The sequence below is a fragment of the Silene latifolia genome, chromosome 1, assembly GCF_048544455.1.
Source record: "Silene latifolia isolate original U9 population chromosome 1, ASM4854445v1, whole genome shotgun sequence".
NCBI classification, from domain to species: domain Eukaryota; kingdom Viridiplantae; phylum Streptophyta; class Magnoliopsida; order Caryophyllales; family Caryophyllaceae; genus Silene; species Silene latifolia.
This window is the reverse complement of record NC_133526.1, coordinates 172,910,259-172,982,347: the sequence shown is the minus strand read 5'-3', so window position 1 is coordinate 172,982,347 and position 72,089 is coordinate 172,910,259. Positions and strand designations below refer to the sequence as shown.

Sequence of the window (72,089 nt, the reverse complement as noted above, 5' to 3'; positions counted from 1 at the left end):
TTTGATAGACATGTAATCCTTGAAGGCACGGATGTGGTTCAAAGGGTTCTCATGTCCTTTGAACTTAGGGATATCCGTCATGCTAAAGTTAGTTGGCAATTTGGAATTGACGGCTTCATATTTGCGATTATTTTCCCTATAAATGTCATCCCCCTTAAGGTACATCAATTGCTCCTCTAGGTATTGGAGTCTTTTCTCACCGTTGCATTCGTCCTATGATAGGATTCTCATCTTTAGACTCGTCATCGGAAAAACGTAGTACTTCACCTTTAGGGGAAGGCAACCTTCCCTCTACATCAAAGATACGGCCTTCGATAAGTTCAAGGCGGTCATAGGTTTGTTCTTGAGTGATTTGCATTTGGGCTAGCGCGGCTAGGATTCGATCACTATTCTCTTGAAGTTCTTTGGAGATTTGTTTCATCGCTTGATCCGGGCATCTTGGAAACTGGATAAGAGATCGGCGACGAATCAAAACACGATCGACCATTTCGACACACTTGCTAAAAAAGAAAAGTTTTGACTCGTGAAGTGGGTGTGTGCCACTTGTGTTGAGTGAGTTTTGAAGAAAGACAAGGTCTTTGAAAATGTGTGTCCTAGTCAATTGTAGTGTAGTTGTAGGAGTGGACTCGAAGTGAGGTTTTGAAATGGGCTTGTGGCCCGAATTTTGACATAGTTTTTCGACTGGATTTTTGCGCTAATTGAAGGCCTATTTTTTTCGAAATTCTTGTTAAAAAAAGAATTTTGATTTTTGAAAATTCGTCATGGTTTTGTTTAGAAATGGTGATCACGTAGGGTTTACACATTTATACAAGCATTATAACGGGATGCTGAGTGCATTTAGAAGGGTTTTGGTTTAAAGGGTGGGTTGCCATACCGAACCATCAAACCCGAAGTCTGTGGAGAGGCTCGTGCCAAACAAGAGTAAGGCCGATTCCTAGTCCATTTCCTCAAGTAGTGAAGGCCCTTGATACAAACAAGAGTAAGCATTATGGTATGGATGACGTCAATCGCTATCCATCCTTAGGCCCAAATAAGAATTAGGACCGTTTAGACGGGACGATTGGTCGAATGGGTTGGGTTGGGCCTAGGAAGGCCGAATAAACGATCTAGGAAGATCGAGTTATGAAAACCGACAATTGTCTTATACAAATTTATTCCTTAACCTTGTTTGAGTTTCACCCTAGCTACACGTAAGTGTATATCCCCAGCAGAGTCGCCAAACTGTGGACAGCGGGCCGCCCACGGGGGCGCTTGGTGAGGATCGAAAACAAGCGTTTGCATTTTGTATGGAGTCGCCACCAATTTTTATGGGAAATTGGAACCGTTCGAATACCTCGTGTCATGTCAAGACACAAAGTAGTGACATGAACACTAAGCAATCGTTACCCTTAGCATTCTATGTCTAGAATGACTCTCGTGGATGCCAATGAACACGGGTGCTCACGGAGATCTGGAGTAAGGGGTGAGGGTACGTATTAGGAAGCTCTTTTGATCGAACACCTAATCCCGCCCGCCTCGATAGCGGCCTCTACTAATGATTAGGGAAGTTATTCGTACTTGATATATCGTCGGCTATATGCATGCAATGCAACATCCAAGTTTTAAACCTAGCATGTGCGAATTAGACTAAGTCGGTGAACAATTAAGTTAGCAAACAATTGATGTCGAAGTTGGATTTAACGTTGATTTACATGTGGAAACATATAAACAACAAATGAAATACAATAAATATGAACTACAAAAATTACAATAATTACATTGGATAGGCGATTTATGTCGAAAATACCTTTAAAACGGATAATTTGAGAAAATGGAATAAAAGAATAAAAATAACAAATTAACGAACAGGAATTAGCGTGATAATACGGATATTAGTTAATTAATACGTAGCCTAATTAATTACGTCAAGGCAGAAAAGGAGTTCAGTGAGAACCATCTCGAACAGCGCAGCAGATCGCGCCCTCGGAAGAGCGCAGAGCAGACCGCGTCTGTTCAAGGGTGAGTTCTCTGGGCTGGAAGCCGAATCGCAAAACCGTTAATGTCGATTGGTGATTTTAATGATGGATTAAAATTATTTACTCGGATGGAAGTGTTTAACAGATTAATTACATGTGAATGATGGTCCTAAAAGCGATAAAACACGGATGATACGGAATATAACGAATTAATTACATGATGAAGCGATGTTAATGAATGAGTCCTCTGTTGAAATCAATTAACTAGTCTAAACATGATGAATGTACAACGAATATACGACAAACATGTGAATAAACAAACGAAAACTATATCAATGGCGAATTTTAAACTCAATATGGTTAAATTGAACCTCTAAAATCCGGGTTTGAATTTAATGACGAAAACCCGTAAATATCGGATTATTTAGGATTTAAGTCGGACTTATGATGATTAAAACATATTAATGAATGATGAATTATATACATGTGATTATTAAACTATCATGTGAAAGAATTAAAAAACAAACAAATACAAATCAAATATTTAACGGAACGAATTACAGAGGACGAAGAAGAAGGAAAGAAGCGAGAATGCGGCAGCCTCACGAAGAGGCGCAGCAGAACTGCGCTCCTTCAAGAGGCGCAAAGCGATTCTTTGCGTCTTTTCTCGATCGTCGATCTTACGAAAATCCGTAAAAAAAGGGTTTTAAAGACGGTTTTAGAAATCGGTTTTAATGAGGTATTTCCGACGTAAATCTTACAATGATGATACGATAATTAAAAATACAATAAATAAAGAGAAATATACACCCTCAGACTTACATGTTGACGAAACGAGATGAACTAAGATATCAACTAGTGAATGCTCGACGCGAATGCAAAGAGAGTGCCCTCGTAAGAGGAAAACGATTGATTAATTAAGGTTGATTGAGTGTAGTTGGTCAAATTGGTCGGTCATGCAACGGAGAGGCTGGTACCCGGAAAGATCCGAGCTTACGTGGTCGGAAGTCCAAGCACGTAGGCGCCAATTAGTAAGAACGAAGTCTAGAATGCAAAGGGAGAAGAGAAGGGCGGACACTCGCGTGAGAAATATGAGGAACGAAGGCTCCTATTTATACTAATCACGCGGAGGAGTAGGGTTTCGGAGACCCTTTGGAAGTGGATCTCGGAAAGATATGAAAAAGATACGTAAATCATGCAAAGAAGGGCCTGGGAAGAGGCGCAACAGCCACTGCGTCTCTTGGAAGAGGCGCAGCACCTGCTGCGTCTATTCCCAGGAGGTTTCCTCTCCTTTGAAGAAAGATTTCCGCGTTTGATTTATGGTAGGACGGAAATAATTCGATTATCTTATGAATATTACGGGATATTATTTGCCAAAAGATAAAATTTATGAAATATGGAATAGAAATATCCGGAACATTCCGGAACATTCTGACTCGGGATTTAATGATTATCGAGAAAATGGAGACGGTTTTTGACCGGACTCGAATGTACTCTAATTATCGCCAAAACGACCGTATCGGGACGTAGATGACAACTATGAGGTCGACATTAATGTTTGAGCAATCACTTGACGATAATCTTACGAACTGTCACAAATCGTTCCGCGAATCGAACATGCGGCCCAATCATCACCGGGTGGTTCGCGGGAGGTGCAGAAACGAGGTGTCTACAGGAACAATTGGTCATATATAACACCCCAAATTGCATAACGCGTATTGATCTCCAGACGTTGATGCCCAGGTTTCAGATTATGAGCAATGTCATCGACTACTGGTCTGTACTACTCAATCAGCTTACGCACGCGAACACCGCAGCTGTTACAAGTTCGCGCTGTTTCTTTGGCCTAGGTCACGCTGTAAGTGTGCTCGAACTCCGCAAGTAATTTTGTGACTAAATGTACGTAACTTGTGATATAGGCTGACTAACCCCCGTCTAATAGGACCTAGCAATTGCAATTTGTAAAGGCAGGAAAAAAACGTGGTTGTTGATCAATCTGAAGGCTTTCGTGCCTCGTGGGACATGTGGCAAGAGTCGTCTTCTAGTCCATTCCAACTGGACTCTGATATAGTGAGCTCAGATATCAATATAGAAACATTTCCATACTGGAGTTTTACATTATATGCCTAGAGTTATACAGTATATGCTCAGAGTTTTGATGAGCGACTAACTTCACTCCATAACTCTAGGCATAGAATGTATAACTCTAACCATAAAATGTATAACTCACTACACATAATGTACAAGTGTAAGCATATGCCTAGAGTTATACAGTATATGCTTACAGTTGTATATTATGTACAGTGAGTTATACATTCTATGGTTAGAGTTATACATTCTATGCCTAGAGTTATAGAGTGAAGTCAGTCATTCATCAAAACCCTAAGCATATACTGTACAACTCTAGGCATATAATGTATAACTCTAGACATAGAATGTACAACTCTAGACATATAATGTATAACTCTAACCATAGAATGTTTAATTCCAATTATGCACAAAATGTATACCTTTAAGTTTCTAATTATGTTTTATAACTCTTAGACTTTTCAGGATAATCAACTAATCTTGTGGTGCATGTTTATAGGTTTTCGTCCCGGTAAGCACTGGCGATCAAGATTACTACTCTTGCATTTGCATAAATTTCCTCTCTGAGCAGATCGAGTACCTTGATAATCGTTCTTACGTGGACGATCTTCTGACGTTACCATATGGAGAGATTGCGCGTACATCGTAAGACTTATAAAAGCTGGTGACTAGATTAATTTTCACTCCATTGTTTTGTTAATTGGTCTTTCCTTTAAACGCCTTGCCTAACTTCTCGCCAGTGATGAGATGGGAAAGTATATGGTCTCCAAAGGGCTCGACAAAGGGAAGAAAGTTGAAGGGTTTAATTTTGTAAACATTATATTCAACTGGCAGGGAGCAGGGTATTCTGACAATGACTGTGGTCTTTACGTCATGGTTCATATGTTGCTATACCGTGGAGAGCCATTCGAGTGTACCATAGGGACAAAGGACAGCAATGCCCTCACGGGCGCTGTTGAGCCTGATATTTTACACTACCGTCAGGCTAGAATTCAGCCTCAGCATTACCGTTCAGGCGAGTTCAACATAGCGGTCCAGGCAAGGAGACAGGCTAGAAGACTATATCAGGCGGACATGGCATCATACTGAAAATACGATCGGGGAACAACTCGGGTCGGGCATTATTATAAGTCAAGACAAGACAACAAAGACGCAGGCATTGTCGTGGTGCAAAAAGACAACAGGCATTGTCGTGGTACAACAGACACGGTCGGGCTTGCGACAAAGCGGCTTTAGCCTGACAGGCATTGTCTGAGGGAGAGGTATCCGGGGATGAAGTGGACGACCAACATATAATATGGAGAAGATATTTACAAATATTGGGGACTAAGCAATTAAGCACATGTTGAAATAAACTAAGTCAAAGGTAGTTCCTATAATCAAGGGAGACTAAGTCCACATCTTTATAAGCATGAGGTGAAGATCAAAACCCTAGAAGAATGAGCATAAGGTAGCAGCAACTAATAAGGAAAAGTCAACTATATTTAAGGCGTCTTACCTACAAACTAGCAACAACCACCACATCTTAAGGAAGGGGTTGTTGCTCTCCAACGGTGACTATAAATAAGAAGGGATTCAGCTCATTCAAGGGACATCTTATCCCACTCTCATCTACTCTACCTTAAGCAAATACTACAATTATTTAGCAATTACAACATTGTTCTTATATTACGCAAAATACATAGTGAAATCCTCTCCTGGCTTGGTGCCCGTGGTTTTTTCCCATTCAAGGGTTTTTCCACGTATAAATCATTGTGTCATGTCTCTTTTTATTATTCTTTACTTTTAATTTATATCTTTTTACTTTATAATCAACCCTGCAAAGGTACAACCATAATACCATTATAATAGGATGATACTAGTTAACCTCACCATAATCTACCCCGCCGGAATACCCTAGAATGCCTGGCCGGATTCAGTGCGTAAAATCCGGTCAAAACAATTGGCGCCCACCGTGGGGCAACTAGTTTATCATTCCTATACATTATTCGCAATATCTTTTCTTCTCCACAACAAGTTTTGAGAGCTTTAAGAAAGATTGATACAAAAATTTCCATCTCTACACTACAAACGTTGAATCCAAGAGAAATATTGTCAAGACAAGCTAGAAGCCCTTCCAATAACAACAAGTATAACATTGCTTAGGAGAATGCGGAGTTCAAGTGAAAATTTCTTTCTAAAGAAATTCAAAGATAAGTCTTTCTCATATCCAATACAAGTTTCGCAAACTCTAAACAATATATCTTAAAATTTTGGTACTTTGATCTTACTTCTACATTTAAATTTTAGATTTTGTTAATTCTAATAATTTTATGTTCTTAGGAAATTCAAAGCCTTGAACATCAAAATACAAGTCTGGACAACTTAGCCCCGACCGAAACAGCTTAAAAGTCACCGACGGGACGAGCAAGATGCACAGACCAGTCTTATCGGGACAGGAATGCTTACCAACACTATATAATATAAGAGCCCAGGAACAAATCATAAGGGTTGTTCTAGGAAAATTTCATGCAGGGGAGAAAGTTCTACCAAGAATTATTGTGCAGGGCTACTATGATAGGTTGTCCTTCATTCCCCTCATGGTGATGCCTGGTCGTCATCGCTAGCCTGGCTAGAATGCCCTGACCAAATGTTTCCAAGCCGCACAAAGTCCGGTCGAATATAATTTATCCTGGCCCAACATAGGTGTTCAAATATTTCTACACAGATAAGTCATTATCCTTTATATAACATTTAAATATATATGTCAACTAAGGATCAAATATTTTTTTTTAAAAAAAAAATATAACCATCTTACATATGATATTTTTAATCTATCTTGATACACTAGTGTTAGTCAAGCCTGACATGACTGATTTTGGATAGAAAATCAGCCTGGCCTGGATTGTTTTGGAAAGATAAATTGGCCTGGCCGACCGGTCGATCCCGATATGCTTAGATCTATCATCACACTACCTTAATGAATTCTCACATTATTACTCATTAACTTTTCCTTATTATGTTTCAAACTTTTGTAGCATAAAACTAAAAACTTTGAACCAATAGAATTGTTACCTTTAATGGTTGATAATGCCTGGACAATTAAAGACACAATCTATCTCGACCAAGCCTAGTCAACATAGTTGTAATTGAATAATTTATGTGAATCATTAAGAAACTACTTGTGACTATTTTGGAAGATATGATATAATTTCAGTCCTATCAAATACAAAACATTGTGTGCCATGTGATAAGTTTATAAGTTACAAGTAAACCAAAAGAGGCATAGAAGCACTGTCTGAACAGATTAAAGCAAACGGAGCTCCAATCACCAAAGTCGTCGGGGGCATCAAAAAGCTCTACTTTGGCAGGAAAAGTTACAGCCCTGGACAAATTCTTATCGAGGCCCTCGGAAACATACAAAGCTTTCTATAACCTCCCTGAAAGGAAAACACAACTATTCGTGTGGACTCTTGTTCATGAGATGACATTACAAACAATCTTTCCACTCCTCTGTTACTGGCATGGCCAAGCAAAAGGCAACCACTATCAGTTTACACATTCTTGTGACTGAAACAACCGTCAGTAGAGTCCTGGTCAGGAAAGATAATGATCAGCAACACCCAGCCTATTCAGTAAGTAAAAATCTACTAGATACGGACATGAGGTATGACTTTCTTGACAAATATGTTTTAGATATAATTATTTCATGTAATAAACTTCGTCCCTACTATGAATGTCGCCCTATTATAGTCAGAACTAACCTCCCCATTAAACCTGTCGTGAGGAAGCCTGCACTCTCAGGCAGTAAGATGACCAAGTAGTCTGTCCAGCTAAGCAAATATGATATCACCTTTAACCCATGATAATAATCAAATCCCATGCCCTAGCAAACTTTGTGGCTGATTTCAGTCCTAACCTAGAATCAAACTTTAAACCAATTGGACACCTAGACCTCCGGTCAGGGATGAACCATGATTACATATGGGGCAACCAACATGCAAGGGACATGATTAGGTTTAGTACTAAAATCGCCACAAGGGAACATAATAGCACATGTTGTAAGCTGTTTATTCAAAATTGTCAACAATGAAGCTCAATACAAAGCTCTCATAGCAAGGCTCAGGGCTGAACCATACTTGAGATGTCTTGAACCACACAAAACTAACCAAGATCTCCAGGACAAACATGATGGATGTTGTGTCAACCACAAAGAGGAAGAAGCATGGCCAACAAAGTGCTCTGGGCTGACTATTATTGGCTAACACTGAGGGCCAATTGCCTGGACTACAACACAAAATGTGAAGCTTGACACAAACATGCTCCAATAATCTAACACGATTACTTGTCTCCTTTTTTCTCTATCAGCAGGACGTCAGGCTATCAAAAACAAAATGCTAGGCAGAATCTAGAAACAAAGTAATAATCAGTTGCCTAAAGAAGAAGCTAGAAAGAAAGAAAGGAAGATGGGCTGAAGAACTTCCCTTGGTCCTTTGGGCTGATCGAACCACGCTTAAACATCCACAGGACAAACCCCCTACTCCTCGGTCTATGGATGTGAAGCGGTAATCCCAGCTGAGGTCGACATTCCATCAGCCAGATGCAGCCTGAATACAATAACGAGCAATATACCTGTAATGGAGGACAACCTGGACTTGACAGAAGAGCTAAGAGATGCATCCAGCATTAGAATGGCAGCATATCAGCAAAGAGTTGCAAAAAGCTACAACAAGACTGTCAAAGCTAGAGTATTCAGGGTAGGAGACCTTGTTCTCAGAAAAGTTTTTCAAAACAAAAGAGAAGAATGCTGGAAAATTGGCCCCAACCTGGGAAGGTCCCTACCTGATTGACTCAATAGTCGGCCAGGGAGCTTATAGACTACAAACCCTGGACGGCGAAATGATCCCAAGAGCTTGGAATATTGCACACTTAAAACTATTTCACATATAAAATATATCTCCTAGTCCAGGTATAATCTTCATCTTACCATTTCCTGCCTGACCTGATATGAAACTAAATGTATGATATTTGCCATTATATGAATAAATGCCTTATATGATTTCTTCCATTATGTGCCCAAGTACTTGTCAATATTCTCGTATTTCCCTTTACCGAGTAGAATCTTCAATATTTGTTTTACATACTGTACTTTACTTAAAACAAATTTTAAAGATTGGGGGCCACCCCACTGATATCCAACTGATATCCAACTTTCAGTTGCAAAAACAGGCCTTAAAATATTGAGCTCAATTTAATATACAAACCTGGAAAACCTTTTCCTGGCTTGTATAACATAAATGGGTCATAAGCCCTCCAGACAGGCAATAACCCCACCCATAACACAAAGAACTGGCCAGATCCAGACGAAAAGTTATATTCACGGGCCCTCCAGACAGGCATAATCAAAGCCCTCCAGTCAGGCTAAGGATAATAAGCCCTCCAGCCAGGCAAAAATCATTTTATACGGGGACGAAGGTGAAAGATCCTGACAACTCGTACAAAGCCCTCCAGTCAGGCTGAGGATCATAAGCCCTCCAGACAGGCAAATATCCTTTCAAAAGTACATCGAAAAACAAACAAAACAGGATCAAATACTATCACCAGTCAGAAATTGTTTCTCGCCTGACCGAGCACCATAATTCTTCTTTTCTCATGAAGGACATCAACCTCCATCAGCTTACGATCCCAGGATTGTTCCAGAACTAATGCCTTCACTTAAAAGGTGTCCTGAAAAGTTATAACATTATTTATCTTCATCAGCATTGGGGCATCCTACATAACAGATTGTTCAAAGGTTGTCTTATACTCATCATCATGTCCTTAAGGAGGAAATTTCACCTCAACTTCATCGCCAGGCTTCTAATGAAAGTCGGGGTATATATCATCAAAGCTATATCTTTCCTGACTTGGCAAAAGCTTCATGAGTGATTCCAATACACTTACAAAAAACAATATGTCAGCGATTGCTTGATTATTGCCACCAGGTTTACTCTTTCCTATATTTCATATTTCACTCTCCTATTTTTCTTTATATTTTCCACCTATCAGGAGCTATCATTCACGTGCAGGACACAGAGCGCATGACTAATATAATTTTGTTTACGACTATCTAAATGCTAGTACAAAAAATATTGCAGGGATATTAATTCATACACTTGGTAAATACACTTGATCAAATTACTAACATTGTCGATCTGCACTTTACTCTAATTTTATCTATCATATAAGTGGGGCAAAAACAAGCCCTACCAACTGTATGCAGGTTAGAAAGAATCCTTAGACACGTAAGAAAGCGGTTGTTTTTTCATATATGGCCTGACCCAGCGCAGTGAAGAAACATTAAGTCAGGAATATGTACAACTGCATGATCAAGCTTTGTCTATGATTGGAATGAAGTTATCTCCTCATTATTAGCTTGAACCACAAATAAATAAGGAGATAAGGGGCAATTGTTGAGCCTGATATTTTACACTACCGTCAGGCTAGAATTCAGCCTCAGCATTACCGTTCAGGCGAGTTCAACGTAGCGGTCCAGGCAAGGAGACAGGCTAGAAGACTATATCAGGCGGACATGGCATCATACTGAAAATACTGATCAGGGTACAACTCAGGTCAGGCATTATTATAAGTCAAAGACAAGACAAAGAAGAAGATACAAAGGCATTGTCGTGGTACAAAGAAAGACAACAGGCATTGTCAGGGTACAACAGACACAGTCAGGCTTGCGTACAAAGCAGTTTAGCCTGACAGGCATTGATACAGGCCAGGAGAGGTATCCAGGGATGAAGTGGACGACCAACATATAATATGGAGAAGATATTTACAAATATTGGGGGCTAAGCAATTAAGCACATGTTGAAATAAACTAAGTCAAAGGTAGTTCCTATAATCAAGGGAGACTAAGTCCACATCTTTATAAGCATGAGGTGAAGATCAAAACCCTAGAAGAATGAGCATAAGGTAGCAGCAACTAATAAGGAAAAGTCAACTATATTTAAGGCGTCTTACCTACAAACTAGCAACAACCACCACATCTTACGGAAGGGGTTGTTGCTCTCAACCAATGACTATAAATAAGAAGGGATGCAGCTCATTCAAGGGACATCTTATCCCACTCTCATGTACTCTACCTTAAGCAAATACTACAATTATTTAGCAATTACAACATTGTTCTTATATTACGCAAAATACATAGTGAAATCCTCTCCTGGCTTGGTGCCCGTGGTTTTTTCCCATTCAAGGGTTTTTCCACGTATAAATCATTGTGTCATGTCTCTTTTTATTATTCTTTACTTTTAATTTATATCTTTTTACTTTATAATCAACCTTGCAAAGGTACAACCATAATACCATCATAATAGGATGATACTAGTTAACCTCACCATAATCTACCCTGGCCGGAATACCCTAGAATGCCTGGCCGGATTCCAGGCTGCGTAAAATCCGGTCAAAACAGGCGCGGAAGTTGATGCCACCCTTGTCCTCAGTGACATTAACGTGGAAAGGTAAGTTGTGTTATCTAGGGTAACAGAATTTAAGGAGGTTAAAGACCGTGAATTGGAGTCGATGCATGAGGCACAGAGGTTAGCCGGCAACACAAGTGGAAGGAAGAGAGGTATCGGTATCGACGGAGAGAACAGTGCTGCTAAACGCCCTTGCTCTAAAGCCAGTTCAACCTATCGGACTCCACCTTCCAAAATAGCCCTGGGCCGGACGCCGTCTAGTCGGGCCCTCTCAGCTGTTAGTAGCCGCTCCCGGGGTAAGGGCGATGGTCTTGGTTGCACCACATATTGCGGGGAACCAGATGCCGACCTTACAGTGGTCGCCAAGATGCTCAAGTTAAACAAGGCATTAATTAAGGATATCTCGGTGTATCGCAAATAAGTGGCAGATTACGTCTTCCTTGATGACTACAAATTTCCAAATGGGTAAGCTGTCTAAAATCAACAGAACCACTTGAATACTGTTTTATGCTTTGTATAACTTCAACTATGAAATGTATAACTTTACCAACTAAAGTTATACATACCGTTAATGGAGTTACACATTCCTAATCTACAGTTATACGTTTCATCACTGAAGTTATGCAGTCATTTTAATAACGGTTACCTTCCCATTTAGTAGACGTTATATAACACCTGCTGTCTAAACCACAGTGAACCACTTGTGAACTATGTCCGGCACACAACAATGAATAGGTTGCAAATGTTGTCCATGCTCCCTGAGACGTCAATGGATGATTCAGTAATTGAGTGATGGTCCTTGCTGCTTAATCGTTTGGAGGCAGAAGAGTGCGCATTTTCTCGTTCGTCTTTCTTCGGTATCCGTCATATGGTATGGTTGTAATCAATCCTTTAATAGGCTATAAGAGTTTCACATACCCTCTATGGAGTTATACATAGAGGGTATGATATTTAAAATTTTCACAGTGGAAAATATGACTAAAGTTATACATACCCTCTATGGAGTTACACATATTGTTTTGAGAAGTTATTAACAGCCAGTATGAAGTTAGTCATACTTCAATATGAAATAAGAAGAACTGTGCAACTCCATAGCACAACCCCAATAACTCCTATGTTATTCTCATACATATACTTCTACCTGAGCAGGAAATAATCTTGGACTTTGTACGAAACCCTGTCCAACAAACACAGAACACCGAAAAGTTGTACAATGTGTGGGACGTCTTGTAATCGACAAGTGGATCGATTTCAAACTTGAAGGTCGATTTAATCTTCGTACCCATTAAGGTCGAAGCCCATTATGCATGTGCGTGTATCAACTTTAATTCACGTATGATTGATCTTCTTGACAATAAGTACTACTCAAATCCGGGCCAGTCGGAGATATGCAAAGCGTGTCACATAATTGTAAGTGGAGGTGACATATAATTACGTTCAACTCAAAAGTGTTGTTACCGCTTTACAATTTCACTTTTGACGTTTCTTGTTTGTGCCACGCGAGCCTCATGAGCGACTATCTGGAATCTAGGGACGAAGACAAAGGGAAATTCATACCGGATTACCAGTTTCGTCAGATCCAGTTTGCTTGGCAGAAACAAACGATCAACGACACCGAGTCTGGCTTGTTCACAATGATGCACATGTTAATGTACGAGGGTGATACTTTTGGTCATGTTGATCTTGAGAGGAAGGTGAACCGTCGATATTTGGTAATCCAGCTGGCAGCGACCCTTGTCCTAGCTGATGTGAACATCATCGGGAAAGGAGTTCTGACCAAGGTCAACGGTTTCATTGGCGAGAAATACCAGATCCTCAAGCAACTAGAAGCCAGACGAAAAATGGCGCGGAAAGCAGAGAAAAAACACGGGTAAAAATATAATGTATTTTCATTCATTTTGTAGTCTCTGTTTTGCAACTTTAGTATGTTGTCAAGAAACTCCTTATCAACTTAGACAACTTTTTGGGAATAGATTATTATTATATCATCTTGGTCTGTTATAGTTAAAATCCAAGTTATGCATACAAGGGTAAAAGTTACACGTAATTAGAAGTGTTATATAGATAAGTATAAGAGTTATACACTCTGTGAAGTAAAGTTATCCAAATTGTGTACAAGAGTTATACAACACATGACTGCAGTTATGAAAAAGGCAAAATTTAATAGGCTATGAGTTATACAAAAAATGCTAAGAGTTATACGTTGAAGGCTTTAGTCAAATATATCCACAATTTTACAAACAAGGGCACATAATTAGAAGTATTATACAGATAACTATAAGATTTATACAATCTGTGAAGTAAAATTATCCAAATTGTGTAAAAGAGTTATACAACAAATGACTGCAGTTGTGAAAAGCTAGCTACTGAATACCAAGTTATGAAGTAAAGTTATCCAAATTGTGTAAAAGAGTTATATAACATTAGCTTGAAATTGCACATTCATATTACTGAAGTTATACAATCTGGAAGTTGAAGTTACCAAATTACATCATTTAAGTGCAAACTCCATTCAAAATAGACAAAAGCTAGCTCATCGAATACCCTTCCGTCTCACCGATTTTTTACCTTTTAAAGAAAAAAAGATTGTAAATAATTTGTTGAGACAGAGGTATTTTTCTACTGCCTACTACTACAGCCTGTTAAGTTTCTCTATTCTTCTTCGCCGTCGTCTTCTTCTTCTTCTTCTTCTACTCCTTCAGATGCTGGTGAAGACGATGGATGCTCAGAAAATGGGTTAGGGCAATTCTGTTTATCGTGGTGTGCCATTTCTTTGCAGTTATTACACATGCGCTTTGACTTACAAGCCAAGGCAATGGCTTTAGCCTTAGCTGACACCATTCTTTTACCGCTGCCTTTGTTTTTGGATTGTTTTGGTGGAAGTATTGTTACCTCGTCACTGGCGGGGCAACCAAGAATTTGCTCCAATTCCTGGTGCTTAGTCAAAACTTTCTTGTACGGTAAAAGTTTCTCCTTGAACTCTCTAATTAAGGAGCTTAAGTTCACAACTTCAGTCACACTTATGCCACGAAGTAAACCAATGGTCGCATGAACTTCTGACCACAACTTCACCATCTCAACTTCTTTTCCATCAGCGCTACCATTTGAATCCGTTTTTTCACCATCACATTCTGATAATCTGAATTGCAATGCATCTTTTCTTCATCTTGTAGAAACGTAATCATCTAGAATTATCTTCTTGCCGTTAGCCGATAAAATCCATACTATATGTCGGCACAGAATTCCCATCCTTTCAAACATCATACAGCTGCACCGTGCAGCCAATGTCCCTGTAATCAAATTAAATTATGACTTACTGTCATCTAAATAACGTCTCCATCCATATAGTAGTTGAAGTATACATATAATAATAAGACTTATACATTATGAAAGTAGAGTTATACATATGGCAACAAGAGTTATACATTCTGAAAGTAGAGTTATACATATAATAACAAGAGTTATACATTCTGAAAACTAAAGTTATTCAAAATGTAATAAGATTTATACTACAAATAACTGCAGTTCAATGAACAATTGTATAACTTCTATGTTCAGACAATGTAACTTTGGCACGATATCTAGCAACTTCAGTGAACTACCACATAGATAAAGATTATGCCAAAATGGTGTTACCTGGGTTGTACTCTACGTTGAAACTTTTCTCTCTGCTTGAATCCTTAACGACAGTCACTTCAACTCCATCGACTTCAACATAGCCCCCGGTCTTACATGTATCGATTGAGCAAATGACCTCTAGTTGAAATTCCTTGAAAACCTCACGGGTATAAAGATTTGACGCGTATTCCTCTATTGGTAAATGCGTCCCCCTTGTTGGTGTTGAGTATCGGTTTTCATGGTCAAGTCTCTTCTGCGTATGTCGTTGATGGTCCATAGCGCTTTCAAAACGCATCCAAAACTCCACTAACGTACCTGACTACTGCTTAAACTTCTTAAAAAAACTATTAATGCTCTCTGATCTCTAGGTTGTCGTCATTACACCACCCATATTCAAGTCCCTGCAATGCGCCATCACCCATTGGCTACTTTTATCGTACGCTTCTGTAAACCACTCTTCGTTCATAAGACCATGCGCTTCCATTATTTCTGCCCACCTAACATCAAAGTCGTCTGCTTCTAGGTTGTCGTCCCATATAATGTTGTTCAATTTCTCAAGGAACTCCTTATAATCCTCCCTTGTCACCCCGAACTTCGTTGGCACCTTGTTCATTATATGCCACATGCAAAATCGGTGGTGTGCAGTCTTGAAGGCAAGGGGTACGGCCTTAATAATGCCCGCATCCTGATCTGTGATAATTTACTCGGGCTCCTTTCTACCCATAGCATTCAAAAACCTGTTGAAAACCCACTGGAAGGATTCATGGTCTTCATGGGCAATCAATGCCCCACAGAATGTTACTGATCGCTTATGGTGATTTATACCAGTGAATGGCATGAAAATCATATCGTACTTGTTTGTCGAGTATGTTGGGTCGTATGACACTGCATCTCCAAAAACGGAGTAGTTCCTTCTAGCTGTTCTGTCAGCCCAGATTGCCCTTCGAAGGCTATTATCCTTGTCAACTTCATAATCAAAATAAAACCCCTGCCTATTTTGTGCCATATTCTTGAACCGGTCTATGAACAATTGACCATCCCGTTTATGGATGAAGCATTTCACATCTCGGTGGAAGTTCTTAAAATCAGTTAAGGATGCACCAATGTTCTCGAACCCGTTTACAAGTTCCTTACACATGTTGTATGTCCTAGTTGCTCCTATCCTCAACTGTAGTGAACAACATATCCTGATCAGTGCTGACTAATAATAAAAAATTCCTCAACTATAACTCTTACACCTTTTCGTATAACTTCATGAAACATATGCATAACTCCATTCATTGATTGTGCAACTTCTTATTATTTATAACTCTTACATCTGAAAGTATAACCTTCACTGCGATTATGTATAACTCTAACAACTTTCTATGTAACTCTAAGGCTGTTATAAATTATTCTAGAATGTTAAAAAATATTTAGAAGTTTCACAATCAATTACTCGAGGTTTACATAACTCTAAGATCTTGGTGTATAACTTTAGACCACACTACGTATGTATAACACCAACGAGTCTTGTTTTCCATTCAATTATTGGAGGTTTGATTAATAGTGTACAACTCTAAGCAGAGAATGTATAACTATATGCATATAATGCATAACTCTAAGAATATAATGTACAACTTTAATCATATAATGTATAACTCTACGCATATAATGTATAACTCTAGGCATATAATGTATAACCCTCTACATCCTATAACTTCAATTAATGAATGTATAAATTAAGCTATAACATGAATAACTATATCAAAATTGGTTGTTTAGTAATATTTTTTATGCAAAATTTAGGGTTAGAATTACAGGAGTTATGTACTGTTACTGAAGTCAGAGGAAATTGTCAAAGAGTTATACAAAAAACCACCGGAGTTATAACATGATGAATATAAAATTTTATGGTCCAAGAATATAATGTTTAACCTGAAGCTAATATGGGTAAGAGTTATACATATATGGGTAAGAGTTTTACTTAAACCCACTGAAATTATAATTCGTCCTTTATCAAACTTTTAAATTTCCATCACTTTTGCCATGAACAACAAGCTACCAAAATGAAAGAACAAATTTGATGAACACCATAAAAGAACAATTATACCAAATTTAATGAACACCATGAAGAATAATGAATCGACACAAATGAAATAACAACACCATCAAGCTAAAATTACATATAGCATTTTATTCATGAACATCAAGCTACAACAATAACTAAGACACAAATAAGAAAGCAAATAACTCACCATCGACGGCAACTTCAATCTGCATATGATCCATTTCACAAACACTGACCATCATTTTGATTGTCTTTCTCTGATGAACAATGACAAATTATTTATCTTCAACAAAGCGAATGAAATTTATCCGGAAACATGAAGTAGTTATACAGTGGGAATGAAATTTCTCTTATTTTATTTTTTGATGATTTATAATGGATTTTACAGAATTTTGGATGCTTTTGAATGTTGATTTTATGGGTTTTGCTTTTTGAGAGATTTTGAATGGTGAAAGAAAAGGGAAGCATGCAAAATGAATTATTAGTCTTTATTTATTCCTTTTGTCCGCTGGATTTGTCTTTGCAAGAAGTACACAAATAGTGCATTGTCTACCCTCTCTCATACAATCAGCATTTCCTTTTTTTTTTTGCTCTTAAAACGGCGCCCTCTCTCCTTATGTCATCCATTGAATCTGTAATACCCCGTATCTTATATCGTTAATTGAGTTGTATTTTATATCGTTAGTTGAGGCGAGATAATTGTTTAGTCGTTTGTCATCGTAAACTTGTTAAGACGGGTCTAACTGAACGAATCACGTCAACAAATTCCTTTCTACACTTACCCATTTACCCGTTGACCCAAGCCCATTTACCCATGACTCAATTAATCTAAGTTAACCTAATTCTACCCTAACCCTACAAAACCCCACTCCCTCACCCGCCTATCACCTAGCAGCGGCACATTTCCCAACAAACACACAAATCGAGAGAGGGAGAGTGAGCGTAGGTGTTGTCGGAGCAGCAAGGAGGGCCTTAGGGTGGTAGTCGACATCCATAGTCAATCCTGGTGGCTGTTTAGGTGGCGGAAAAAGGTATGGGTGCAACTTCCTCTTTTATTTTCGTTTTCTGTCAGGTTTTTATTGGTGTTGTCGTGACTCAGGGAAGGGGTGTTGGTGTCTGGTGTCGGGGATATGGTACTGGGTGGTTTGGGTCGTCTCTTTTGGTGGCGGTTAGGGAGGTTCTTGGCGGCAGAATTGGCGGCGAGAGGGGTTGTTGACAGGGTAGATCACACGGGTACTGCAGGGGGGTTTCAGGCGGGTTTTAGATGCTTAGGTTGGGGTGGCACCACCGTGGACTCGGGGGAGGTCGAAATGGTGGTGTCACGGTGTCTGGGTGCGTGGGTTGACGGCGTCCAGGGCTGTGGTGGTTTGGGCAGAGGTAGGGGATGGCTGCGGTGGCTGTGTGTCGAGGACAGGGGGGTGTTTGGTGAGGCACGGTGGTGAACCAGGCCAAATGACGGCTCTGGTTCGACTCACCGGCGGCAGTCGACCAGGCTGGGGTCGGTTGTTGGTGGTGGGGTCGAAGAGGGGAGCAAGCTTGGCGGTGTTCGTGGTGGTTTAAGGTGGCGCGTAAGGGGTGTGAGAGAGAGGGAAGGTGCGGGTTGTAGAGACGGGTTGGTAGTGTTAGTGAGTGTTGTTTTTAATTCCTTTAAACGTAAAAAAATTGTTTTATCACTTATTATATCGTACCCTTGTTTAGCTAATTAATTCCCGAGTTATTTAAATGTTTAGAGACGGGTTTGAGTCGGGTTGGTAAAATAGAAAACTGTTAGATCGGGAAAGTTTCCATTTAAGGAAACTTTCCATTTTAAGAAGTTTCTATTTTTAGTAACTTTCTATTTTGGGAACGGGAATGGTTTAAGTAATTGTTTATTATTTATTTATCTTTCAGAGGGCGAATTTGTTGTGGAATATTACTGAGCACCCGACCTTTTGACTGCAATACTGAGGTAGGGGAATACACTGATTGAATACTTATGATTATAAGAATTGGCATGTTGGTGATTATATGACATACTTGATTATCTAATTATCCTGTTGAGCATTATTGTTTCATATTTTCATACATTGCATTTGCATCGGAGTTGGAGTTGGAGGAGGTGAGTTAGTGTGATTAAGGCCCGGGCGGGTTGCAGACTTGCCCTGGTGTCCTCAACAAGGAAATGGCGAGATCGACTACGGTCAATATATTTATAGTCTACCGGGGATCGGTATGGCTGGGCGTGCCGGGGATGTGTGTGATGGAGTTGAATGGAGGAGCATAGCATTGCATTCTTTATTACATTGTATTACCTACTCAACCTCGCGGTTGACCCTGTGTATTCGTGTATGCCTGTGATGATCCTTTTAATGGGAGCAGATTGACAAAGTTGTTGAGACATTGGGAGCCGGGCAGGAGAGAGCATGGATCACTTGACTTAGAGCTAGCTCACTTTTATTTTGCTTAGTTGTCAGACTTTATTTTTAAGTTAAGACATATTTTATTTCCGTTGTAAACATTATAAACTTTAATTTAAAGTACTGTTATCTTTCCTTTGTTATCTATCGCCTCGGATTCCGAGATGGTAACACCCTTCTTTATCCGAGGAGTCCTAGCGCAGGCCCTTAAATAAATGGGGTGTTACAAAGTGGTATCGTGAGCGAACGATCTTCGAGGCCTAAACCAATGAATCCAATGAATATAGGAAGAGTCTAAATAAAATGAACCCCGGGACAAAACTGTTAGGAGCACACTAAAGGTAAGGGATGAGTTAGGGGCCCCCTCACACCGAACCATTGGCCCTCTCAGTTTGACCCGGGAACCCAGAGTGCAAATGAGAGGAAGGGTAGAGAAGTCGCATGATGATGAGTATAACTTCATATATCGTTGCCTAGGTGTTAACTGATTAAAATGTTAATTGTTGCATAAAAGTTGGTAGGAGGTTGTGGCATAATACTTTGCATGTTTTAAGGTTGATTTATACTTATACCTCTATAAAGTCGTGTTAGAAGGCTATGTCTAGTGATATGCGGTTATGTGACCCCTAAACCATGCTAGATAGACAAGTAGGATAAGAGTGATAGAATTGGCTAGAATTGCCAAGGTGTTTTTGTGTTGCAGCTAATTCCTAAAATTTTCTTGTAGTCATGCCTCCAAAAAGGAACACGGCTGTAAACATCACCCAGGAAGAGTTAGACCGGTTAATAGCTGAGAATGAGGCCCTAAAGGCCAAAAGAATGGACCCTGCTAAGATGAGTACAATAGTGGCGAGGCATAACCCTACCTTCTTCACTGGAGAGAGGGAACCTCACTTGCTGGGAGATTGGTGTTGGGAGTTCACCAACCTATTCGAGCTGATAGCTTGTCCTGAAGAGCTGCAAGTAGACCAAGCTGCACACTACCTCAGGGCCACAGCTGGAGAGTGGTGGAATCGGAACAAGGCGGAGATTCGACATGTTGCTAGGGATGTTGAGGAAGGGTACGTGTCTTGGTTAGAATTTCAGGTGATATTAACGGACCAGTTCATGCCAGAGTTCAGGAAAGCTAAGCTGAGGGAGGAGTTCGATACGTTTAAGATGACAGAGGACATGACAGTGGAAACATACCATAGAAAGTTCCGACTGTTGGCTTCGTATATCGATGATTTTGCAAAGAATGAGACCATATTGGCTATGAGGTTTGAGAGGGGTTTGACGGTGGATATCAAAAAGAGACTCACGGCAGCTCCACCTACCACCGTTCAAGACATCTATCTGAGGGCTGGTGCTGCTGAAAGGCTCTCCGAGCAGATCAAGGAGGATAAGAAAGGAAAAGCTGAGAAGAGGAAGTCGAAATCGTCGGCGATAATACGAGGCCAAGAAGCCGATTCAGGCAAGTTCAGTGGATACTCCACCAATAGTGCTCCTGGAGGGATGAGGAATCAAAGCGGAGGCAGTTTCAGAGGTGCTGGTATTGGAGGTAATGCGTCCAGGATCACTTGTTTCGGGTGTGGGAAGTTGGGACACAGGAAATTCGAGTGCCGAAGTTCTGGAGGAAACCAATCTGGGGGCTTCCGAACACCTACATCTGGGTTCAGTGGGTCTCGGACAGTGGGATCAGGATACAGCAGCTACCGTACTCCTAACACTGGCTATGGAGGAGGTGCCCGATCTGGGGCAAGTAACAGTTATCAAGGAAGCTACAACAACTACCAGAACCGTAGCCAGCAAAACCAGTCCAGCGGGGGTGGTAATTTCCAGAGGAACCAGAACGAGGGGAACAAGCAACCCAACACCGCTTCGTCGAGTCAGTCTGGAGCTAAGTCCAGTGGCAAGCTCTTTGCCATGGGGAAAGAAGCAGCAAAGGAGGATGCACATGTCGTGACTGGTACATTTCTTGTCAACTCTAAACCCACCTTTGTGTTATTCGATTCTGGTGCCACACATTCATTCATATCTAGGGAGCATGTTAGAGCCTTAAACCTTTCTACATATGATAGAGTGGTCGATTCTGTTATAGTACCTTCGGGAGAGTCTGCGCCTTGTGATAAAATCTATACCGTGTACCTATTCGGATTGGGGAGGTTGTCTTTCTCGTGACCTTATGGAGTTTCCTTTGGGTGGGTTCGAGGTGATTTTAGGGATGGATTGGTTGGGGAAGTACAAAGTTTTCATTGACTGTTACCAAAAGAAGATATCTCTGAGAGGACCTAAAGGAGTCAGAGTAACCTACAAGGGATACATGATCAAACCCAAAGTCAAATTTATCTCTGTAAACACCCTAAAATCGAGTCTGAGGAAGGGAGACCAGTTGATCTTATGCCAGATTTGGGATAGAGAGTCTGAGACCCCTAGGATTTCTGACATACCTGTGGTGAGAGACTTTGAGGGGTATTTAGGAAGAGATCCCGGGCTACCACCTAAACGCGACGTGGACTTCTCCATTGATCTAAAGCCGGGAGCTGGACCTATTTCTAAACCACCGTACCGTATGGGACCAAAAGAGATGGAAGAATTAAAGAAGCAATTGGATGAGTTGGCTGAGAAGGGTTATATTCGGCCCAGTGTTTCACCTTGGGGAGCGCCTGTCCTATTCGTCAAGAAAAAAGACGGGAGTTTGAGGCTGTGTGTGGATTACCGAGAGCTGAACAACGTGACTGTCAAGAACCGATATCCATTGCCAAGGATCGATGATTTGTTTGACCAATTGAGTGGGGCTGGAGTATTCTCGAAGATCGACCTGAGATCGGGGTATCATCAACTGAGGATAAAGAACGAGGATATCCCTAAGACTGCATTCAGAACCAGATATGGACACTACGAATTCGTGGTCATGCCCTTCGGATTGACCAATGCGCCAGCTGTGTTTATGGACCTGATGAATCGGGTGTTCAATCCGTACCTGGACAAGTTCGTGGTTGTATTCATCGATGATATTTTGGTTTACTCCAAGAACGAGGAAGAGCACGAGGAGCATCTCAGGATAGTATTAAAAACTTTGGCAGAGAATCAGTTGTATGCCAAGTTGAGTAAGTGCGAGTTCTGGTTGAAGAAAGTTGCCTTTTTGGGGCATGTGATTTCCAAGGAAGGGGTGTCAGTGGATCCTAGCAAGATCGAGGCCGTGACTAGATGGCAGAGCCCAAAGAATGTGGGCGAAATTCGAAGCTTCTTGGGACTAGCTGGGTACTACAGGAGGTTTGTCAAAGACTTTTCGAAGATAGCAAAACCCTTGACGTCTCTAATGAGGAAGGAGAATCGGTTCGTTTGGGACGAGAGTTGTGAGAAGGCTTTCTTAACACTCAAGGAGCGCCTAACCACAGCTCCTATCCTTGCCTTGCCAGATGGGAATGATAACTTTGAAGTGTATACCGATGCTTCCAAGAAAGGGTTGGGGTGTGTATTGATGCAGAACGGGAAGGTAATCGCGTATGCTTCGCGACAGCTGAAGACCTATGAGGAGAATTACCCTACCCATGATCTAGAGTTGGGGGCCGTGGTGTTTGCTCTCAAGTTGTGGCGACATTATCTCTATGGGGCAACCTTCAAGGTATTCTCTGACCATAAGAGCCTGAAGTATATCTATACTCAGAAGGAGCTGAACATGAGACAAAGGAGATGGATCGAGTTGATTGGCGACTATGACATGGACTTACTCTATCATGAAGGAAAAGCGAATGTCGTAGCCGATGCTTTAAGTCGGAAGTCTATCCATGCCCTAACCAGTGCCAGATCCAGGGTGAGAATGGTCGGTGAGCTAAGGCAGATGGGGATTTACATGATCCGACGAGGTGAGACCGTTGGGGATATGACAGTTGAGCCGGAGTTGTACGAGGAGATCCGAGAACTACAAAAAGGGGATGCTAGAATCCAGAAGTGGCGCAATGAGGTAGAGCAGGCAGGTGCGGAGCCTTACTCTAAATTCAGCATCCATGCAGATGGGAGCTTGAGGTTTGGGCAGAGGTGGTGTGTGCCAGCTAATGAGGAACTGAAGAAGAAAATCCTCACAGAAGCACATGCTACTCCATATTCTGTACACCCTGGAGGGGATAAGTTATACAAGGACCTCAAAAAGACGTTTTGGTGGCCTAATATGAAGAAGGAAGTCGCTGAGTTCGTATCTCGATGTTTAACATGCCAGAGAGTAAAGGGTGAGCACAAGAGACCACAAGGGAAGGTTCAGCCGCTAGATGTGCCAGAGTGGAAGTGGGAGAGTATCTCCATGGACTTCATCGTCGGGTTGCCTCGGACACAAAGGGGTAACAACATGATTTGGGTGATCGTCGACAGATTGACCAAGTCAGCCCACTTTATTCCCATGAAAGATACTTGGAGTAAGGCTGAGTTGGCTAAGGCTTATGTGCAGTACGTGGTTAAGTTGCACGGTGTGCCTAAGGATATCGTCTCCGACAGAGATTCTAGGTTCCTATCCAAGTTCTGGCAGGAATTACAGTCTTTGATGGGTACTCAACTGAAGATGAGCACCGCTTTTCATCCTGCTACCGACGGTCAGACAGAGAGGACTATTCAGACCCTCGAGGATATGTTGAGAGCTTGTGTTCTAGAGTTTGGCGGATCGTGGGAGGACAGACTGGGATTGATCGAGTTTTCTTACAACAACAGTTATCATACTAGCATTGGGATGGCACCTTTTGAGGCACTTTATGGTAGGAAATGCAGGAGTCCTGTGTGTTGGGATGATCGATCAGACGCTGTCGTTTTGGGGCCAGAGATGATTCAGGAGATGGTTGAACAGGTACAGATTATCAGGCAAAAGATGAGAGCTTCTCAGGACAGACAGAAAAGCTATGATGACGCTAGGAGAAGTGAGATCTCTTTCGAGGTGGGAGAGAAGGTACTACTCAAAGTGTCGCCAATGAAGGGAGTCATGAGATTCGGGAAGAGAGGGAAGCTGAGTCAGAAATTCATCGGACCTTATGAGATTTTGGACAGAGTTGGAGAGGTGGCCTATCGTTTAGCCTTGCCACCAGCGTTAGCCAGAGTTCACAATGTCTTTCATGTTTCCCAGTTGCGGAGGTACCTGAGTGATCCATCACATGTGTTGAGTCCTGAGGTGATCGAGGTGGATGAGCAGTTGTCCTATTTAGAGACACCCAAGGAGATTCTGGACAGGAAGGTGAGGAAGACCAGGAATGGGGAGACAGCTTTGGTGAAAGTCTTGTGGACTAACCACAATGTTGAGGAAGCTACATGGGAGACTGAGGCTTCCATGAGGGAAAGCTATCCACACCTTTTTGCATGAGGTAAGTTCCGGGACGTAACTTTCTTTTTAGGAGGGTAGAATATAACATTTTGTTTCCGACCTTATCCGACCTTAATCCATGTGTCTTTTACGTGTCTTTTACCCTAGGGAAATTTGTTTTGGGGCCACATCGATGCGTGTGGGGGTTACTAGATGAGTGAACTTCGGAACGAAGTTCATTTTAAGGGGGGAAGACTGTAATACCCCGTATCTTATATCGTTAATTGAGTTGTATTTTATATCGTTAGTTGAGGCGAGATAATTGTTTAGTCGTTTGTCATCGTAAACTTGTTAAGACGGGTCTAACTGAACGAATCACGTCAACAAATTCCTTTCTACACTTACCCATTTACCCGTTGACCCAAGCCCATTTACCCATGACTCAATTAATCTAAGTTAACCTAATTCTACCCTAACCCTACAAAACCCCACTCCCTCACCCGCCTATCACCTAGCAGCGGCACATTTCCCAACAAACACACAAATCGAGAGAGGGAGAGTGAGCGTAGGTGTTGTCGGAGCAGCAAGGAGGGCCTTAGGGTGGTAGTCGACATCCATAGTATATCCTGGTGGTTGTTTAGGTGGCGGAAAAAGGTATGGGTGCAACTTCCTCTTTTATTTTCGTTTTCTGTCAGGTTTTTATTGGTGTTGTCGTGACTCAGGGAAGGGGTGTTGGTGTCTGGTGTCGAGGATATGGTACTGGGTGGTTTGGGTCGTCTCTTTTGGTGGCGGTTAGGGAGGTTCTTGGCGGCAGAATTGGCGGCGAGAGGGGTTGTTGACAGGGTAGATCACACGGGTACTGCAGGGGGGTTTCAGGCGGGTTTTAGATGCTTAGGTTGGGGTGGCACCACCGTGGACTCGGGGGAGGTCGAAATGGTGGTGTCACGGTGTCTGGGTGCGTGGGTTGACGGCGTCTAGGGCTGTGATGGTTTGGGCAGAGGTAGGGGATGGCTGCGGTGGCTGTGTGTCGAGGACAGGGGGGTGTTTGGTGAGGCACGGTGGTGAACCAGGCCAAATGACGGCTCTGGTTCGACTCACCGGCGGCAGTCGACCAGGCTGGGGTCGGTTGTTGGTGGTGGGGTCGAAGAGGGGAGCAAGCTTGGCGGTGTTCGTGGTGGTTTAAGGTGGCGCGTGAGGGGTGTGAGAGAGAGGGAAGGTGCGGGTTGTAGAGACGGGTTGGTAGTGTTAGTGAGTGTTGTTTTTAATTCCTTTAAACGTAAAAAAAATTGTTTTATCACTTATTATATCGTACCCTTGTTTAGCTAATTAATTCCCGAGTTATTTAAATGTTTAGAGACGGGTTTGAGTCGGGTTGGTAAAATAGAAAACTGTTAGATCGGGAAAGTTTCCATTTAAGGAAACTTTCCATTTTAAGAAGTTTCTATTTTTAGTAACTTTCTATTTTGGGAACGGGAATGGTTTAAGTAATTGTTTATTATTTATTTATCTTTCAAAGGGCGAATTTGTTGTGGAATATTACTGAGCACCCGACCTTTTGACTGCAATACTGAGGTAGGGGAATACACTGATTGAATACTTATGATTATAAGAATTGGCATGTTGGTGATTATATGACATACTTGATTATCTAATTATCCTGTTGAGCATTATTGTTTCATATTTTCATACATTGCATTTGCATCGGAGTTGGAGTTGGAGGAGGTGAGTTAGTGTGATTAAGGCCGGGCGGGTTCTCGCAGACTTGCCCTGGTGTCCTCAACGGTAGCGGATCGACTACGGTCGATATATTTATAGTCTAGGGGATCGGTATGGGCTGGGCGTCTTGGGGATGTGTGTGATGGAGTTGAATGGAGGAGCATAGCATTGCATTCTTTATTACATTGTATTACCTACTCAACCTCGCGGTTGACCCTGTGTATTCGTGTATGCCTGTGATGATCCTTTTAATGGGGAGCAGATTGACAGGTTGTTGAGACATTGGGAGCTGGCAGGGAGAGAGCATGGATCACTTGACTTAGAGCTAGCTCACTTTTATTTTGCTTAGTTGTCAGACTTTATTTTTAAGTTAAGACATATTTTATTTCCGTTGTAAACATTATAAACTTTAATTTAAAGTACTGTTATCTTTCCTTTGTTATCTACTGCCTCGGATTCCCGAGATGGTAACACCCTTCTTTATCTGAGGAGTCCTAGCGCAGGCCCTTAAATAAATGGGGGTGTTACAGAATCCCTTCATCCAAGGATTCTTATAAAGATTTAGGGCCTTATATAGTTATATGATATAAGGGACTTATAAGAACCCTTCTATATATATATATATATATATATATATATATATATATATGCTATAACATTCATTAAGATTAAGAATTCAAAAGTAAGATGAAAGGTTGAAATTAGGTTACGAACTTACAATGAATGGGAGAAGAGGAAAAACAAAAGTGGAGTAAATACATAATAAAACATCTTAAATGTGTTATTATTACTATTATTAGAACATAATTAGACATGAAATATTATAGCATATTAGAAGGTTTTTGAGAGTTGTCATATGTCAATTAAATACTACTCAAGTTAGTCTTTTAATGGTATTTTATAGATGATTTAGTTAGCCATTTAACTATATTTTATAGATAGAACTATATGTCAACGCGGACATCGGCAATCCAAAAATATTTTGGCAAAAAAATTGGGGAATATGATATTTTGAAAATTTTATATGTAGTTGATTCATATATGGGTGGAGTAAAAAACAAGGATTACTAATCCGATTTTGTTTTTTTAAAGAAGGAAAAAGGAGTGGATTAAAAAATAATTTATTGCTAGGTGGCTTTTAGTCGATGTCTATGTGACATTTATAATCCTAGGCGGCTTTTAGTCGATGTCCACGTGATATTTAATAGGTGTTTGAAGTAAACTTTTAATAAAATTTTATACATTGCAGTGACACGCGGGATTAAGATGTGGCATTGCAAATGCATACGTGGCTTTTCCTTATTCTACGTGGCATTGTCTGCGTGATCTTTTGAGGCTAGCCTTTTAATAAGATTTTATAGATATGAGAAGATGAGATAAAAAAAATATGTTGTTTAGAATTCTAAAAGCTGCAAGTGTTAATATCACATAAAGATGGAAACACACGAAAAGACTCTCAATTTATGATATAAATTCAATGGCATTATAGCCTCTAACAGTTACAAGCAAGCTACATGACCATTCAATAAATGGCTCAAACTAATGCAAACACAGAAGACTGATTATCCAGGGGGGGAAATCTAATCTTTCACAAAACGAAAATATCCAATGATTGAAGAATTTTACTAGCCTTAGTATTAATGGATTATAAACATAAATATTATTGACGGACGGTTACAAAAACAATAGGAATACTCCAAACTTAATAACATACATAAATGAGTATATTGAATATGGACCCTTTAGATCTTAACCTTATTACTGCCTGAAACCTAAGACTACTATTTATACAAAGAAAAACTCAGGCAAAGTACTCCACGAAAAACATAACACAGGCCAACAACAACAAACCGAATGGCGCCTCTAATAGCTACAATCTCAAGTTTGATGCCATCAAAATCCCGTTTCCAAATAACAGCCCACCTTACAAGGAAGTGGGAAGTCAAAGAAGCTAACGACGAAAAACCATTATCCTTAGATATGATCTTATTAGACAAAGAGGTATGACAACACTACAATGTAAAAACAACATCCGACATTATACTAACAAATACTTTTATGATGTGCAAACATGATAACCATATACACACAACAATACCGAAGCGTTTGGTAAGCACGTATGAAGGGCAATTACAAGAGGGCAGAATTTATCGACTCTAGCACTTTGAAGTGGTCAAGAATACCAGATCATACAGGCCAGTAAAAACAAACACCAACATCATAAGGTGCACCCCATTCACTTCAATCATAGAAGAACAAGACCAAACACTACCAATACCACTACACAAATTTGAGTTCCACCCACTCCACAAGCTAGATGAACGTTGTAACAAATTCGATTACTTAATAGGTACGTCAAATCATTTTAAGAAACCAAACATGAAAAAATATACCATGACTTCTTATGATTTGCAGATGTGGCTGGCCTACTTAGCATTGTCGAGGACAAGAAGGCGGTCATGACGAAAAATGGGCCTACAACTTTAAGGAACATACAGATCCAGGATGAAAGGTAAGAAAAACAATGAATAACATCATGAAAATTGAGAACGTACATGCATTCAATGGCCTACATCACAAAATACTATGCAGAGAATGCACTGCAAAAATCACATTCTGGGGAGACACTTCAAACATTATTGATGAACGAATTGGAGGGCAAGCTCAAGACAAGGTGATTGTCGTTACATCTCTAAGGGTCGTAACTTTTGAAGGTAAAAGCACACAACTAATGAAATTGAAATGGACAGTACAACTGTATAAAAATGCTTACCACATGTATAAACATGGCTGCAGGGTCTTATCAACTACAATCAACTTTTGGAACCAAATTATGTATCGACTTGAACATACCGGAAGCGAATAACATCCTAGAGAGGTAATTTTAGAAGCCAAAAGACACAATTAAATAGATCAAAGAAAAAGACATGTATATTCTCAACTATATTATTTTATGATTATCTGTGAATATTTCTGATTATACAAGTACTCAAAATATAGGAGACAAGAACCAGTACAAGTGGAGTTTATTAATAACAATGCCCGACAAGGAGAAGAAGAAACAACGGTGACAAACAGGAAAACAATTTCGCAACTTTTAGAAATGGATATCACCAATGAGGTCAGCCTAATCACTTGAAAAAAAGAAACCCAGCGACCCATAATTTACTATGAACATATAGAAAAATAACAACAATGACAAACTGCAAAACTTTGAAACAGAAGGAGATGTTCATATGTCACGGAACCATTTCCGCAATAAGAACAGACATTGACTGGTGGTACCTGCCTTGCACAAATTGCATTACTGGAATCGACGATGAAGGCAAATGTCGCCAATGTAAAGAAACCATATCGTACCCAATGCAACGGTAAACAAAAACACCTTATAAGTGAAAAACTACTTACCGGTACAAATTCAACAAAACCAACAGCTCCCTCTTCATTTTATCAAAACCTTTTAACAATGTTGACTTTACAGGTACAGATTAATGACAACACTAACTGATGGAATAGCTTATGCGGCTCTAATCCTTTTTTGCAAGGAGGCCGAAAAGGTAATAGGCAAGCCAATTGAAAAAATGGTAGCCATGTACGAGGAGCTATGATGAAAACCCAAAAACAACATAACAAAACACAACCACCACCATTTACTAAGAGACTCATTGATTTACAGGATGACGGCAAAACAAATGTTTGTGACGCATTACAGGATTGGAAAAGAATACACATTCAAAGTGAAAGTCGGAATAACCAGATATGGAAAACAGCGAGAATTGAAGGGCCAAAAAATAATTGAACCTGAACATGCAGAACAAAACGAAGAGTCTAAGCAAGAGGGCACTACACAGACAAAGGTAATGACTACTTCAATCCTACGCGGGAACAAAATTACATCCATTGCAATTTGATCAAAATAAGATGCAGGAAAACAGACACCAAAAGGACTATATTCTTCCTCAAGGAGAGGCGATCACAGTGAACACACCGGAGAAGAAAGAAAAAAGAAAGGAAGTAGAAGAGTAAGATTAGTATATGATAACTTTCTCCCATATTTTAGAGGACATTATATTATCAACATTATACTAACACAAGTGTAAACAATCAGATGTGACACCCCACAAAAAGGCAACAACATCGTTCAAACAACCATGGAGAACAAATGGTTTAAGCCAGCCCAAGAGAAAGAGTAACCAGTTGCAACAAAAAGTCGGAAATGAAAACCCCACTCCAAAAATTGCCAGCGTCCAGCTTGAATTTCAATTTAATAGTTAAGCATTAGCGTTCACAACAAACAATAAACACCTAATTATTGATAGTGTTATGGTTCCCTTTTCAAAAATTGAATTCTAATTTATATTTGCTCAGTTAAAGTAATTGTTTGTGTTTAACATGAAGAGTTTTACCTAAGTATAAGTTTAATGCCTCAAAACACATCATAAATACCCAAACACAAGGCTTGCACATTACAATATACTATTTCAATATGTAAAACAGTAAATAAAAAATGAAACTTAATCAGCTCCTACCGATATATAACAAATCCAAAAACCCAAACAATACTGACGAATAAAAAATCGCATACCATTAAAGCACCCGTGATTCTACGGGTCACAAAAGTAGTTATTCATTCATAAACGATGTATTCATATCAAGAGAATGATTACTTTTGATTAAATTAAAATTCCTATTAGGCTAAATCCTCCCAAACCTTCAACTTACATTATTAGTCGTTAATTAATTTGTAGATCATTGTTACAACGTGCATGCCTTTAACTTATTCCTGCACATTAAAATTACTCCGTAACATTATAGTTATTCGTTAGAATATTGAGAAAGTTAGTCACGAAAAACACGAATAAATTTATCATAAATTAACATAATAACAAAAAACTAAAACCTACGTCTATCTCTCATATATGCCATATGAGTAAAATAATGTCTATAAATCATCGAACTATTTAACATTATGTATATACGAAACCTAATACGTTTAAATAGACATTGTGAATGTACGTATATATAAGACAAAAGGCTTGGTTCGTTCTTTGGTGGTAGCAAAGGAACTTACGGTTGCTTACCATTACTCCGTTGTGAGCAATCCTCGTGCATATTGCATACTACACACAACCATGATATCTGCGGAAAATAAAAACCTTAAATTAGCATTTTTACAATAATGAAGAATGTCGTAAATCAATTATAGTGGAAACGTGAAACATGAGTACGCAAATAGTATCCGATTACTCCGTATGTTACACTGCACAGAAGCTATAAGTAATTTGTAATCATAAATTAGCAAGTAAACATGAAGGTCAGATACATCAATACTTCAAATCTACGAAATATAAAATTGTGGTCACGAAAAAATTATAAATAAAGGGAAGGGAAGCCAAAAGACAATCTCAATAACATATATATACTAATACACTTATAGTTTGAATTCCATTGTAACTAAAATTGATCGTTTATGAATCTAATGCTACATATGTGTTTGAAGTCATAGATAACTCTTTTTATTAGAAGTATATTAATCAATATAGTATTCTTATTTGAAGTCCATCTGTAACTGTGAAATTCCATGCAAAGATATAGAAACACAATTTTTTTCTTATCTACTTTACATTAATTTATGACCTCACCAATATTATATTAGCTACCAATATTATATTACTATTAGTTTTCTCTTAATGTTAGACTCTCTATAATCGCTCGAAAAAAAATTTCCTTTATTAATATAGACTAGATTTAATGCCCGTGCGATGCACAGGCCTATTTGTAGTGTGCTATTGTGGATAATGTAGTAATTAAAAAATACTAATAATCGTATGATCTATTTTTTTTTTAAAAAAAAAACACTGTTTATTATTATATCATACTCATTTCCTAGTATCTCTAAAAAGCAAAGAAAGGACGTTTTATCACAAGCTTTAAAATAAAAATAAATTCGATCATTATTTATAATTGACTTCTAATGTTATCAATTACAAATAGAAATTAATATATACCAAAAATATTGCGAAGTACGTATAATATAAGCTTAAGAGTACGCGATTATGGTAAAGGAAGCTTAGGTGTTAGTCTCTCGCGAGATTAATCTTTGCCTATACCGCACATGCATACAACCCTAATATCAACGGGTAAATAATTAAAACATAAATAAAGTTGTGTATAATGATAATATTAGAAACAATTACGTTAGACAGTTCCATGCATACAAACTAAGACATTATGTTGTACCATCTGCTCTTATATTGTTATTTGTGAAGGGACGATCAGGTCGTCAATGTGTCAACGCAATTTTTCTTACGGAAGATCTCACGTGTTTTTGTGGAACGTACATCAAATCCTCTATAGGCAGAACCATTGAGGCATCGGGTTATGTCTTTACTATTCCCTCCGTCCAAGCAATTATTTACCTTTTCTAATTTAAATGTCTCAGTAAATACCCCATTTATTATTTATATATACTTTACAAATTATATTATTTTAATTCCAGTACAAATTCATGATCAATGTTAGAATAAACTTCATCATTATCTGCAACTCTTCCTTCGACAGTTGATCAGTTGGACTCTTCATAATTATCCTCTTATCTTTTAGCAATATGACGTACAATTGATAATTGTCGACTCCAATAAAAACTTGTATGGCAAACATGAAGAGTTAGAATACAACTCTTCACTCGACAATATAACTAAGTAATTTTTTTATATTATATGTAGTTTACAAAAGCTGGGTCCCTCATATCACTCAAAAGTAATTCACAAACATATCGATGAACAAATTGTCTTGCTTGTGATGGACAATATCCGTCACAAGCTGAACACCTTTCACAATAAAGCAAGAGGGTTAGCAAGTTGGAGGGAAAATGGAGCACCCATGCATATTGCCACTTGCATCTTGTGAGAGGGACATTATCCGTCTTCAGCTTGTGACGGATAGTATCATCAATAATATTTTGTAATCGATGAATGTGAGTATGTGACCTAATTAACTATAAAACTCCATACTCCTATTGGTGCGCTCACACCAAACAAATAATAAACATGTGTTGAAACATAAATATACACTAATAAATAATTTATGTTTAGAAGTCCATGAACTCCACTTAAAAACTCCATTGAGTATATATTATATATGAACACATGTACAATTAAGATTTGCATATTAACAATAAAAAGTATAGACAAATTTATATCACAATTCTTTCCTTACCTTATTCATCTTATATGATAAGGGTCTTTACTTGTCTCTCCAAAAATCAAAGGCACACAATTGACCGGGACGGATAGGTTTAACTATAGTCAAGTTATTAAGAAAAAAATACAAAACTAATATACTACACTATCGGCTTACTCAAAATTACAAAACTAACAAAAGTAAGTTCAAATATTCAATGCAATGTCTTTTTGTGAAAAAAGAAATATTATAATAATAAATGATAATAAAGAGAAGTGAATATAATGTTTTGAACAACAATATTGATAGTCGTCTTCTGTTGCCTACTTCATATCTAGCTGTTTCACCCTGTAATTTCAAAATAAAAACTCATATGAGGTTAATATATGACATAAACCTACCCTTGAACCATAAAAACATATAAACCTATTTGTTAGTAACTTTAGAAACGGAACCGGTACATGTAAATCATATGCTTCGTATGTACATAACATATATAGTTGAAAAGCTTAGAAGGTAATCTAAAAGAAATAATGAAAAGAAAAACGCGTACAAAACAAACAATTTAATGTATTTTTTTCCAAAAAGTAGAATTAATTACCTACATGAAAAACCTAGATATGTGATATGTAGCCAAAATGCACCATAAACAAAATCTCACGTAGTTCCTTCTACAATAAGTCTTCCTTCCCACCGAAGAGGTCTTAGCCTAGTGGGTAAGACGGAGGTATTGTGGACAATAGGTCCCAGGTTCGAATCCCTCCTCCCCAGTATTGTAATGCGACTAAGTGCGCTTCAATTGACCCAAAAAAAAATAAGTCTTCCTTCCCGATGTCGCTTACTTTGATTTGCGTTAATGAGGAACTTGATTTGAATTAATGAAGAACGAAAGCCCATGCAAGAGAAAACATTAGCATGTGAACTTCTACTTCTTAGTAAAACGGCTTACTCCTAGGATTGACTGGGTGAGGTTTCCCCACCATAGTAGCTTTATTTTATCCTAGCTCTTGGCATTGAAACTTTCTTCCTTTCCACTTATGATATTCCTACCCCGATCTCGCTTCATGTTTACCACTATAACATAAATAAAACGGGGTCAATAGTAAAACCCCGCTTGTATAGATGGGACAACCTTTTGGTAATCTAAATGCATTCTGTTTTTTATCGCTCATTATTTATGTTCGGAAAGTTCATCTTCATATATGGGTCATCAATATTACACAAGCATCCACAATTAAGATCCGCTTTGAAGCTCGTGGTATGTAGTCGGTATGCTCTAGAACGCTACACGTCATGTAATGCATCCTAATCTTAGTTTGGTGAAGATGAAAGCACATATATTATGTCAATATATGGAGTATATATAGGAGTAGTTCTATAAGCTTAGAAGAACTCTAACATTAGTCTAACCCTCTAAGATGTATCCTACTTAGACCTGGCAAACAGATCGGGTCGTGTCGAGTTCGTGTTCGTGTCACATGTAAACGGGTCACGAACCCTTTAACCCAAACCCGACCCAATTAAATTTCGTGTCGTGTTCGTGTCGACCCAGTTACATAAATGGGTCATCAAGCCTCAACCCTAACCCGTTAATTTCGTGTCAGGTTCGTGTCGTGTTTTCGTGTTTTGTCCATATTTGGAAAGTGTAAGTATATTTACGCGAAGAAAAATCAAGAAAAATTAGGATTAATTTAGTAAATAGGTCATTCGTGTCGGGTTCGTGTTTAGGGAGCTCAATCCAAACTCGACCCAATTAAATCTCATGTCGTATTCGTGTCGACCCACTTACATAAATAGGTCATTAAGACTCAACCCAAACCCATTAACTTCGTGTCGGGTTCGTGTCGTGTTTTCGTGTCGTGTCATTGTTTGCCGCCTCCCTACTCCAACACCACTCTTTGCCAAAATTTTATCCTATTAGCTATCAACGCACACATTTTGATATAATTGTTGATTCTCGAACTTTATCTTATAATTTTTCAATTGCTAAATATTTTATTTGGTAGTTCTTAAACGTTGGAGTTTAATATTGCTTGTAAGTCTTTATTAAAAGTTGAATTTATTAATTCATTTATTTATTGCTTCATATCTTTTCAATATTTATTAATTTAGAAATTATCTCTTATTTTATTGGTCGAAAGTCGTTCAGGAAACTTGGACTCTGTGTAATCGCTCGAAAAAAGCTTCATTTATTAATATACATACATACATAGATAGATAGATAGATATAGATTGGTCAATGGGTAAGAGAACAAAACAAGTTAGAAAGTGTAGTGTGTACAAAATACAATTTCTTATTTAACACGGTAATATGCGATTACGTGGGTTAAACCTAAAAAGAGTCAAGTATTATGGATGAGACAAAAAGAGTAAAAATAATGCATATTTAACTCGTTTTGATCTCGGATAAAATCCTACCGTAAAAAAAATGTGTTTAGTTGATTGCCTCACCCCGAACGTTTGTCACGGGAAGCGCAAGAAATAGAAGCCCCTATTCTTTTTTTCACAATCCCGGTGGACTTTTCACAGTAGCACTATGTCCGACCAACTCCAACACCCTCCCATACCTCAGGCGCCACCCTCCTCCACCGACGCCACCGTTCCATCCGCCATCACCACAGACGCTCCACCGTCAACTCCGCTTTCCGATTCCAAAAAATCCGCACCCGAACCCGACACCGTTGCCGTCCCAACCTACTCAAGTACTTTCTCTTTCTTCTCCTCTCAAATCCCTCTCTTTTCTCTCTGTCTCCAAATAACTAACCGTTGCATTCGAAACGACAGGTTGGTTCACATGGAACGGCATACACGAGGTAGAGTACAAGAACATGACCGAATTCTTCGACGGTAAATCTCCGTCCAAAAACCCTACGATTTACAAATATTACCGTAACGCCATTGTTAAGAAGTTCCGATTAAATTCATCTCGGAAATTGACGTTTACGGAGGTCCGGCGTACAATTGTCGGTGATGTCGGATCAATTCGGCGAGTTTTTGATTTTCTCGAAGCGTGGGGCCTTGTTAATTACTCGCCGCCTCCGGCTACGGGGAAACAGCAGTATAAGTCTGAGGATAAGGAGGGAAAGTCGATTTCTGCTGCCAATGCCGCTGCGAATGCTGCTGTTGGCGGTGATGGAGGTGTGATGGAAGCGAATCTGAATTCGAATCAGAAAGCAAGGAAGTGGTGTAGTGGTTGTATGACTGTTTGCACCATTGCTTGTTTTGTTTGTGATAAAGTAATTCTCTTTTATTTTTGTTTATTATCTTGTGATCGTTTAAGTTGCTTTGATTCGGATATTGTTTCGTGTTATGTTTTGATTGAGGTTTGCTTACGAAAGTTAAGTCTGGAGGCAGCAAATTGATGTGTTAGTAGTGATTGTGTGAGACTATAACTTTACAATCTAACAGTGTAAAGGTTTCGACTTTGAGGAGGTTATTATAGTATTGACCCATGTAGGTATATATCGAAGTGAGGCCAATTGCCGTAGAAATTTGTCATCTCTAGTTTTACATCTGACCAGTGAACAGATGATAGTACAAATTGACTGCTGTGGTAGTTTTTCTTGTTTTTCTTGTTCAAGTTGATTTTATTAATGCTCTGAAGGTGGAAACTTGGTTAAGTTACGAATACGTTTTGTGTGAGATATGAGTAGATGAAGGCGAGTCATGTTTCTGTGAAATGATGTTGTAGGTGGCAATCTAATTATAACCGGAGTGAGTTGCTGGTTTTGGACATGATGAGAATAGAGTTGGTCTAACTTGTGAACATTGTACTTTGACGCAATATCTTTCTTGAAACTTGTATCCTCATAGAATGCTCCTAAGTTCTTTTGGCCGATTCGCTTATATCTTTTCTGGTCGTCATTTTCATCTTTTATTGTCTGTATTTTCCTTGTGTGTTATGATATCTAACAATTTTAACATACTAGACTACTAGTAATTCCTTAGAGGTTAGGCAGCGGTGTGAAGTTACTTATTTGACAGAGACTCTATAGTCTATATATAGAGCCATGGTTTTTTTCGAAAAAATATGATGAGGACTAGTGCAGTGGATCTCTAACTTTTCCATTAGCAATTCTTTCTTGATTGGGCATAGTCATTATAATTTCTCAATCTCGGAGCTTTAGCATTTTCTTAAAACACATAGTGGAGGATATCGGAGAAGCTGACCAAGGGAATGTGAGGGTCACTTTTTTTATTTGTTTTTTCTTTGTGCCAAAATTTTCCATAAGCTAACAGGGTTCATGTTTCCCTTCTTTGGAATTCATTTTCGACATAGGATTGTATTCATTGTGACTTTTAACAGTGCATATTGTCTGGTTCTAGATAATGACCTTATTCCCGTTTATCCCCCCTAGGCTGTCTTGTCTGTGAATGGATGCATTGAATGTAGAGAATCTAGCTGATAAAGCCAGTCTCTATTCTGATCCCTGTTTATAGCTCGGAGATTTCGACATTTCTGCATAGTTCCTACTTCTGTTGATCATATTAGGAATCCCTGCTTACTCTTACAGACCAATTTGGTATGTGTGTGGGTGTAGAGGGGTGGGGGGATTTACCGATTTGAATTTGTTCTGTCTTGCTTGCATATGCAGGATGTAGCTATGAAGGAGAAAAAGTTTCTTAGCAATGTATACAGATATTTTTTGCGTAACTTTCTGCATTCGTATTTTTTTCTGTGCATGCTGTACTCTTTAATTTGAAGTACATTACATTGCCTTGCTTCAATTCTATGCTTCTCTTTTTTGTGCAGTATGACCTTGTGCTTTGTGCACGATGCTACGTTCGTGGAAATTATAGGGTTGGAGTCCATTCTACAGAATTCAGGCGGGTTGAGATTAGCGAACCAGCAAAGACAGAATGGACTGACAAAGAAACGTTGCAACTTCTAGAAGCCATAATGCATTATGGTGATGACTGGAAACGTGTGGCTGAACATGTTGCTGGTCGAAGCGAAAAAGATTGTGTTGCTCGTTTTATTAAGCTTCCTTTTGGGGAGCAGTTTGTGGAACCTACGGACCTTAATCCAGAAGACAGCTTAGCTTGTCAAATTAAGGGCCAAACAGATGCTGAATGTGGAGCTGAACCTGATGCCAAGAAAATGCGTCTCACACCTCTTGCTGATGCAAGCAATCCAATAATGGCCCAGGTATTATATTCTTACTGTGGGTAGGTTATAAATCGAATATCTTTTAAGTTTTTTGCTTCGAGGGTAAACCTTTTATTTATTTAATCTTATTATCTTCGTTTATTTTAAAACTAGGAGCAATTAAACCGTTTTGCGTTTGTCAGGCTGCCTTTTTGTCTGCTCTGGCTGGAGTTGAGGTCTCAGAAGCTGCTGCTCAAGCAGCAGTAGCAACTCTATATGACATGGGTCATTTTACAAGTAGAGTTAGTGGTCAGTCGCAAGCCCTTCCTATTACGGAGCAAGGTATTTTCTACCTGCTTTGCTCTTTTTTTTTTTTTTTTTTTTTTGAGAGAAAATGCCTGCTTGCTCTTATATCAAAGGACAATATAGTAATCTCACCTGCTTGCGGTTAATTCAGGGCGCATGTGATTGTGAGCTCAGTATTTGCTTTCCTGTCAGTTATTAAAAACCAGATTTTGTAGACTATGGATCCTGTGTATGGACAGTCAACAAACCCTTGAGTAAAATATAAACGGGTCTGATGATGTTCGTAAGACGCAGCACTAATCATTTTCCTATAGTATGCTTTTTTTTTTGTGCTGTCTTGGTGGAAAGTTGGAACAATTAAAACATTTTGCTGTATCTTTGAGTTAAAACCACTAAACCTTAATGGTTTTGCAGTTAAAGTGCATGAGTTTTCCAAGTCAAACTTTATTTATACCGTGGAATAATCAAACTAGCTTTGCTTAGTTTTTGAAGAGCCTTGTCATCGAAATAGACAACTCCTAGAAGGAACCATGTGCTATTGGTTAAAGTTGTGAAGTAGCAACAATGTGTTACTCAAATAATCAGGAATTCTTATCATGTGGTTTTTATGTTACCATTGAACTCCATTTGGGTTTCCATATTCCAATGGAGCCAAAGACTCATTACTCTTTGGTTATGGATTATAATGGAATAAATCAAAATGGCACACTAAAGTGGCTGCGCTTCTTTCTTTTGTGAAGTAGCGGTCCTTCGATGCAGTTCTCGACACAATTTTCATCTTGGTCATTCGGAAACAGCCTCTTTGTGTTGCTAACACAAGGGTCTCGACATCCAACCCCCTTTTCATCTTGAGCCATTGAGGCACTGGGGTAATGTTGTTGTTGTATTGAACTCCATTTGGGCAAGGTTTTGGTGGCAATTTTACTGACCTGTAAGTTGAATGACACTCTCCATAAACTAGGGACAAGGAATACACGAAACTTAAGGGTTACTTGACCACTAGGCACACAATCTTATCCTGAGAAAGTTCATAAATCATACTCCATCACTTGCTTCTCACATTCCTGGCCTTGAATTGGAGGAGTCTTGGGGACGCAAATTCAGTTGCATTTGAAATTGTCGGAAACAGCCTCTTTGTGTTGCTAACACAAGGGTAAGGCTGCGTACATCCAACCCCCCCTTACCCCGCAATTTGCGGGAGCCATTGAGGCACTGGGGTAATGTTGTTGTTGTATTGAACTCCATTTGGGCAAGGTTTTGGTGGCAATTTTACTGACCTGTAAGTTGAATGACACTCTCCATAAACTAGGGACAAGGAATACACGAAACTTAAGGGTTACTTGACCACTAGGCACACAATCTTATCCTGAGAAAGTTCATAAATCATACTCCATCACTTGCTTCTCACATTCCTGGCCTTGAATTGGAGGAGTCTTGGGGACGCAAATTCAGTTGCATTTGAAATTATCTGGTTGTGACCTGTTGGCTGTTACAGATCAGTCAGTCACTCAGTCCTGTTCTTGCCCCCGGGTTTGGACATCCATTCTTAGTATTGGCTTCTCATGATGACCATATGATGGAAAAAGTGTTTCCATGATACTTGGTTGCACAATGAGGTCTTTATCTATGTATGTGCTGAAGCATTGTGTATATAGCATGTGTTTGATCTCATGAAATTGTATGATCCACAGAAACTGGTGCAGGTAATTCCTCATTTCAATCAACTGAAGAAGCTCTTACAGTTGCAGAGCGAGAGCTGAAGCAGGAAGAGGATGAGTTTTTGAAGTCAATATCAACCATTACCGATGTTAAGGTTGGTGGCTGTAAATTATTGGATAGACTGATTTCCACTGTTGTATAGTCCGAGGTTCGGTCTGTCAAATCCTCAAACCAAGTCGTTTGTGCTCGGACAACGACATGAACTAAGTAGCCAAAATCCTTTTTTATATGATATTGGTAGCGTTCAACAAACTCGAATCTGTTCCATGAATCTAATAGAACACCCAAGCATGCAACACAGGCAGTTTCAAGTTAACTTCATATTAATTGATAGTGGCTTTTGACTTGTAGATGAAAGAGATCGTAGATAAGATTGGCCGATTGGAAGCAATGGACTGCCAATTAGAAAGGGAATGGAAGGAATGGCACCAGATGAAGCATCAGCTCTTCCTAGATAAGCTCTCTCTTCTATTTCATAAAACGGCTGCCCCCAAAGCTCCGGAAATTGCTACAGAGGAAAATGTCAGAAAAGAATTGACAACTTCTAGTTAGTTCCACAGTAACATTAGATCTTGCACGAGACCGTCTCTCCATGAGACCAGTACTGGTAGTTGGTAAACTTTTGATCTCCCCATTTTGTACTATATGCATAGTTTTAAATATTGTTCCATTGGAAGACGGTCTCGTACAAATATGTGGTTATATTAAGATTTTTGTATTGTGGTTAGTCTTTAGTTAGTCAATTGGTCTCCCTTGTGACGGGTTACCATTTGTGACGGATATTTTGTGAGATAAAATGGTAACAAAATGGGTTTGTGGAGAAAGGGGACCACATGAATAGTGTTGCAGAGAGAGAAAAAGTGGGTACATTGTGAGGTAAAATGGTATCCGTCTTCAGCTTGTGACGGATATGTCATGTCTTCAATGAGAATTTGTGTTAGTGAAATTGGTGAGCGTGTACTTACCAATATGAGGTTCTCATCTATAAGCTTTTCTTCTTCTGATGTCTATTTTTGTCTGACCAGTATTCTGTCGAAAACTCTGATGTTTGAGGTGAATTGTTGTAGCAAAAGTTGTGATTTTGGAAATGGGTTTAAGATCAGCAAAAGTTGCAGTCAAAGTTTTGATGATCTTTTCCAATAGTCCGTCTTTAGGTTGTATTTTCCGAAAATAATACTCCTACCAAGTTCTCATTTTCGTATAGTAAAAATGTACGGTATAGTAAAAATGTACGGACTACGGGGTAATTTTTTTCTCTCGAAATATATATTCCCTCCATTCAACTCTACATTACAACTTTGCTTTTTTCACGTTTGCCAACGCGCGTTTTACGCGTTAAATATCTTTAGCTACGTATTTGCAAAAATTATAAAAGTTAGATATTCTTAATGTACTCCTAAAGGCGAATCAAATAAAATCTCACATGAATATATTTTCACTTATGTATCGAAAGAAAATCGAAATTGAGTGTTCACTTGTGAACAGTGTACAAAAGAGAAACTTGTAATGTGGAGTTGCATGGAGGGAGTACATGACAAGGTTATTAAAAAGTCAGTATTTGTATTTTCTTTTCACAAAACTAAAATCTTTGAAACTATTCATATTGAAGTGATCGGAAAATTTTAAAGGATTTTTTTTAGTCATTTGTATTTGACTCGATGTGACGATAATGTTAAGAAATGTGATAAAAAAATGTGTTATAAATAAATATAACGACGTTTTCAGATCGTCTTCATTTTTCGAATTTTTGTTAATGGTGTTTAATAAAAGCATATTTAGCGCATTGAGTCTGACTTAAAAGTAATTAGCATTATAATGTCCACCTAGAATCGAAACTCCGGGATTTGGAAGTGAGAGCGAACCACCATTGGGAATGACGACTTTATAGCCAAAACTCGTCACTCCTGAGTCTTATTGGTGATTTATGTTTGTTAAGAACTCAACACAAAACCACCATTGGGAATGACAGTTTAAATAGGTAGAACCGACACTCTTTATGGTGGTTCGCTTGTAAAACTGCCACTCCTAATGGCAATTCACTCTCACTCCATATTCCAAAAGACCAAAACTGTTGTGAAATAGAGATGAGAGAATTGTAGAAAGAAGTTAGACAAAATATATAGAGAGACAAAACTGTATATTATTCTATTACAAGGGAGTATACATACACATATAATGAGAGTAGAGTTTTCATAAGATAATACAATCTATAATATTCTAAGATATGGACATCCATATAATATTATACTACTATAATATTTCATAACACTCCCCCTTGATGTCCATCACTGAAGAAGATGTCTCGTTAAAAACCTTCCTAGAAAACCTCGTGGGAAAAATACCGGTGAAAGAAAAGAGTACACTAATCTTCAAACACGCATAACACGTTGTCTCGTTAAAACTTTTCAATGGAAAACCCAGTGTGACAAAACCATGACTAAGGAAAAAGAGTACAGCGCGTGCTACTCCCCCTAATGATTACATAAAATGATAAATCTTGAAATGATCCATGATTTGACATAACTCCTCGATCGTTGAAGTAGTACCCATTGTGGTTAATAAATTTGAATCTTCGATCAATAGAAATCCAAGACAGCTTCGATATCATATTTTTTTGAGAACTCACAGTCTGGATATAATCAATTCATAATAACTCTTGAATCTTCATTTCAATTAATACTTCCGTAATAGTGATATAGTTTCTCTTCAATAAACAACATAACATTATATGTCTAAAACAATTGTCATCTCAACAATCACGATGACATGACTATAGCATAATAATGCGTTTATAGTGCTATATCTCATTAAAAACCTTGCTAGGAAAAACCCATTGGGACAAAAAACCTAGTCGAAGGGAAAAAGAGTGCAGCTTTCATTCCTGAATTCATTGTCTTCAAGAGAATCAACCCGATCATTATTGAATAAATCATCTAATACCTTTGAGCGATTATCTTTACAAAACCTTTTACGTATGGATTGACATTTTTCATCGTAGATTTTACTACATTATTCTAGTCGTTATGGTAATTTTGGACCATAAACTAATTTCACATGTTTAGCAAAAAACTCATTCAAATCTAATTTCCAATATGCTCAAACTTCAAGTTGAGACAATAACTTTTCAAATAAACTCTTTAGAAGTTTTGATGTTTCATTTTGGAACTAATCACGATATCTTTCAATCGTATTGTAGAAGTTTATATATTTCATCAAGGGTTTTCAATAACTCAATTGATCAACCATTAACAATTGATGATCATTTATAAGAGGCTCCTATAAGGAGTTATCCTCAAAGAAGTATATCATAATATATTTCTCATTTCCAACATTATTCATTCAAAATTATATTATGAAACATGTGCATTCATGTGCATTCATATGATATAAAACTAAGTTCTAAATAACATATCCTAACAACTATGCAATAATAATGATGTACGAAGTATATATTAAAAATAAGATGCAATGATGAACTTACTCTCTATATGTACATGATGATGACTCAAAATACAAGCTGTACAGTTTTCTTTTCCAATATTCATAATTTGGATTGACTTGAGTTCAATAATTGGACTTCTAGTCCATGAGCTCATTTATAATCATTGATTATATGTCGACAGTCAAAATGGACTTAAATTTACGATCCCCATTTATAAAGTCCATAAAATATCGCGCGCAAATGTATGTAGGTTCCATAAATATATCAATATAATTTCATCATCTCTTGATGATATCAGTACTGTTTAATGATATCTGGATCTGAATATGTATGTGGTACCATTATCATTTAAGCCATCTATTATCCTTTAGATATCGTGTCACTTCAGGAACACTTCAAATATAGCAATTATATGTCATACCAACTGCTTGAACTTGCTATTTCACATTCTTTGGAACCGTCAATTTATCTTGACTTTTATTATAATACACTTCAAGTGTATATACTTGTATTAATCTGGTAGAACATATGGTTATATGAAATTCAAAAACCTCTACTCAATAAGTTTAATGTATAACCTTCTCTGAACTTTTGGATCAGTATGAGATCAATTTTATTTTTACCGGCCAGCTTTAATTCACTTTTCTCCCCCTGAGGTAGTAAAAACTATAACCAATGTATAGCCTAAATATTTATCATAACCACCTTAGATCTCAATTTCTCATATCATCGATGATAATTTATATGGGCATCTTTGTACAATAACAAAATATTTCTGGAAGAGATGTATAAATGCAGTTGGATTTTTATTGTGCTGATTCACAATGCCCAGTTTAAGAGATCAACGATTTTATATAAAAATCTGAATGTGATTTTTAATCTCGGGAACTACTCAGAAAAATCATTGCTACAAGTCACTCAATATAATGGCAATCCATACAAGAACATTTACGTTCTTTATTCAATATCGAGTAGTGTTTAGAACTCCAACATCATATATACTCAATAGAGCTGATCAAATAGCTCAGGCCCACTAGCCCGACGTGGGCCAGCCCGATTTTTTCCCGAGCTTGGGCCTCAGATTTAGGCCCGAAAAGCCCATGGCCCGATTCATATAATTGGGCTGGGTTTGGGCATGCCTTAAGGCCCGAACTTTGGCCCGGCCCGACCCGAACACATGCAAAATTTATCAATGTGAAGCAAATGTGGCAACCGTCTAAATTGTTCTAAAACAGCCGGTTTTTGCAAGAGAAATGAAGAGCACAATTGTAAGATTCCATGGAGAAAATGACACCAAATGATCCCCTTTTTGTGCAAGCAAAATGCCAAGGCAATTTAAAGAGAAATTAACAATGAACAATTTTGCAAAACAACAAAGAGGACTTCCAAGGCTCAATTCCAACCGTGTATATGCTGCCAAGAGCTGCCAAGGATGGTCCTTTTGTTGACCCATATGACTAGTTTTAGGTGTAAAAATTCAACTTGTACTTTTGTCCATTTGCTCTTTAATTTGTAGCCTTTAGATTTGCTTTTAGATGGATGGTTTGGATAATTTGAGTCTCTATTTAAAGAGCACATATCCCTTGTAATAATTTCAGATTGAAGTTTATGTGAAATGAATTTAAGAGGTTTTTGAAAACCCTTTCATTAGTTCATTGCTTTGTGCTTGAACAACCTCCATTACTTAGTGTTTGGAGATGAACTCTTTCCATTTGCTTAGTGCTTTGGAACAGTATTATCGTAGGCTTAAACATGCTTTGTGATCTTGTTTAAGTCGAATCCTTTTATCTTTCATTTTATGTTGCACAAATAAAACCTCTAAAACAGCCCCCAAACCGAAACAATACAAACACATGAAAACGGCTTGTTTCAAGGGAGATTAAACAATCCGCCTGACTGTTCGTTTTGTTATGTTGGTCCTGTATTGTGTCGTATGTTAGATGAGTTTGTTCTTGGTCGTGGCTCCTCCTCCCTTTCTCATTTACTCATGCTAATGCGAGGGCGAGGACAAGCCAAACGATTTCCGGGACCGTCATATCTTTAGCCCTATTTTAGGTCTCTTTTATTCTTATTTTTTGGTCATTTGTGACGGTCTTAAATTATGTTGCAATTGTTGTTAATCTTGCTGTGTTTTTGAAACTGTTTTGGGCTGATTATGGACCACCCTCTCGTTTTACTCCAAAGTGGTATCAGAGCTTCGGCTCTTGCGTTTTCTTAAACCAATACGATCTTGGAAAATGGTGGTCCTTGGTGTTCTAGGGTGTGACACCGCAAATCTCTGGGTGGCTTGATTTGTGGGTGTTGGCTTTGGTTCAAGCACTTTTGTGATGCTTGAATCGAGTTGGCTAACAAGGGGATTCTAAATCTTTGCTAAGTGCTTGACTACAATGGGCTCTTGTTGTCTCCCTCTTTAACATCTATACTACTATTTTTCTGAAATTGTATTTGTTTTGAAATCGTCTTTTGTTATACCATGTTCTTAACCGCGAAAGTTTGAGGACAAACTTTTCTCAACAAAGGGAGTTTGAAGCAAATGTGGCAACCGTCTAAATTGTGCTAAAACAGCCGGTTTTTGCAAGAGAAATGAAGAGCACAATTGCAAGATTCCATGGAGAAAATGACACCAAATGGTCCCCTTTTTGTGCAAGCAATATTCCAAGGCAATTTAAAGAGAAATGAACAATTTTGCAAAACAACAAAGAGGACTTCCAAGGCTCAATTCCAGTAGTGTATATCTTTGCCAAGAGCGCCAAGGATGGTCCTTTTGTTGACCCATATGACTAGTTTTAGGTGTAAAAATTCAACTTGTACTTTTGTCCATTTGCTCTTTAATTTGTAGCCTTTAAATTTGCTTTTAAATGGATGGTTTGGATATAATTTGAGCCTCTATTTAAAGAGAACCTATCCCTTATAATAATTTCAGACTGAAGTTTATGAGAAATAAATTTAAGAGGTTTTTGAAAACCCTTTCATTAGTTCATTGCTTTGTGCTTGAACAACCTCCATTACTTAGTGTTTGGAGATGAACTCTTTCCATTTGCTTAGTGCTTTGGAAGAGTATTATCGTAGGCTTAAACATGCTTTGTGATCTTGTTTAAGTCATATCCTTTTATCTTTCATTTTATGTTGCACAAATAAAACCTCCAAAACAGCCCCCAAACCGAAACAATACACACATGAAAACGGCCTGTTTCAAGGGTGATTAGACAGTCCGCCTGACTGTTCGTTTTGTTATGTTGGTCCTGTATTCTGTCGTATGTTAGATGGGTTTGTTCTTGGTCGTGGCTCTTCCTCCCTTTCTCATTTGCTCATGCTAATGCGAGGGCGAGGACAAGCCAAACGGTTTTCGGGACCGTCCTATCCTTAGCCCTGTTTTAGGTCTCTTTTATTCTTATTTTTGGGTCATTTGTAACGGTCTTAAATTATGTTGCAATTGTTGTTAATCTTGTTGCGTTTTTGAAACTGTTTTGGGCTGATTATGGACCACCCTCTCGTTTTACTCTAAAGGAGTAAAACGATAGGGTGGTCCATAATCAGCCCAAAACAGGCCGCAAATGCTCAACAAAATAGTAACAAAAGCAACAGTACCCGAGACCGTTACATATGACACAAAAATAAAATAAAAGAAGCCTAAAATCGGGCTAAGGATAGGACGGTCCCAGAAACCGCTTGGCTTGTCCCCGCCCTCGCATTGGAAGGAGCAAACGAGAAAGGGAGGAAGAGCCACGATCCAAAACAAACCCAACTAACAAACGACATATTACAAGACCCGAATGACAAAAGTAACAGTCAGGCGGACTGTTGCTTATGAAAAACAAGCTGTTTTTTGTGTATTGTTTGCTCTCGATTTGGGGCTGTTTTAGAGGGTTTTATTTGTGTGAAAGATAGAAAGATATGACTTAAACAAGATCACAAAGCAAGTTTAAGCCTAGGATAATACTCTTCCAAAGCACAAAGCAAATGGATAGAGTTCATCTCCAAATACTAAGTAATGGAGGTTGTTCAAGCACAAAACAAATAACTAAAGAAAGGGTTTTCAAAACCTCATATATTCATCTCAAACATTCTTCAAATCTGATTTCTTACATGGGATATGAGCTCTTTAAATAGAGGCTCAAGTTGCATCTTGGCCATACATCTAACATTGAATCCTAGGGCCATAATCAAAAGAGAAACAACTAAATCCTAGCCATCCATCTAAAGGCTAATCTAAAGGCTACAAATTAAAGAGAAACAAAACAAAAATACAAAATTGACAAAAAATACAACGTTGGCAGCAAAGTCACGGTTGGTAGCAGCCCTTGGAAGCCTCATTTGTTTGTTTCAAAGTTGTTCATTTTTCTTTAATTTGCCTTGGTACCTTTAGGAGATAAAAATGGGATCATATGATGTCATTTTGTCCATGAAATCTTGCCATTATGCTCTTCATTTGTCTTTCAAAGAACCGGCTGTTTTACACAAAATCTCGGCCTACCTCATTTGTTTCACAATGTAAGTATATTTTAAAGATATATACGAGCCATAGTAGAAACAATTAATCAATTAATTCTGATCGAGAAATTTGCTTACTAGTATCAATGTGATAAGTGAACGACTTTAAGCATAGTGAAAAATACATGACATTAATTTGTATTCAACAAGATATCAATTTGCTGTGCATTATTAAATTGCTAAAAGGTATGCATTTATTTTGTATGTTTTGTGTCATGCATAAGCCAACAAAAAGCTACTTCATGTCTTGCTTCTTATATTTACGCAATAGGTCTCATTTGTGACGGATATATCCGTCACAAGTTTGTGACGGGTCAAGTACACCACATGGGTAGATAAGACGAAAAGTAGAATGCATAGGGAATAACAAATGATTTGTCTTTATCCTCTCATGTGAGTTTTATTTGACCCGTCACAAGCTTGTGACGAATATCGGCCGTCACAAATGAGAATTTGTGATATTTACGATATACTTGGTCAACTAACACAATTTTCTTTTAAAAATTTGATAACAGACTATAAATTCCTCAATAATGAGGATTTCTTAAGTCTTCTAGTGAGTACAGATTTAAGCCCGAATTGGCCCAAAAAGGCCCGAAAGCCCATTTAAGCCCGCATTGGATGGGTTTGGGCCAGTGAAAATGGCCCGCACTTTTGGCCCGACCCGACATGGCCCGCATATATGGGCTAAATTTAATGCTCCAACCCGCCCCATGATCACCTCTAATACTCAATCTCAGTGTAGTGTCTTGCCTTTAATAAAATTTCTACACAAAAGAATTTCAGCACTTATCTTTTCTTGAAGATAAACTCAAGGTTTATCAAAACGGGTATAGTAAGAACCCGGATGGCTTTAATTTGTCACATCTGAATCATTTCATGTCAACTTTTTTAGTTTGCCAAAAACACACGGCAATCTTTAAGAAGAATTGGATGTATCTCAATAATTTCACTTATCACATGCCATAATTTAGTTAACTATATTCATCATGCTATTCTTCTAGCAATATTTGTATCATTAAATCTTAAATTAAAATTTATTTTCAAGCAGATAAATGATGTGACATCTGACATAGGACACAATAAGTATCTCATATATGTAAGCAAGACTCGTTAATATTCCAATAGAAAATATATTACTCTTTGAGTATTTTCATATGATCGACAATTATAATCGTCAACATTTACAATGATAACATACACATGCTTATCACAACGCATGTTTCAATGTGCTATATAGCATGATAATACATGTAAGTTGATTACAATTCAACTTATGGATCAATTATTCCTTATAAGGATCAGAGATGATTCAACAACTTTCAAATTAGTTGTATTTTTTGACCATTTACTTCACAATATATTATATGTTGGTCACATTATCACTCTTATTTCAAATGTGAAGTAATATCCACTTCTTGTGGGAATACCAGTGTTTTAAAAGAAACACATAACTCGTGAATATATCCACATTCTCATATTTAACCACTATACTTTCATACTTTTATTTCATCATCAAAACATGATATCTCATTCGCTCCAGGGAATGATTTGAATCAGTTTGATATGATTTTAAATTTCCCAAAAGTATCGCATAATTTGCAGACATCCATGTATAAACACCGAGTTCATTCTTAATATTGATATTCAAAATAATACCCATTATATGAAATGTGAGAATTTATAAACACAGCAAACTTCAAGTTGCAAATTCAATATCTGCAAACATTATGAACTCAATGTCATAATTCAGTATATGTAAAAACTATGAACTTTTGTAATAGTATGAATATCAAAATTTCAGCGCATATATCATTTTTTTTCTCATATCAAACTCTTGCATATACGAGTTTCATATTCACATATGACTTTTCGTGAGATATTCACTTTCATGAGATATTTTCATTCTTTCAATGAACGAATATGGCTCAATAAGGCCACATCATCAAGCTCAATTAAGGCTTCTTTACTTGGCTCATCAAATGCCACATCATTAGGCTCAATTAAGGCCGCAATATTAGGCTTTTCATAACGCCATATTCTCGATCTTTGTTACAGACAGAGTCTTTATGAGATGTCACATTCACTTCAAGGAATGGATCAAATTTCATATCTCATTATACTGTTCAATTTCAGGTGAACAAGAATCAATTCGCAAATAAATTTGCCTTTCATAAAAACCGCTTTAAATTAAACAGTGGTTCATATACTCATAGACGTGGACTTCTGGCCACTTACACTTATACAATATGATTATATTGTATTGATGAGACGGTGTTAAATTATTACACACCTCTAAAACTTTGAACTCCATGCCAAAGTTCTAATATATGGAGATATCTGCCCATCTTTATAAAATAGATCGTTTGGAACTTTAGGCCCAAAAACTATATGATATGTCGCTTATTCAAAAAATTTGTTCAACTTCAATTTAGAGTATTTCATAGAGTATTTCATATAATACCTCTTTGACAATATGGTTGTGCCGAACCATGAAAGGTTAGAAAATCGAATCAAATAGTGTGCAAATTATCGTATCTTACCTTAAACAAAAATACTTGCAATAGCAATCTCAACGAGCAGATTGCAGGAAGAAGCAAACGACATTTAAGCATCCTCATTAAAAACTTAAGGTGGTCAACTTGCAGTGAAATAAACCAAAAACTAAACGCCCATAATCATGATTTAGATACAGCCAAACTATGTAAAGACTTCAAATCATTAACTTCATATGCAAACATGTGTGCTTATGTCATAATTCCTTATTAAGCATGAAAAATGTATACTATATATTATCCGACATATATAGTGATTTTTTTTCTTTTAACATCACGAGTTCATAATCACTATAGTAAAAGAGGAAATCATATCATCCCAAAAAAAAAAATTGTAATTTGTCTCGAGTATCTTAATAACAAATATAGAGCAAGTTAATAGAATGTCATACGATTGGGCTGAAGGTGAAAGACATATATGGTGATATTGTCTCTGAATTCCAGAGGATGGGGTAACAAAAAACATACTCCCTCCATTCAACTCCACACTACACATTTGCTTTTTCACGTTTGTCAACGCTTGTTTTACGCGATAAATATTTTTAGCTTGATATTTTTAATGTACTCCTAAAGACCTTAGTCATTATAATAAAAGTTAGATATTTTTCTGGTGATATTGTCTCTGAATTCCAGAGGATGGGGTAACAAAAAACGTAACAAAAAACATAAATAATTAAACTTTAATTCAAACCACCACCATAATCCAAATACAACTTATAATGCCAGATAATAATTAAAGACTTAATTATTATAATCTGATGAAGTATTAGGATACTCATCATGAATTTCGGTATAGAGCAAGTCGTAGATCGGCCCTTCATTATCACCGGGAAGCGCAGGTGGAATGACGTCTTTCTCCCATGACATAGACACGGTGACAAAAATGTGATGTCTCCTGTAATGTCTCAGCAGATGATGATCAAGATGGGTCGCAACCCATAGATAATGGCCTTGTTATCTATCATCCGAATATAAGTCATCTTTCCCCGCATCTTCCCCCGCAAATCTAGCCCCTAATTTTCTTGCATGACGAAAACTATCATGGCAGTTGGCTTCGTCAAACACGATAAAAGCGAAGCCTACAAAACCTTGCTTGTTTGTACACACAGGGTACACTTTTTTAACCGCGGTGAAACCGGAGTCATGAAGCATTTGCGTCAACCACCCAAAATCAGGGTTTAAACCCTTTCCGTTCACATCATAATGAACCGGAAGATTATGAAGTATGCAAGTAAAAGGCCGTGCGCAACGAGAACGTGATTGTAGCTCCGATACACCAGCCATATTTTTTTAGAGTGAAATTTAGTGAGAAATTAAAGAGTAAATGTTTGATAATTTTGATTTTGACCTAAAACATTATGAAGACATATTTACAGAATTATTTTAGTCAAATTGAATATTATCGGTCAAATTGAATATTTATTAAAGTTCTGATAAAGTTTTGAATACAGTAGTCAAACTGAAAAATCTAATCAAATACTGACAACGGTTGAATTGAAAAACTGTTATTTCATAATAGAAAATAAAAACGGTTACAAAAAAAAACCCGTAGTTATAACATAACAACGGGTACCACAAACCGTTACTGGTGTTAATTTAGTAATGGTTTTTGAAATGTTGTTTACTGAAACAGGTAACAGTTGTCTAATTAACAACCATTGATAAAAGTGATTCTATAACGAATTTTTATAAATCGTTAAAACGTTTTTTACAACGGTTTGTTAAACAGCCGTTGTCACATTATAATAACATCGTTTTCGAGGGAAACCGCTGTTCTTATTAGCACGGTCTAGGTTTCCGCCAATATTTGGAAAACGGTAATCTAAGTATCGTTATTATATGCATTAAACCATTGTGATACGCTCGTTATTGATGGCCAGATTTGGCGTAGTGTAATTTAGTAAGGATTTTCGAAACGCCGTTTTCTTAAACTGGTAACAGTTGTCTAACAACCGTTGATAATGGTGATTCTATAACGAGTTTTTGGAAACCGTTAAAACTTTTTTATAACGGTTTGTTAAACAACTGTTGTCACATTATAATAACAACGGTTTTTGAGGGAAACTGTTATTCTTATTAGCGCGGTCTAGGTTTCCGCTAATATTTGGAAAACGGTAATTTAAATAACGTTATTATATGCATTAAACTATTGTGATACGCTCGTTATTGATGGCCAGATTTGGCGTAGTGGGCTTTAGCATTCGTTGATACCGAACTAACAGTAGTTTACATAGTAGAAATACTAAAGTGAAGAGAAACCAAAGCAATAGAAATTCAGATGTTAGCAACAAAATTGAAATATTCTGTTTCCCTTTTGGTCACTTGTTTACTTTTATAGAAGACTAGTAAAAGAAAGAGAAAGTTGGCTAAGCAATTGAAATTCAAACCAACAAAATTGAGCTAATGAGTAAGTATAATATAACTGATTTAGTGACAAAAAAAATGATGATCTGCTATACAATGTGTATGATCAAATAAGAATGAGCATCACAACTCTACAAGCAACAAAATTGAGATATAGAAATTGATGAACTTCCTGTTGAAAAAATACTTACTGCAAGGGCAAAATAAATGCTGAGTTTATGGATTCAAGTACCTAAGAGGGGGAGGATGTGAATTAGGTACTATTTAAAAATTTATAACTCCAACTTTATTGAATTAAAGTGAGTTACGAGAACAAAAGAGATGAGAAGATACTTTGAATAATATTGAAAGATTGAACAAGTATCACGATGAATGTTTGCTGAAGAATGAAAGTAACAATCGTTCTGACTGTATCTATTTGTCTCAGTTTGTGGGATATGACTGCAGACGAAATGTGACAGTATGATGAACTGTTACTTCTAAGGTTAAGCAAAGCAAAACAAACAAACAAAGTAAATTGCAGCGGAAATAAAGTAAAACAAATGAACACGAGATTTTTGAATTGGTTCGGCAAATACTCAAGTGCCTACGTCCAATCTACCTTTTTATTGCTTTCTTTTAACGATCTACTCCGACAACTAAAAGACCCTTACAATAAAAGACACCAACCTACTCCGGTTGTAAAGCTAGTACAAGAACTACTCCGTTCTTATGACAAGCTAACTCGCAACCTACTCCGGTTGCCAAGAGTTAAAGACTACTCCGTCCTAAACTCTACTAACACACTTAGAATGTTATAGGATCAAGTTTCCACTAACATATTCTTAGCAAAGAATAAAGATGGACAACTTTTACAAGATCAACAATTCTTAAGCAAGAGAGTTTAGTATAAAAGTAACAGTAGCCACGACTGTAACAACTTGAAGACTCTTTGAAGGTTTTGCAAATGACACGGTTTTAAAACTTTGAAAAACAAATTTGCAAACTTGAAAAATAAATTCAGAAAGAAGTCTTGAGGATTTATGAAGGAGGGGCTCGCCTTTTATAGAGGAAATGGGTGAGGAGGTTGCTAGGGTTTTGAAGGGTCAAAGACCTCACATGTGAAGGGTATTTGCAACCACTCAAAACTTGCACCAAAGAGGGCTCTTTTGCAAAGGCAAGAATAGGGAAAGATGGTTTGAAAGATATCCTTAAAAGCTCATGCAAATTCAGAAAACAAAGAGAGAAAAGACAAGTCACATGATGACAAGTTAACACTAAAATGGCAAAAAGCATTCTTTGTTTTCTTAAAGAACCAAAGGGTTGAATTTGCATAAAGAGGAAACATTTTAAAAATAATAATTCAAACCACTCTTTATTGAAGACCATCTCCTTAATAAAAATCTGATTTTTTATCTTTGAAAAATAAGAGTCACGTGAAAGGCTTCTGAAAGATAAAAAGGGACTTCAAGTTTTACGAATTGTGGCAACAATCCAAGCAGCTGTTTACTCGTGAAAGCAACAGTCGTCTGGACTGTTTCTATTACTCTAAGATACTCTACTTTCTCACTTGTACATTAGATGACACTAAGACTCAATACAATAGGATGATTAACAATTCAACACTTCTTAATCCATGCTTGATTACATCAATAAACCTGAAAAGGTAAACTAAGATAACACAAATCAAATGGGCATGTTATCATCAACATAAGGAACCCAACAAATTCCTCCTTTGATGATGACAAGCCCCAAACGAATGTATAAGCAATGTAAACACCTTGATTCAAGATTTTTAGCAAGCGAGATCAAATGAGAGAAGGGACAATATTACCTTACCTAAAGCAAGAGCTAGAATCAAACTACCATGACAATTTTACATTGCCCCAAAACAAGATTCAAAGCTAAGAAGGTTAGGCCTAGACATTAGTTAATCAAAAAGCAAAGAGATTAAGAGCATGAGTTTACCTTTTCCCCCTCTTGACATCATCAAACGGATAGGGATGTCAAAAGCATTAGAGTGCAATTAGTCATAAGAAAACACAAAAAGACACATGTAATCGTGACAAGGTAACAAAGTCAACATAAACAAGGATTAAACATACGTTAATCAAAGTTCACCATGGCTAAATAAAGTTTAAAATACACCACCAAATGTTAACATAACAAGTAAAGAAAATAATGTCTTAGAAGGGCACAAACAAGGTGGGGCAAAATGAAAGAGGGCACGGGTAAAAGTCAAGTAGGCCGAGAGGGAGGGGATAGGCTAAGGGGAGGAAGCTTTTTCACCATCCAAGCCACTACCCAAAGGATCATCATCCACATGAGCACCATCACCAATTTCTTTTGTTGACACGAGGGTGGAAATGATATCCACCTCACCACGGATGAGGTCCACTGTAGAAGCAAGGGCCGAGATTGCCAAATCCTTTTGACGATCATCTTCCTTAAGCCACACACTCAACTCAGCCACGGCATTAAGAACTTCCCGCATACCACCCGTATTCACATGACTCGATGACCCAACCTCCGGGTCCTTCTTAATTTTCACCGAAATTAATTCATCATTTTCAATTTTGATAAGCATCTTCCCCATTTGACCATCACTCATAACATCACACATATCCAAAGAATCCAAGCTAGTACTCACTAAAACCCCTTGTGCCTTGAGCACAACCAACAACCACATTCCATAGGGTAAGTGAATCATGCTAGAAGAGGGTCTATGAAGTTTGGTCGAAATGAGATGAAAACGCTTAAACATTAACCTGACTAGGTTCACCTTATTATGAGTTGCAATGTGATAGATAAGATATTGTTGGGCTATGGTGAGTTTTCCCCGATCACCCGAGGGATAAATTGACCGACAAAGCATGTTAAAAATGATTCGAAGAGGAGAGGGTATTTGGGTGTTGCTCACTGGACCAGGAGAGACAGTTTTGGGACACACTACTTGGGCGACATTAAGTGGTGAGGCATAAGGTAAAGCAACCCATGTTTCAGAGGGGAGTTTGTCATAACCTCCGACTGGAATATCAAGGGCGGTAGCAAAATCAGATTGAAAAAGTTTAAGAGTCTTACCATTCACCTTAGCCGTAAGAAATTCACCAGATTTATCAACACGTACAGTTGCAAAGAACTGAATCACCTCGCTCACAAAGACCGGTTCACGCATTTCCAATAATTTTTCCCAACCTTGAGCTAAGATCATGTCACGGACTGAATGAAATGCAGGCGGCTCAAACCAGGTTTGGTTGTAAACCCGAGGAGAGTGGATTGCTTTGGTATTCATCAACCTCTCACAATTTTTGTAAATAGAGGTAGGGAGGTCTATGCTTTCAAGGTGATCCCAAACAATAGCCAAGTCCCATTTCGAGGTTAGGGAAACCAGATCAGAGGGAGAAAGGTATACAAGCTTCTTCTTCAAGGGTTTCGATTTTTTCTGGGGAGGTTCACTGGGAGTTTCAGTTGGAGTATCAACAATGGGGTTTTCGATGTTACTCTGCTCGACATTTTCTGAAATTGGGGGTAATTGGGATGAAGAGGCTTTTTCTTTCCTTTTGTTGTTTTTCTTCGCCGGAGTCGGGTCAGACTCGGCGGACTTGGTTGGATTCTCATTTAAATCAAACTCGGTTTCTTCTTCAACATCTTCAACATTCACCAATGCCGGTTCAGAGGAAGAGCTTGGAATGGCGGTGCTTTTCTTCCGACCTCCTCGTGTGCGACGTCCTACTGATACCGTCGTCAGGTACCAAAAATAAATACCTAAGTTACAACTAACAGAAGTCAGCGGCAAGTAGGGTCGATCTCCACAGGGAGGCAAAATTGAGATTTATCTGTCTAATTTTAGTCTATGAGTAACGGGTCACAATGTGGGGGTTTGAAATGATTTACTAAACTAAAGAGAATAAGGGAGAGGGAAATAAAAAAGAAGGAAGCAAACAGATAAAGAGGAACAGCTAAGACAGACGGTTCACCATAATCATTCAGTTAAGTAATCTAGGTCTCAGGTCAATGCAAATACGGTCTAAGGGGTAGTGAACGTCACCTTTCGGTCCTTAATTCACCCTAAAGTGTAAACAGCTTAACTTTCACCCTCACTGCAATACTCTATTGTTCGCTACTAGTCTCGCCTTTTCCAACCTTTCGGTCCAGGTCAAGGATCACTAAGAATTAAAGGTCTAATTGCGTCGACTCAATTAGACGGTTACAGTTAATTGTAGCATTTAATCAACAAAAACTATACTAGCATTAACCCAATAAATCGATCACTCTCCCTTCATAATTATGGATCCCCTATAGTCTTAGCATAAGAAAATTAGCTACTCATGGCCAACGAATTAACAATAACCAGAAATAGATAATTGAAATTCAACATAATAAAAGACTAAAGAGAATTGAATTAGAATAATTACGATAACTAATATAGGGAAGAAGGGATTAAAGAGATAGAAGGGATTAAAGATTTAAAGAAGGATAATAATACCAATACAATCTGAATCCGAGTAGCAAAAGTATAAGGGAAGAACAAAATCCAAAGGGCAGTCACAATTGATCCGAAAAATAAAGAAAATGAAGAACAAGTTAATCGTCCGTCCCCCTCATCGACTCCGGGAATGAATGAATACTTTAGGTCTAACTTAGTATCTCTTATATAATGAGAGATAATTATTATTAATCTAATTATAAGATAAAACTAAGATAAAACTAAGATATAATCTAATTATTCTCGACTAATATCTTCTCGCTGTAGCTAGTACTCGATCGAGTGATTTATCTACTCGATCGAGTACTTTTCCTGCTTTGCGCACTGAACTTCAAACGGCTGCCATTTCTTCGTTACTTGGGCAAACAAGGCGATTCCGGTGGCGTTAGAAAGCTAAGAGGACAAGCTTTCATCTCCAATTAGAATCACCTGAATATATGTTGTAGAACTCGAGATATAGCTCTTCAAAGTAGGCACTAGCAATTTGAAGTTCTTCCTTTGCTCGCCTAGCTATCTTTCTTCTTTGCGCATCTCAAAATAGCTACATTCCCGCTCCAAATTCACTCTTCCTCCAAATGCATGCTAAACGGATGGTAAAAGGCTCGATTTCACTATTTTCTGGTTCATTCCTGCATATAAGACAAAACAAACCAAAGTAGCATATTCAGGGCATTTCGTAGCATAAACTACGATAATAACATAGAAATACGTGCATAAAAAGGCCTAAAAGGACTATATAAAATGCACGTATCAAATCTCCCCAAACCAAACCTTTACTCGTCCTCGAGTAAACTAAAATGCAACTAATGGAACGGAAATGATAACTCAGAGCTAGCTTAACTTGCCTACTTGAACCAGTTTAATGCAAGCTAAAATCAACGATTCTGACTACAATGGTCAATACGCAAACGAATTATAAGATGTCCATAAATAAAGCTGACCTATCGACCTTGCAAGACCAACAAAATCGGACTCTCACGTGGTCACTCTTCTCTCATGAAGCAAAGGGTGAAAGTATATGTATAATAGAGAAAGAGAAAACAATCACTCACCTAGACTGCGACCTACATAACATGCATGCAACAAAGATGATAGACGATTCAAGTACTACACATACATTCCAACCAACAATGTCCGTCATAGCCGAGGGCTTACAAATGATATGGGAAAGTGAGGTTCAGGTGAGAAAAGGCAAAACAAGTTATGGAAATGTGGAGGTAAAAGCGTCAAGCTAGTTCCTAAACAGAACCATATAAGACCGTCCGAATCTCAACTGACTAAAAAATAAACACAAGTGCCCTTCATTGGCACAAAACTCACTACCCAATACACAATATCCTCAAAAAGATATGAATAAAACGGAGGAGTGAGACCGTCACAAGATAAAAATGAATACGTACGGTCTCAAAATACAACGGACAACAAATTTTTGATTTTTTCATTCTTTCCTGGTTTCTTGCATACGTGATTTTGATTTTGTTTCATATTTTTTTTTCTTCACGTAAATTTCTCTCTTTTTTTTTTTTCCAATTCTTTTTTTTTTTTCTTTTCTCCCTCCTTATATACACCAACTCCAATCAAAATACACACGGCCAATCTGCAGACGGAAAAATATACCACAAAAGACAAACTAAACTAGCTTAACTAGGCAGGCTGAGTTTTGGATGTAGCTAATGGGTCAAAAAGGCAAGATTGGCTTAAGTGGAGCTATATGGGTGAAAATATAAGAAAAGGGGAAAATTTATAAGCACCTCCCTGCATGTAACACCGACCACAAACCCGAATGTATGCATTTGACAAGAAATCGAATGTCATAAAAGTGCAAAAATAATGAACATGCTATGCAAGGAGTACTACTCTCAATTCCTACATGAACCGGTCATGAATGTCACCAGTTATAAGGCTCTAAAACTCAGAAATTGTAGAGTAGGTTGCCAATTTATCAGGTCAAGTCTACACGGTCAGCTATATTTGAACAAAAACTCGTAGATATGCGCAAGACTCAGCTAATAACTGTCAATAAAGTGCAAGGCTCAAGTAAAAAGACAAGTTAAAGTGCAATTTCATCACGAAAATCTACCGTTCCGACTCAACCTATATGCAAAAATAAACGTGAATATTTTTTGAATTTTTTGAATTTTTTAATTTTTAGGGAATTTTTGAATTTTTATGGAAATAAACAACAATGCAGACATAAATTAAATGTGATAACAGAAATGCAATAAAAACAAGATGCAGACACATATATGGATACATAACCTCCCCAAACCAAACCGTACAATGCCCTCATTGTACCAAAACATGGAAAGGAAATGCAAACTAAAAGAGAAAGAGAGTAAATGCGGAAAACTCACAAGATTGCGTGAATAAGGGGCCTCCCCAAACCAGCCAGCAACATGGGAGGTCACTAATAGCTCCGAAACATCGTCACAAGAAGCTAATCCAAGCAATGGGCGTCCAAAACAGCTCGATCGAGAGGAATAGTGGTCGATCGAGTGGAATAGTGGTCGATCGAGTAAATTTTTTTTTTTTTTTTTTTTTTTTTTTTTTTTTTGCAGGTACTCGATCGAGTAAAATCAGCAGAAAAAGCTCTCGATCGAGTACAAAAAGTACTCGATCGAGTAATCTCCAGTGTATTCCTGCAAAACGCAGTAAAAATTGCCCGCAAAACTAACAAAGCAAGCATACTGATATAGTCTATGGTACGAAGACCAATTATTACACACAACTGAAATAAAATGCAATGTTTGAAAAACAACTAAAAATAAATCTCCGGGTTGCCTCCCGGGTAGCGCTAGTTTCAGACAGGTCTCAGCTCAACCTTCTTTTTCAGCCAACTACTCTAATTGAACCCAATCAAAGCAACTCAAAGCTCGCACCAACCTGTCAAATAGCTGCGCATGTGCTACACAAAACTGTAAGTAGCACCATAATATAGTAATAGCATAGGAAATTGAAATGCAAGATCGTTTAAGCCTAACGAATTTCCTATGACAGCTCCCAAAATCATTCACAAGATAATTCTGCCCTCCAGCTAAGGGCGGCATATAAAAACTCAAAATAACCGCAGGTGGAAAATAAAGCAGCTCAGGAGCATTCAACTTAAAAATAACGCGAGTAAAATTTAAATGCTCAGACGGGTAAGAACTGTGAGGTGAAGGAGTCTGGTCAGCTAAAGGAGAAGGTGGGTATTCATCCCAAATGCAAGGGACGGTAAAGTCAATTGGGTCAATTGGGTCCTCTATAATAGGTTCATCTACTATATCATCGTAAGTATCCCATTTGACCTCAAGACTGTCTAAATCTACCTCCTCACTCTCCTTATTGCTAGACTCGTCAAGATGGAGATTCTCAAAGAGAGCCTTCAAATCACCCTCACTATCAGTGCAAGAATCATAAAGGGGTTCTAAACTATCCTCATAAAAAGGATTGTCAACCACGCTAGTGGTCTCCTCTATGTCTCCGTCAGCATTTCCTAGATTGGTTTCTAAGGTCTCACCCGCCCCCTCATTTGAGTCAACATGAAGAGAAAAGTTGGGTTTAAGAGATTCAGCAGCAAACCAATCAAAGAATTCTAATACCTCATTTATGGGGTTTCCTTCGAAATCCCACTTACCAATAGATTCTAGGTATGTTCGCGTAGGGTCATTCATACCCCGGAAGATAGTCCAGCACAATTGGAGTTCAGAAAATGCATCTCGTCTGGGCTCGAGCCACTCCAAAAACCTGGCTAAATAAGTACCAAAAATTTCGTTCTCTTCCTACGGAAAGAGAAGAACGAAAGACATAATAACGGTCTCAAGGAACTGAAGCTCCTTGAGACGAGAAATAAACTAAATAAAAACAAATAAAACTACGCTGCCTCCCCGGCAATGGCGCCAAAATTTGATACCGTCGTCAGGTGCCAAAAATAAATACCTAAATTACAACTAACAGAAGTCAGCGGCAAGTAGGGTCGATCTCCACAGGGAGGCAAAATTGAGATTTATCTGTCTAATTTTAGTCTATGAGTAACGGGTCACAATGTGGGGGTTTGAAATGATTTACTAAACTAAAGAGAATAAGGGAGAGGGAAATAAAAAAGAAGGAAGCAAACAGATAAAGAGGAACAGCTAAGACAGACGGTTCACCATAATCATTCAGTTAAGTAATCTAGGTCTCAGGTCAATGCAAATACGGTCTAAGGGGTAGTGAACGTCACCTTTCGGTCCTTAATTCACCCTAAAGTGTAAACAGTTTAACTTTCGCCCTCACTGCAATACCCTATTGTTCGCTACTAGTCTCGCCTTTTCCAACCTTTCGGTCCAGGTCAAGGATCACTAAGAATTAAAGGTCTAATTGCGTCGACTCAATTAGACGGTTACAGTTAATTGTAGCATTTAATCAACAAAGACTATACTAGCATTAACCCAATAAATCGATCACTCTCCCTTCATAATTATATCCCCTATAGTCTTAGCATAAGAAAATTAGCTACTTATGGCCAACGAATTAACAATAACCAGAAATAGATAATTGAAATTCAACATAATAAAAGACTAAAGAGAATTGAATTAGAATAATTACGATAACTAATATAGGGAAGAAAGGATTAAAGAGATAGAAGGGATTAAAGATTTAAAGAAGGATAATAATACCAATACAATCTGAATCCGAGTAGCAAAAGTATAAGGGAAGAACAAAATCCAAAGGGCAGTCACAATTGATCCGAAAAATAAAGAAAATGAAGAACAAGCAGTCGTCCGTCCCCTCTACTGACTCCCTGGGAATGAATGAATACTTTAGGTCTAACTTAGTATCTCTTATATAATGAGAGATAATTATTATTAATCTAATTATAAGATAAAACTAAGATAAAACTAAGATATAATCTAATTATTCTCGACTAATATCTTCTCGCTGTAGCTAGTACTCGATCGAGTGATTTATCTACTCGATCGAGTACTTTTCCTGCTTTGCGCACTGAATTTCAAACGGCTGCCATTTCTTCGTTACTTGGGCAAACAAGGCGATTCCGGTGGCGTTGGAAAGCTAAGAGGACAAGCTTTCATCTCCAATTGGAATCACCTGAATATCTGTTGTAGAACTCGATATATAGCTCTTCAAAGTAGGCACTAGTAATTTGAAGTTCTTCCTTTGCTCGCCTAGCTATCTTTCTTCTTTGCGCATCTCAAAATAGCTACATTTCCGCTCCAAATTCACTCTTCCTCCAAATGCATGCTAAACGGACGGTAAAAGGCTCGATTTCACTATTTTCTGGTTCATTCCTGCATATAAGACAAAACAAACCAAAGTAGCATATTCGGGGCATTTCGTAGCATAAACTACGATAATAACATAGAAATACGTGCATAAAAAGGCCTAAAAGGACTATATAAAATGCACGTATCACCTACCATAGTGGAGATGGGGATGTCGTCGGATGATGGTGGATCAGTGGGGTTCGGTGATGGTTGTGGGTTTGGTGGATCTGGGTTAGTTGAAGGAGTCGTGTTTGAGGTTTGAGGAGGGAATGCGTAGGAGATTTTGGTTGAAGTCATTGTTGGAGTTGTTGATGTCGGTGGGTTTGATGTGACAGGTGGTGAGGTAATTTTTGTGGGTTTGATGGGTATGGTTGTGTTAAAGGATGTTTTTACCATGGTGGGTTAGAGTAGATTAGTGGGTAGGTGATTTGGTAAGATTAGGGAGATGAAGAGATGGTGGGTTAGACGGTTTGGGCGGATAAGAATAGGTGGTGGGTTGATGGAATTAATGGCCCAATAAATGAGGGAGGTGAGGTAGTTGGCCCAACTTAAACACATTTAATCACTCGAAATAAAAACGCAAGGTAGCATATAATAAACGTAAATCTAGATATGAGGTTGAGTGATTACCGACTCACAAATACGGTGTCAATTTTTGGTCTAAACATGATGTCAATGCACTTAGAACACTTAATAACATATATCCAATTTTAATTTAATCAATTAAGGAAATTTGTAAAACTCACATTAAAAATCACAAGCTATTAATTAACCCAATTTCTAGTCTAAATTTCTCAAAATGTTCTCTTGCAAGTGGCTTAGTGAAAATATCGGCAATTTGATTTTCGGTTTTGCAAAAGATAAGTTTAATATGTCCTTTTTCAACATGATCACGAATAAAATGGTGACGAATATCAATATATTTGGTTTTAGAGTGTTGAATAGGATTTTTGGAAATATTTATTGCACTCGTATTATCACACATTAAGGGAATGGAGTCAAAAATAATACCAAAATCCAAGAGTTGTTGTTTTACCCAAAGGAGTTGAGAACAACAATGTGCCGCACTAACGTACTCAATTTCGGCCGTAGAAAGAGCTACCGTGTTTTGTTTCTTTGAGCCCCAAGAAGTCAAGCAAGGACCCAAGAACGTTGCAATTCCGGAGGTACTCTTTCTATCCACCGTGCACCCCGCAAAGTCCGCATCCGAAAAGCCTATAAGATCAAAAGGACAATGTAAAGGGTACCATAAGTAAAGATTTTGTGTTCCAATCAAATACCGAAGAATTCGTTTAACGGCTTTGAAATGTGATTCTTTCGGATTTGCTTGGAACCTAGCACATAAACAAACACTAAAGAGAATGTCGGGACGACTTGCGGTCAAGTAGAGAAGTGAGCCTATCATACCTCTATACACCTTATCACTAACATTCTTACCGAGTTCATCTTTGTCCAATTTGGACCCGGCTACCATAGGTGTATCATGAGGCTTACCATTAGTCATCCCAAATTTCTTAAGCATTTCCTTAATATACTTTTGTTGATGGATCATGATTCCATCCTTTGATTGCTTAATTTGGAGCCCAAGGAAGAATCCTAGCTCACCCATCATGCTCATTTCAAACTCCGATTTCATTAGTTCCGAAAAATATAAGTAAAGGAGTTCATTTGTTGCACCAAATATAATGTCATCAACATATACTTGTACAACCAACAGTTCATTGGACTGTTGCTTCAAGAACAATGTTTTGTCAACGGAACCTCTTTTAAAACCATTTTCAATAAGAAATTTAGACAATCTATCATACCAACATCTTGGTGCTTGTTTTAAACCATAAAGAGCTTTGTCTAGTTTGAAAACATGGTTAGGCAAGTCATTGTTCTCAAAACCCGGTGGTTGCTCTACAAAGACATCTTCTTCCAAATATCCATTTAAGAAAGCGGTTTTGACATCCATTTGGAAGAGTTTAATGCCTTTGTGAGCCGCAAAAGCTATAAGCAATCGTATGGCCTCAAGTCTAGCTACCGGTGCATAGGTTTCATCGTAATCAATACCCTCTTGTTGGTTATAACCTTGCACCACTAGTCTAGCCTTGTTCCTTACAATTTCTCCCGAGTCATCAAGCTTATTGCGAAAGACCCACCTAGTACCAATGACGGTACGATTAGGCGGTCTAGGGACTAAGTGCCATACCTCGTTTCTTTTGAATTGATTGAGCTCTTCTTGCATTGCAAGTAACCAGTCTGCATCAGTCAAGGCGACTGTTACATTTGAAGGTTCAATTTGAGAAAGGAAGGCATTGTGGGCACAATACTCATTGAGATGAGCGAGATTGTTGAGTGATGATCTTGTTCGAATTCCCGAGTTAAGATCACTTGTGAGATTAGTGAGTGGATGAGAGCTTTGATGTTTCCACTTCTTTGGAACAATGGTTTCTTGTTCCCCCTCAACAAAGATCGATCCACATTGATTGTTTCTATTGGCCTGGAAGGTTCTTCATCCTCACTGATTTGGGTTACATCGAGTTCGGAGGTGGATGCAACGATCGTTGGGTCTGTTGCTTCCAGAGAGAAGAATCGATGCAGCAGAGGTGCTACGTGTTCCCCCGAGTTGCTGATCTCCTTTGAAGGTGAGGTCTACGTGTTCTGTTGCAATTTAGTGCTGGGAGTTTCTTCATCCACGAACACGAAGTCCTTTCGAACAAGACCAATCTCAAACTCATCATCCTCATCTTCATCATCATCATCCATGTTTTGTACCTGTCCAAGCACACTAGATTCATCAAAAATAACATGGATGCTTTCTTCAATTAACAAGGTTCATTTATTGTAAACTTTATAGGCCTTGCTATGATCGGAGTACCCAATAAATACTCCTTCATCACTACGTGGATCGAACTTACCCAAATTGTTTTTACCATTGTTATGAACAAAGCATTTGCTTCCAAAACATCTAAAATATGAAATGTTGGGTTTTCTTCCACGTAGCGATTCATAGGGAGTTTTATTCAATATACTCCTTATCATGACACGATTATGAATGTAGCAGGCGGTATTTACCGCTTCGGACCAAAAGTTCTTAGGCAACTTACTAGTTAATAACATTGTTCTAGTCATTCCTTCAAGGGTTCTATTCATCCTTTAAACCACACCATTTTGTTGTGGGGTTCTAGGAGCCGAGAAGTTATGGTCTACACCATTGTCATCACAATAAGCACCAAATGATGAGTTTTCGAATTCGGTTCCGTGATCGGTTCTCATTGAAACAAGTTTTAAACCAAGTTTATTTTGAATCTTTCTTAACCAAATTAGAAACTCATCAAATGTCTCATCCTTAGAGCTTAGGAAGAGTGCCCAAACGAACCTAGAGTAATCATCAACAATGACACACACATAACGACTACCACCTCTACTTCTAGTTCTCGTTGGTCCACACAAGTCGATATGTAAAAGTTGCAAAGGTTGAGATGTACTCATAATTCTTTTGGATTTAAAGGAACTTTTAACATGTTTACCTCTAGCACATTCATCACATACTTTATCAATATCAAACTTTATATTAGGAATGCCTTCAACTAAGTCAAGTCTTTTAAGGGTATTAAGAGTTTTTGTACTAACATGACCAAACCTTTTATGCCATAACCAAGGATCATTGTTCATTACACTCATGCAAGACATGGTGTGACCGGATAGAGAGTTCAAATTAGTTAAGTAAACATCTTTGACACGTCTTCCTTCGAGTATTAGTTCATTAGTAGTGGCATCAAATATTCGACACACATTAGCACTAAATTCTACAAAGTTACCCTTATCACAAAGTTGAGAGATGCTAAGGAGATTATGTTTCAAACCTTTGACAAGCCGCACATTGTCGACACAAAGTAAGGATGACTTACCAACTTTTCCAATGCCAATTACTTCACCTTTCTTGTTGTCACCAAACCTTACCGTGCCACCATCATATGCTTTAAGTGAGAGGAATTGGCTTCTATCACCCGTCATGTGACGAGAGCATCCACTATCCAAGTACCAATTGCGGCCGCCTCTCACCAAGCCCTACACAAGATTAGTTTTTGAGTTTAGGAACCCAAATGAATTTGGGTCCCTTTTTGTGATCAACATAACTTGTGGTGTCTTTCTTAATGCTCATTTCTTTTAACGTTTTGGTATTCTTGTCAATGTCATCAAACCGTTTTGTACATCCATTGAAAACATGACCATTGTCACCACAATAATTGCAAATGATGTATTCGGGAAGACCCACGTATTTCCTTCCTCTAAAATCGGTTTTAGGCTTCTGGATGCAACAACAGTCCGATTTGTTCCATTTGAACCCCAAACCAGCAGCTTTATCACATTTATCGGTTTGATTCGTGAGGAAGTTTAACACGGTTTGACTTCCTTCCCAATTTTTTGTGATGTTCTTAGCATTAACAAGTTCATTGGTCAAGTCATTGACACGAGAGAGGAGATGCAAATTCTTTTCTTTTTCTCTTTTGAGTTCATCATTGTTAGCACTTTCTATGGACAATCTTTTCTCAACAATGAAGTCATGGGTGTGGTTGTTGAGTTTAGACACGAGATATATGATTCTTTCTTTGGACTCTTCATATTTAGATGTCATCTCGTCAAGTCTTTTGTTTAGATCAACGACTTCATCGGATCTATGGTGAGGAGAAGAGCTAGAAGTGCTACATTCGGGCATACCTTTTTGAAATAAGGTAAGCCTATCATGGAGATCTTCTATTTCATTCTTGAGACAAACAACCTCACTCTTAAGACACTCGTTTTCATTTTCCAACCATTCACTCTTTCTTTTAGACTTGTCTAAATCGTGGTCAGAAGCAACAGTCTTGGACACTGTTTCTCTTAAGTCTACAACTTCAACTACAAGGTCATAGATCTCATTTTCAAGAGCATCTTTGTCCTTCAAAATATCATCACGTTTCTTGGTTAGAGAGGAAACTTGCATCACCAAGGTAGTGTTGACATTTTCAAGGTCAGAGACGTCTGTGGGTGTCAACCTAAGACGCTCTAGTTCTTTAGTCAAATGTTTGTTTAACTTGTTGACTCTTTTAACTTCATTATATGCCTCAGAGGTGACGGTGACGATCTGTTGCTTTTAGTTCATTTTGAGATTAAAGTTCTCTTGAGCAATTTCCTCAATCTCGTTTTGCATTACCTCGAGTTTATCATTTTGAAACCGACACTTATCAAAAAGTTGGTCAAGAAGCTTACATACTTTCTCTTTGAGTAAGTTCTAGCCTTGGCCTTTAGATGATTTACCTCGTTGTCGGAATCGGAGTCGGAATCGTCGGGGTTAGCCATGAGGCATCTTAAGTGTTCAAGTTTTGAGGTTTTTGAGACTTTTTCTTTACCATGATTTGCAAGACACATTTTAGCCTCAAGTTCCTCCTCGATGAGTTCCTCATCTTCCTCGGAGTCGGACATTCCCCAAATAGCACTCATGACTCTATGTTTATAGTCCTTTTTAACCTTTTCTCTTCTTTCCTTTGATTTGATTTCTTCCCACTTGGGACATTCTTTAATTTGATGAGTTTTATCACCACATTTAAAGCATCCCACGGTGGAGTTAGGTCGTTTCTTAGGAAAGCGTTTTTTCGAGTAATTATTAGTGAACCTTTTGTTACCTTGTCCATTGACCAACCCGGCTAGATTCCTTGTGAACATAGCAAACTCGTCTTCCTCCTCATCTTCTCCATCACTTGGAGAGGATGTGAGGGCGAGACTCTTTCCCTTTGATGACTCACTAGAATGCTTATCGAGGTTAAACTCGTGAGCCATTAGTGATCCCATTAGTTCATGAAGAGATAGGGTTTACAAGTCTTTAGCTTCCTCTATGGCGGTGACTTTAGGTTGCCATTTAGGGGTTAGACTACGAAGGATTTTTCGAATGATGTCCTCGGACTCGAAATTCCTTCCTAGACTTTTAAACTCATTAATAATACAAGAAAAACGTGAAGAGAAACTATTTAAAGACTCGTCTTTTGACATTCTAAACATCTCATATTGTTGCATGAGAAGGTCAATACGGTGTTTTCTTACTTGGGACGTCTCTTCATAGGCAAGTACAAGGGAATCCCAAATAGATTTTGCCGTAGGACACCCGGAGATTCGACTAACTTCCCCCTCACCAACACAACGTTGAAGAATCGACATTGCTTTGGAATTCTTTTCGGCAAGCTTGAAGTCGTTCTCATTGTAATTTCTTTCCTCTTTTGTCTTGGTGAAACCGTTTAGAATATCGGTTTCCTCAATGGCAAGAGGTCCATTTTGGATGATGTTCCAACATTGAAAATCGATACTTTTGATGTAATATTCCATTTTGAGTTTCCACCATCCAAAATTCGAACCGGTAAAGACCGGGATCTTGGAGTGTTTCTCGGAATCCATTACCCACGAATCAAACTCTAAGGCGATTAGCCTCGATCAAGAGCACGAGGCTCTGATACCAATTGTTGAGTTTATGGATTCAAGTACCTAAGAGGGGGAGGGGGTGAATTAGGTACTATTTAAAAATTTATAACTCCAACTTTATTGAATTAAAGTGAGTTACGAGAACAAAAGAGATGAGAAGATACTTTGAATAATATTGAAAGATTGAACAAGTATCACGATGAATGTTTGCTGAAGAATGAAAGTAACAATCGTTCTGACTGTATCTATTTGTCTCAGTTTGTGGGATATGACTGCAAACCAAATGTGACAGTATGATGAACTGTTACTTCTAAGGTTAAGCAAAGCAAAACAAACAAACAAACAAAGTAAATTGCAGCGGAAATAAAGGTCTCTTTTATTCTTATTTTTTGGTCATTTGTGACGGTCTTAAATTATGTTGCAATTGTTGTTAATCTTGCTGCGTTTTTGAAACTGTTTTGGGCTGATTATGGACCACCTTCTCGTTTTACTCCAAAGTGGTATCAGAGCTTCGGCTCTTGCATTTTCTTAAACCAATACGATCTTGGAAAATGGTGGTCCTTGGTGTTCTAGGGTGTGACACCGCAAATCTCTGGGTGGCTTGATTTGTGGGTGTTGGCTTTGGTTCAAGCACTTTTGTGATGCTTGAATCGAGTTGGCTAACAAGGGGATTCTAAATCTTTGCTAAGTGCTTGACTACAATGGGCTCTTGTTGTCTCCCTCTTTAACATCTATACTACTATTTTTCTGAAATTGTATTTGTTTTGAAATCGTCTTTTGTTATACCATGTTCTTAACCGCGAAAGTTTGAGGACAAACTTTTCTCAACAAAGGGAGTTTGAAGCAAATGTGGCAACCGTCTAAATTGTGCTAAAACAGCCGGTTTTTGCAAGAGAAATGAAGAGCACAATTGCAAGATTCCATGGAGAAAATGACACCAAATGGTCCCCTTTTTGTGCAAGCAAAATTCCAAGGCAATTTAAAGAGAAATGAACAATTTTGCAAAACAACAAAGAGGACTTCCAAGGCTCAATTCCAGCCGTGTATATGCTGCCAAGAGCTGCCAAGGATGGTCCTTTTGTTGACCCATATGACTAGTTTTAGGTGTAAAAATTCAACTTGTACTTTTGTCCATTTGCTCTTTAATTTGTAGCCTTTAAATTTGCTTTTAAATGGATGGTTTGGATATAATTTGAGCCTCTATTTAAAGAGAACCTATCCCTTGTAATAATTTCAGACTGAAGTTTATGAGAAATAAATTTAAGAGGTTTTTGAAAACCCTTTCATTAGTTCATTGCTTTGTGCTTGAACAACCTCCATTACTTAGTGTTTGGAGATGAACTCTTTCCATTTGCTTAGTGCTTTGGAACAGTATTATCGTAGGCTTAAACATGCTTTGTGATCTTATTTAAGTCATATCCTTTTATCTTTCATTTTATGTTGCACAAATAAAACCTCCAAAACAGCCCCCAAACCGAAACAATACACACATGAAAACGGCCTGTTTCAAGGGTGATTAGACAGTCCGCATGACTGTTCGTTTTGTTATGTTGGTCCTGTATTCTGTCGTATGTTAGATGGGTTTGTTCTTGGTCGTGGCTCTTCCTCCCTTTCTCATTTGCTCATGCTAATGCGAGGGCGAGGACAAGCCAAACGGTTTTCGGGACCGTCATATCCTTAGCCCTGTTTTAGGTCTCTTTTATTCTTATTTTTGGTGTAACATGAGGCTTACCATTAGTCATCCCAAATTTCTTAAGCATTTCCTTAATATACTTTTGTTGATGGATCATGATTCCATCCTTTGATTGCTTAATTTGGAGCCCAAGGAAGAATCCTAGCTCACCCATCATGCTCATTTCAAACTCCGATTTCATTAGTTCCGAAAAATATAAGTAAAGGAGTTCATTTGTTGCACCAAATATAATGTCATCAACATATACTTGTACAACCAACAGTTCACGGATTTGTTGCTTCAAGAACAATGTTTTGTCAACGGAGCCTCTTTTAAAACCATTTTCAATAAGAAATTTAGACAATCTATCATACCAACATCTTGGTGCTTGTTTTAAACCATAAAGAGCTTTGTCTAATTTGAAAACATGGTTAGGCAAGTCATTGTTCTCAAAACCCGGTGGCTGCTCTACAAAGACATCTTCTTCCAAATATCCATTTAAGAAAGCGGTTTTGACATCCATTTGGAAGAGTTTAATGCCTTTGTGAGCCGCAAAAGCTATAAGCAATCGTATGGCCTCAAGTCTAGCTACCGGTGC

General features: G+C 38.2%; 3 protein-coding genes across 4 annotated transcripts; all 3 read left to right on the top strand.

The window, feature by feature from the left end:
* The first annotated feature begins 13,122 nt into the window (after positions 1 to 13,122).
* On the top strand, positions 13,123 to 24,869 carry LOC141587842 (uncharacterized). Its single transcript, XM_074409312.1, has 5 exons — positions 13,123 to 13,355; positions 18,253 to 18,386; positions 20,277 to 21,440; positions 21,694 to 22,638; positions 23,275 to 24,869. The coding sequence occupies exons 1-5, from the start codon at positions 13,123 to 13,125 to the stop codon at positions 24,867 to 24,869; spliced, it is 4,071 nt and encodes a 1,356-aa protein (XP_074265413.1).
* On the top strand, positions 24,866 to 30,902 carry LOC141587833 (uncharacterized). Its single transcript, XM_074409304.1, has 10 exons — positions 24,866 to 24,870; positions 25,532 to 25,665; positions 28,941 to 29,037; positions 29,118 to 29,239; positions 29,322 to 29,403; positions 29,526 to 29,646; positions 29,748 to 29,896; positions 30,007 to 30,117; positions 30,238 to 30,382; positions 30,894 to 30,902. The coding sequence occupies exons 1-10, from the start codon at positions 24,866 to 24,868 to the stop codon at positions 30,900 to 30,902; spliced, it is 975 nt and encodes a 324-aa protein (XP_074265405.1).
* Positions 30,903 to 36,145: 5,243 nt separating this feature from the next.
* On the top strand, positions 36,146 to 41,548 carry LOC141612058 (SWI/SNF complex subunit SWI3B). Of its 2 annotated transcripts, none has more exons than XM_074430764.1 (6): positions 36,146 to 36,409; positions 36,492 to 36,943; positions 38,461 to 38,856; positions 39,000 to 39,138; positions 40,806 to 40,915; positions 41,173 to 41,548. In XM_074430764.1, exons 1-6 carry the CDS (start codon positions 36,244 to 36,246, stop codon positions 41,371 to 41,373), a joined length of 1,464 nt encoding a protein of 487 aa, XP_074286865.1. In that variant the 5' UTR covers positions 36,146 to 36,243; the 3' UTR covers positions 41,374 to 41,548. The 2 variants fall into 2 exon arrangements, with proteins under 2 accessions (XP_074286865.1, XP_074286861.1); XM_074430760.1 differs by having other exon boundaries at positions 40,794 to 40,915.
* The last annotated feature ends 30,541 nt before the right edge of the window (positions 41,549 to 72,089 follow it).

Bases quoted from the DNA above. Each gene is read 5' to 3' on its own strand.
- LOC141587842 (XM_074409312.1), top strand. From the start codon at position 13,123: ATGCACATGTTAATGTACGAGGGTGATACTTTTGGTCATGTTGATCTT. The intron at 18,387-20,276 runs GTACTGCAGGGG...ATTTTCTTGTAG, and splicing joins TGACAGGGTAGATCACACGG to TCATGCCTCCAAAAAGGAAC. The intron at 21,441-21,693 runs GCAAGCTCTTTG...CGGATTGGGGAG, and splicing joins GTCTGGAGCTAAGTCCAGTG to GTTGTCTTTCTCGTGACCTT.
- LOC141587833 (XM_074409304.1), top strand. The intron at 25,666-28,940 runs GTACTGCAGGGG...TATGATTTGCAG, and splicing joins TGACAGGGTAGATCACACGG to ATGTGGCTGGCCTACTTAGC. The intron at 29,240-29,321 runs GTAAAAGCACAC...ACATGGCTGCAG, and splicing joins AAGGGTCGTAACTTTTGAAG to GGTCTTATCAACTACAATCA.
- LOC141612058 (XM_074430760.1), top strand. From the start codon at position 36,244: ATGTCCGACCAACTCCAACACCCTCCCATACCTCAGGCGCCACCCTCC. The intron at 36,410-36,491 runs GTACTTTCTCTT...TCGAAACGACAG, and splicing joins TGCCGTCCCAACCTACTCAA to GTTGGTTCACATGGAACGGC. The intron at 36,944-38,460 runs GTAATTCTCTTT...TTTTTTGTGCAG, and splicing joins CTTGTTTTGTTTGTGATAAA to TATGACCTTGTGCTTTGTGC.